The following is a 72,089-nucleotide window of genomic DNA, read 5'->3' on the forward strand; positions in this document are numbered from 1 at the left end:
CCCGTCCTGGCTGGATGGTGACTTTGGCCCTACACGTGCGGGGCGCAGGACGCACTGGGCTGTGCAGACGCACTGGAGACACAGTGCGCAGAGCCGGCGCAGGATATCCTGGGCCGTAGAGATGTACTGGAGGCCTGGAGAGCAGGGCTGGCACACTCCGTCCTGGCTCGATGCCCACTCTAGCCCGGCCGATGCGAGGAGCTGGGATATAGCGCACCAGGCTATGAGTGCGCACTGGGGACACCGTGCACATCACCCCATAGCACGGGGCCTGACCAGTCACATGCTCGCCACGGTAAGCACGGGGAGTTGGCTCAGGTCTCCAACCTGGCTCAGCCAATCTCCCCGTGTGCCTCCCCCCAACAAAGATCCTGGTGCTGCCTCTCGTGCACTCCTCCTCGAGCCAACTCCTCGTAGCGTCGCCGCTCCGCTTTAGCTGCCTCCAGCTCCTCTTTAGGACGGCGATACTCTCCCGGCTGTGCCCAGGGTCCCTTGCCGTCCAAGATTTCCTCGCAAGTCCAGGAGTCCATTCCACCACGCTGCTTGGTCCTTTGGTGGTGGGTAGTTCTGTACTGTTTGTCCTGGAAAGAAGGTGACCAAAACGCAGCGGGGTAATTGTTCATTATATTTAATAAATAACCTGAACACTGAAACAACAAAAACAACAAAGAGAGAGAACGAAACGAAACAGTCCTGTCTGGTGCAACAACACAAAACAGAAAACAACTACCCACAAAACCCATGTGGGCAAGTGCTACCTAAGTATGGTTCTCAATCAGAGACAACGAAAGACAGCTGCCTCTGATTGAGAACCACACCCGGCCAACCAACAAAGAAATACAAAACATAGAACATAGAAGGCCCACCCCAACTCACGCCCTGACCAAACCAAAATAGAGACACAAAAAAGGATCTCTAAGGTCAGGGCGTGACAAATAACTCCAGATTTAATTTTTGTTTTTGCAGAGGCTGTCTTAATCATGCAATTTGTATCTGACTAGGATGTTTGGCACAGTAGTGAAAAATGTAATTGTTGACTATTTCATTTTTGACCAATCGCCAACAAGGGGGCATAGACTTTGGCTAGCGATTTTTGTCTTGTCTCGAGAAAAAATGCTGTGTGCCCGAACAGCTGAAAAAAAAAAACACTTGCTGATGTTCAAAACAAACGAAAACATCACAAAATGTCATAACCTATGCACGAACTGTTCAAAATGTTTCGGCAGAGAAGCATGCAGAAGCCTTAAGGTGAATCCCTTGAGTAGAATCCCTTCAAGTATTTTCTTTGTAAATTTGCATGTTGCTGGAAACAATCGTGTCAATGAATAATACCATCTTCTGTAGAGTTTCTGTTAAAACATGATTTAACAAATCAAGGAATTACTAATCATAAGAGGTGAACTGTTTTTCTCATCTGTTACAACAGCGGTTGCCTTATCTCCTAATGTATAATGTATGTGGAAAATGGTCACAAGCTCAACACAAAGGGGAAACCTGGGCATAAACATAACAGATGGGGAAAGTCGACAGGAAGTCGATATGGCTTTGGAACGCTTGTGAGGCATGATTTGCATATGTTTTAATGCCATAAATTACTGGGCCATCTGGAGATGAAATTATACATTTCTCATATCACCTAGTATATTAAGGTTTAAGAATGTACAACGGAATAAACAACTGATCTCTGTAACACTGTTAATTTCCATTTCATAGATCACACAATTCTAATAGGACATCATGTTCCTCAATTTAGTTTGTCATACTGTAAGTATATTAAGACATCAAATCAAATCAAATTTGATTGGTCACATGTTTAGCAGATGTTATTGCGGGTGCGAAATGCTTGTAATGCATCTGGGGTAGAACTCTGACCATTGCAATTCCTATAGTATTTTGCCAGTATATTACTCTATAGGTTGATGTATTATGATGAAAATGCGGGCTTTCAAATCAGAGGCCTAACACAGTACACTTAAAAATGTGGAAAAAGTATACACCACATACCTGTCAATCTTTAAGTGCACATGACAGCCATATTTTACACCTACAATACAGGTGACACAAAAAATGTATTGCGCAATGATTGAATTCCAGCCACACACAGAGAGATCCTCACACCAACAGTACAGTATGCATTGCATCACAATTTAGTGGTAACTACAGTACACAGTACAGTACAGTATGTGATGCCCAATTAAAATAGAAAAAAGGAACATGAAAGCTTAAACTGTTTTCTCACTAATTTTACTCCCTTCCCAAAATACATAACTCAACCATGCTACCGTTTAAATGCCTGGCTCTCTCGCTAAGGAAAACCAACATAGGGCCTCAGTGACTTTGATTTGTCTGATGAGGTGTGCCTGGTTTTGCTTTTGATGATCAAGTGCAGTCCTTCTCTTACAATGACGGCTACCAACTTTTAGTCACACATTTTACCGTTAATTGCACCATGTTTGTGGAACTTGCCAAACAAAATGGCAGTAAATTGCTTTTGCCGGAGGACCAACAAGTAACAACCTAGCCTACTGAACATCACAGATAGAAATGTCATCACCAGATCAGCTGAAATGATTCCTGACTATACATGCCAGATTGTTTTACAATCTGAGTTGCCTATCTGATAACTTCACATGAAGTTGCTCGTATACCTATGTTGTAACGACGTTATTACTAAAGTGCTGGAAAGCAACATTTATTTTTTGTAAAAAAAAATATCTACTCAAAATTGAATGAGGTAACATTGACTTGAAATAATTAATTACCCAACTAATACAGTGTAAAGTGTTTTTCTCATCTTGTTTGTATTACCTAAGCCTCTGTTTCAGCGTCTCTAAGTAGTGTTTCAGTATATGTGAGTTATCTTTCAAAAACAGACCACCTTTCTTTGCCAAAACAGAACGCTGGCAAATCTAATAAGGACATCAAGGAAGCATGCGGTTTTTATAATTTGAAAAAGGCACTCAGGTGAGAAAATCGTGTAGTAGGGCCATCTTGTTTACTCTGGTTGTATACTGAAGCAGCAGCCTATTTGTAGATGTCTGTGTCTAAAATAAAAAAGAACATCAAAGTACATGCATGTCCACCCACACAGCCAGTATGGTAAAGAAGGCGCAACAGCGATTTGGGTGACAAGCAATTTGGCTTGTCACCCACAACCCTGACAAACTTTTACAGATGCACAATCGAGAGCATCCTGTCGGGCTGTATCGCAGCCTGGTACGGCAACTGCACCGCCCTCAAACGCAAGGCTCTCCAGAGAGTGGTGCGGTCTGCACAACGCATCACTGTGGGGCAAACTATCTGCCCTTCATGACAACTACAGCACCCGATGTCACAGGAAGATCATCAAGTACAACAACCACCCGAGCCACTGCCTGTTCACACCGCTATCATCCAGAAGGCGAGGTCAGTACAGGTGCATCAAAGCTGGGACCGATAGATAGAAGCTGTTTCTCAATCTCAAGGCCATCAGACTGCTAATAGCAATCACTACATTGAGACCTAATCACTGGACACTTTAGTAAATGGATCACTAGTCACTCTAAATAATGCCACTGTAATAATGTTTACACATCTTACATTACTCATATCACATGTATATACTGTATTTTAGACGATCTACTGCACCTTGCCTATGCCGCTTGGCCACCACTCATCCATATACTATATGTACATATTCTCATTCACCCCTTCAGATGTGTGTATTAGGTAGTTGTTGGGAATTGTTAGATTACTTGTTAGATATTACTGCACTGTCGGAACTAGAAGCACAAGCACTTCGCTACACTCGCATTAACATCTGCTAACCATCTGCTAACATTTGATATGATTTGATGTTACATGGCTGTCTGCGTGACAGAAAGATATACATATGTATTCTGTATGTTTTTGCTTCATGAGTCATCATGGATTAAGCACCATCACAGTAGGCTACTGCAGTATAACTACCTGATGTACAGTCCTGTATTTGCCTTTGAGCTATCACAGTAGTTCAGAAAGGAAACACCACCATCTAACCATTCATTAGCAAAGACTACAATGGATAGTCTTGGCGTTTGACTCTGACAGTGAGCTACCCTGAAGGAGCAGAGCGAAGCATCACATAAAGAGGATACAATAACTACAGGTGGTGAGCACTATATGCTATACTAGATCCCCTGAGAGAACAAACACAGAACCCAGACGGGTAGAGGCTGAGGTGGTGGTGGGATATCAGAAAACAGCAAGCATAGCGTGTAACAGCTAGTTACAGCAACGGCAATAGCAGCAAGAGACACCAGCGCATGGTTCGCGAGACATCCGGCTTCGAGGAAGCATGTGTAGAACTGATCAACTTAAATAGACAGAATGTAAATAGAGTGAATCCAATTGGTGCAATATCTGCTGATGTGATCAGCTGATGTCACCACACTCGGGTTTCCCTTCTCGCTTTATTTATTTTCAGATGACCTAAATCTATTAAACATAGCAGCTACTCATGTTGTAAATTGCTCATTTGGACTGTTCAGATTAGTGATAGGGTTCTGCGGGTCAGATTCTGAGCTTCCTGAATACTAAAGATCATACGCTTACTTGATTTTGTTCCTCTTGTCTCAATTTGAGACCTGCTGACATTCAATTTGAATTTCAAGACTGTCTCCAGCTTCTTTCTCTTTTTCTCTCTTTCTCTTTTTCTCTCTTTCTCTTTTACACACAGCTGCTTTTAGTATATTGTTGTAAGCAAATAAGTCAGCCCCTTGGTTATTGTAATTATAAAGTCCAATAAATGTATGTCCCATTGCTTTTCAATTCCCAGTGAATTTCTTTGGACGACCCGCCTGCTGATGTTGCACTTCTTGAGACAACAAACGAGAGAATTTCATGCCTCAGCAAATATGAGAAATCTCTATCAGAGAGTAATGCGGTGACTGGAATGGGAGACAAGGCCCCAGCAGGATGACTTTCAGGGGATCTGGTTTTACTATGATTGATTGATTATCATGCTTGTGACTACCTGGTGACGTTACTTTTTAGTTGCTCAGCAGACTCTCATACCCTGATGGATAGTGTAATATGGATGTTATTACAGAGGTGATGTCATCTGCTGTTTTCACGACCATCCATGTCTCTGTTGCCGATATCTACAGTACAGTACAAACATTGGTAGAGACAGTATAACATTATGCAGCTGGCTGAGCCATTGTAAAAATCTATAACGGGTGCTGCGATGGTCAACAGGTCTGACTGTCTATGTGACTGTGCACTATGGACAGTGGCAGGGACAGTAGCATGACAAGATATGCCACTGTCAGTGCCATAGTAACAAATACAATTTATCAAGGGTGTGGTGTCCAATAGCCCTGACTGTAGTAGGCTGCTTAGAGTCATTGGTCAGCATCTCTCGAGTAAAAGAGAAAAAAAGTGACAGACGTAAACAGTCTTCTTAAAAACACACCAGGGGCAGAATTCCCATAAACTGTTATTTGCCATACGACTCGCAGGAGATTGACAATCACTTTCTTTCAGCTTTTAATACTGCCGTTCCCATTTCGGTTGGCGAACAGAAAGGGAATAGTTATTTCAAACTAAACGAAAACAAAATGCATCTCTAGCACTTTTCACACGTATATTTCACTCACTGCAGCTGTCATTGGTACAAGTGATCCTAGAATTACATTTGACCAATGACAGTTTGGTTAAAGGAAGATATTATTTCAGGAGGTAAATACACTAAATTCTAAATAGGATAGTGAATTCCTGCATTCAGTAAGGCCAGATTATACCACGTTAGATCTGTTTTGCTGTAGGGATACATGTCATATTAAGTTAGATGGTGATGGAAATGTATCGCTTGAGGATTCGAGACCTCGCAAACATTTAATGTGGCGGCCCTATCTGAGGCTGAGGCTGAAGCAGTGGGATAAGACTCGGAGGAGAATGTTGCTCTCCTAACACACCCTTGAGGCGAGCTGGCTGTTCGCTGCCTCTCTGCAGCAGAATCAAGCCTCCACTTTGATTTGTGCAAGATAAGCCCAGGTCCTCATGAGGCTTACCCTCTCACTGTTTCCTGCACACAGGGAGTGCAATGTGGGGATCATTTAGAGATCAGACCTGATATAGTGGAAGTTGGTACAACAACTATGTTTTCACGTGAAAGCCTTTGGGAAAGAGGAGATACATAATTTTGGATGGGTTCAAGAATGAAAAGGTTCCCATGACAACCAAAGATCTTTGTAGAAAAGTTGAGGGGCTCGGTTCCAAATGGCTGATTAGTGAAAAGGTACTTGCAAGGGAGGAAGTGCTTGACTCATTCAAAGCAGAAGGCAGCTGTGCGTGATTGGAGCCAATCAATTTCTCTGATTGCATTCATTTCAGAAGAGCCCTGTTTGTTTCAACAATGTCAGAGAGAAATTCTCAAATTTACAACAAAAATAATACATTCTTGAAATCCTAAGTTTGGTTCCTCATGACATCACTACCTAAGGTATTGGGCTTTTGGTTCCTGAATAACTGGGACTTGATCTGTACCTCTCTTTGAAAGAACATGAGCCCAGATAGATGGAATAGGTAGGATCTGCCCTTAAGCACTGGTACAGGATTAGATATTTTGTCATCCCCTAATGGTTATAGCTCCCAGAAAATGATGTGTATCCCGAAAAAAAAAACGCTCTTAGAGGAACTCAGCTACTTTACTATTAGGGAAACCTAAAATCGCTGGTTACAAACATACTGGGATGCTATTTGTTTATTAACACACATTTAGTTGTGTGAAGGCACCCCCTATCCATCACTGTCATCTTCTCGGGGTCAGGCAGAGGACACAATCAGGCTAATAACAAAATTAGCCTTGATCAAATTACTTCAGCCTTGGTGGTTAATAATACCGCAAAGTTCAGAACCCCCCGAAGCCAACAATACACGATTATAGGATGTACTTAGTGCAGTCTAAGTTAAATTAACTTTGAAATTACAGGCTCATAATGCTTATGAGTTCCCTCCCCTGGGCCCCTATTATAAGTTAAATACTATAGTTTCTCCAATATATTGCCAAATTCTACCTTGCAAAGGAAACGATGCCTTCTCCTTCAATCTCATCGTATATCTCTTGTTTACCGACCTTTTCATTTTATTGTGTCTGAATTGATTTCCTGTTTTTCTTTGCTGAGCAAACATTATCAGGGATATTCTACCTTTATGGTCTTTACATATGAACCTGAAGTGTTTACCGAAGCATGGTATAGGCTCAGTGTCTTGGTCAAGTGTAGAGAAGAAGCAATAACATACCCACCTGGGATTTGATCATGTCAATAGTGGTCATCAGCCTCTCCAACTTCGGACCAAAATGCCTACCTTCCAGCAGGAGCTCATGCTCTGTGTCAGGTGTCAAGTGGAATTATCAGGGCCTTGGAGAGAGAGGCCTCCATTGTTTGTGAAAGCCCCAGTCACTGTCACACCGCATCTCTAGCCAGGGGAAATGGGACAGGAAAGCTTCTAAACTGATCTAATTCTACATGTTAGTCTAGGTAACTCAGAGAGGAATGTGGCAATCCATAAGGCAATAGATTCACCACAATATTACAGAGTGTATATATAGGGTCTCTAGGCCAAAACCTACCTGTGTGTCTGTTGAACACGATTATGTTTATTTTACCTTTATTTAACTAGGCAAGTCAGTTAAGAACAAATTCTTATTTACAATGATGTCAATTATTTAAAATTGTTCTAGGGGCAGAACAACAGATTTTTACCTTGTCAGCTCGGGGACTCGATCCAGCAATTTTGGTTACTGGCCCAACCCTCTAACCACTAGGCTACCTGCCGCCCCATTATGTAAAGAAACCGTCTTCACACGGAGCATCAGTATCGCGCCATACACCGGATTCACCAGATGTAAGGATGTGTGATGATAATATGTGGAATTCCTCAATTAAGAGATATATATCTAGAACGGCACCGGCAGAGATGGCCACCTCGCTTTGCATTCTAAGGAAACTATGCAGTATTTTGTTTTTTTATGTATTATTTCTTACACTGTTACCCCAGGAAATTGTACGTCTTATTACATACAGCCGGGAGGAACTATTGGATCTAAGAGCAACGTCAACTTACCAACATTACGACCAGGAATACGACTTTCCCGAAGCAGATCCTCTGTTTGGTCCACCATCCAGGACAATGGATCGGATCCCAGCAGGCGACCAAAAACAACGGCGCCACAGAAGGGGCAGACGGAGCGGTCTTCTGGTCAGGCTCCGTAGACGGGTACATCGCCCACCGCTCCCGAGTATACTACTAGCCAATGTCCAGTCTCTTGACAACAAGGTAGACAAAATCCGAGCAAGGGTTGCCTTCCAGAGAGACATCAGAGATTGTAACATTCCCTGTTTCAGGGAAACATGGCTCACTCGGGATACGTTATCAGAGTCGGTACAGCCATCTGGTTTCTTCACGCATCGCGCCGACAGAAAAAAATATCTCTCTGGTAAGAAGAAGGGCAGGGGTGTATGCCTTATGATTAACGAGTCGTGGTGTGATCATAACAACATACAGGAACTCAAGTCCTTTTGTTCACCTGACTTAGAATTCCTAACAAACAAATGCCGACCGCATTATCTACCAAGAGAATTCTCTTCGATTATAATCACAGTGGTGTACATCCCCCCCAAGCAGACACCTCGACAGCCCTGAAAGAACTTCATTGGACTCTATGTAAACTGGAAACCACATATTCTGAGGCTGTATTTATTGTAGCTGGGGATTTTAACAAGGCTAATCTGAAAACAAGGCTCCCTAAATTTTATCAGCATATCGAATGCGTGACCTGGGCTGGAAAAACTCTGGATCATTGTTACTCTAACTTCTGCGACGCATATAAAGCCCTCCCTCGCCCTCCTTTCGGCAAATCTGACCACGACTCCATTTTGTTGCTCCCCGCCTATAGACAGAAACTAAAACAGGAAACGCCCGTGCTCAGATCTGTTCAACACTGGTCCGACCAATCTGATTCCACGCTTCAAGATTGCATCGATCACGTGGACTGGGATATGTTCCCGGATAGCGTCGAATAACAACATTGATGTATACGCTGATTCGGTGAGTGAGTTTATTAGCAAGTGCATCGGTGATAATGTACCCACGGCAACAATTAAAACCTTCCCCAACCAGAAACTGTGGATTGATGGCAGCATTCGCGCAAAACAAAGCGCGAACCACTGCTTTTAATCAGGGCAAGGCGACCGGAAACATGACTGAATACTAACAGTGTAGCTATTCCCTCCGCAAGCTAAGTGTCAGTATAGAGACAAAGTAGAGTCGCAATTCAACGGCTCAGACACAAGAGTTATGTGGCAGGATCTACAATCAATAAAGGACTACAAAAAGAAAAACAGCCCCGTCGCGGACCCCGATGTCTTGCTCCCAGACAAACTAAACAGCTTCTTTGCTCGCTGAGGACAATACAGTGCCACCAACACGCTGAGGACTATACAGTGCCACCAACACGGCCCGCTACCAAAACCTGCGGACTCTCCGCAGCCAACGTGAGTAAAACATTTAAACGTGTTAACACTCACAAGGCTGCCGTCCCAGACGGCATCCCTAGCTGCGTCCTCAGAGCATGCGCAGACCAGCTGGCTGGTGTGTTTACGGACATATTCAATTCATCCCTATCCCAGTCTGCTGTTCCCACATGCTTCAAGAGGGCCACCATGTTTCATGTTCCCAAGAAAGCTAAGGTAACTGATCTAAATGACTATTGCCCCGTAACACTCACTTCCGTCATCATGAAGTGCTTTGAAAGATTAGTCAAGGATCATATCACCTCCCCCCTACCTGACACCCTAGACCCACTCCAATTTGCTTACCGCCCCAATAGGTCCACAGACGACGCAATCACACTGCACACTACCCTAATCCATCTGGACAAGAGGAATACCTATGTAAGAATGCTGTTCATCGACTACAGCTCAGCATTTAGGACCATAGTACCCTCCAAACTCGTCATTAAGCTCGAGACCCTGGGTCTCGACCCCGACCTGTGAAACTGGGTCCTGGACTTTGAAGGGCCACCCCCAGGTGGTGAGGGTAGGAAACAACATCTCCACCCCGCTGATTCTCAACCCTGGGGCCCCACAAGGTTGCGTTCTCAGCCCTCTCCTGTACTCCCTGTTCACCCATGACTGTGTGGCCATGCACGCCTCCAACTCAATCATCAAGTTTGCAGACGACACTACAGTGGTAGGCTTGATGACCAACAACGACGAGACGGCCTACAGGGAGGAGGTGTGGGCCCTCGGAGTGTGGTGTCAGGAAAATAACCTCACTCAACGTCAACAAAACAAAGGAGATGATCGTGGACTTCAGGAAACAGCAGAGGGAGCAGCCCCCTATGCCACATCGATGGGACAGTAGTGGAGAAGGTGGAAAGTTTTAAGTTCCTCGGTGTACACATCATGGACAAACTGAAATGGTCCACCCACACAGAAAGCATGGTGAAGAAGGCGCAACACCGCCTCTTCAAGCTCAGGAGGCTGAAGAAATTTGGCTTGTCACCAAAAGCACTCACAAACTTCTACAGATGCACAATCGAGAGCATCCTGTCAGGCTGTATCACCGCCTGGTACGGCAACTGCTCCGCCCACAACCGCAAGGCTTTCCAGAGGGTAGTGAGGTCTGCACAATGCATAACCGGGGACAAACTACCTGCCCTCCAGGACACCTACCCCACCCGATGTCACAGGAAGGCCAAAAAGATCATCAAGGACAACAACCACCGGAGCCACTGCCTGTTCACACCGCTATCATCCAGAAGGCGAGGTCAGTACAGGTGCATCAAAGCTGGGACCGAGAGACTGAAAAACAGCTTCTATCTCAAGGCCATCAGACTGTTAAACAGCCACCACTGACGTTGAGTGGCTGCTGCCAGCATACTGACTCAAATCTCTAGCCACTTTAATAATTAAACATTGGATGTAATAAATGTATCACTAGTCACTTTAAACAATGCCACTTTATATAATGTTTACATAGCCTACATTACTCATCTCATATGTATATACTGTACTCTATACCATCTACTGCATCTTGCCTATGTCGTTCGGCCATCGCTCATCCATATATTGATATGTACATATTCTTATTCATTACTTTACACTTGTGTGTATAAGGTAGTTGTTGTGAAATTGTTAGATTACTTGTTAGATATTACTGCATGGTCTGAACAAGAAGCACAAGCATTTCGTTACAATTGCATTAACATTTTTTACATAATTTTTTTATTTCACCTTTATTTAACTCATTTGCAACTGTGATCTGGCCAAGATAAAGCAAAGCAGTTCGACACATACAACACAGAGTTACACATGGAATAAACAAACATACAATAAATAAATAATACAGTAGAAAAATCTATATACAGCATGTGCAAATAAAGTAGGAAAAGAGAGGTAAGGCAATTAATAGGCCATGGTGGCAAAGTAATTACAATATAGCAATTAAACATTGGAATGGTAGGATGTGCAGAAGATGAATCTGCAAATTGAGATACTGGGTTGCAAAGGAGCAAGATAAATAAATAAATAAATACAGTATGGGGATTAGGTAGATTGGATGGGCTACTTACAGATGAGCTATGTACAGGTGCAGTGATCTGTGAGCTGCTCTGACAGCTGGTGCTTAAAGCTAGTGAGGGAGGTAAGAGTCTCCAGCTTCAGAGACTTTTGCAGTTCGTTCCAGTCATTGGCAGCAGAGAACTGGAAGGAGAGGCGGCCACAGGAAGAATTGGCTTTGGGGGTGACCAGTGAGATATACCTGCTGGAGCGCGTGCTACAAGTGAGTGCTGCTATGGTGACCAGTGAGCTGAGATAAGGCGGGGCTTTACCTAGCAAAGACGTGTAGATGACCTGGAGCCAGTGGGTTTGGCGACGAGTATGAAGCGAGGGCCAGCCAACGAGATCATACAAGTTGCAGTGGTGGGTAGTATATGGGGCATTGGTGACAAAACGGATGGCACTGTGATAGACTGCATCCAATTTGTTGAGTAGAGTGTTGGAGGCTATTTTGTAAATGACATCGCCTAAGTCGAGAATCATTAGGATGGTCAATTTTACGAGGGTATGTTTGGCAGCATGAGTGAAGGATGCTTGTTGCGAAATAGGAAGCCAATTCTAGATTTAATTTTGGATTGGAGATGTTTAATGTGAGTCTGGAAGGAGAGTTTACAGTCTAACCAGACACCTAGGTATTTGTAGTTGTCCACATATTCTAAGTCAGAACCATCCAGAGTAGTGATGCTGGACGAGCGGGCAGGTGCGGGCAGCGATCGGTTGAAGAGCATGCATTTAGTTTTACTTGCATTTAAGAGCAGTTGGAGGCCACGGAGGGAGTTTTGTATGGCATTGGAGCTGATCTGGAGGTTAGTTAACGAAGGGCCAGAGATATACAGAATGATGTCGTTTTCGTAGAGGTGGATCAAAGAATCACGAGTAGCGAGAGCGACATCATTGATGTATACAGAGAAGAGAGTCGGCCCGAGAATTGAAACCTGTGGCACCCCCATAGAGTCTTCCAGAGGTCCGGACAATAGGCCCTCCGATTTGACATACTGAACTCTATCGGAGAAGTAGTTGGTGAACCAGGCGAGGCAATCATTTGAGAAACCAAGGCTGTTGAGTCTGCCAATAAGAATGTTGTGATTGACGGAGTTGAAAGCCTTAGCCAGGTTGATGAATACGACTGCACAGTAATGTCTCTTATCGATGGCGGTTATGATATCGTTTAGGACCTTGAGGTGCACCCATGACCAGCTCTGAAACTAGATTGCATAGCGGAGAAGGTACGGTGAGATTCGAAATGGTCGGTAATCTGTTTGTTAACTTGGCTTTCAAAGACCTTAGAAAGCCAAGGTAGAATAGATATAGGTCTCTAGCAGTTTGGGTCTAGAGTGTCTCCCCCTTTGAAGAGGGGGGATGACCGCGGCAGCTTTCCCATCTATTGGAATCTCAGACGATACGAAAGAGAGGCTTAACAGTCTAGTAATAGGGGTTGCAATAATTCCGGCAGATAGTTTTAGAAAGAGAGGGTCCAGATTGTCTAGCCCGGCTGATTTGTAGGGGTCCAGAATTTGCAGCTCTTTCAGAACATCAGCTATCTGGAATTGGGTGAAGGAGAAGGATGGGAGGTTTGGGCGAGTTGCTGTGGGGAGCGCAGGGCTGTTGACAGGGGTAGGGGTAGCCAGGTGGAAAGTTGGCCAGCTGTAGAAAAATGCTTATTGAATTTCTCAATTATTGTGGATTTATCGGTAGAGACAGAGTTTCCTAGCTTCAGTGCAGTGGGCAGCTGGGGGGAGGTGCACTTATTCTCCATGGACTTCAGTGTCCCAGAACTTTTTGAGTTTGTACTACAGGATGCAAATGTCTGTTTGAAAAAGCTAGCTTTCCTAACTGCCTGTGCATATTGGTTCCTAACTTCCCTAAAAAGTTGCATATCACGGGAGCTATTCGATGCTAATGCAGAACGCCACAGGATGTTTTTGTGCTCGTCAAGGGCAGACAGGTCTGGAGTGAACCAAGGGCTATATCTATTCCTAGTTTAAAAAAAAAATTGAATGGAGCATGCTTATTTTTAAAGAATAACCAGGCAACCTCTACTGACGGGATGAGGTCAATATCATTCTAGGCTACCCCGGCCAGGTCCATTAGAAAGGCCTGTTCGCAGAATTGTTTTAGGAAGCATTTCACAGTGATGAGATGTGGTCGTTTGACCTCAGAACCATTACGGATGCAGGCAAAGAGGCGGTGATCGCTGAGATCTTGGTTGAAAACAGCAGAGGTGTATTTGGAGGGGGAGTTAGTTAGGATGATATCTATGAGGGTGCCCGTGTTTACGGATTTGGGGTTGTACCTGGTAGGTTCAATGATAATTTGTGTGAGATTGAGGGCATCAAGCTTAGATTGTAGGATGGCCGGGGTGTTAATTAAGCATGTCCCAGTTTAGGTCACCTAGCAGCACGAGCTCAGAAGATAGATGGGGGGGCAATCAATTCACATATGGTGTCCAGGGCACAGCTGGGGGCAGAGGGTGGTCTATAGCAAGCAGCAACGGTGAGAAACTTGAATAGTTTTGGTACAGACCTGGAGAGTAAGACAGAACTCTGCAGGCTATCTCTGCAGTAGATTACAACACCGCCCTCTTTGGCAGTTCTATCTTGGCAAAAAATGTTATAGTTAGGGATGGAAATGTCAGGGTTTTTGGTGATTTTCCTAAGCCAGGATTCAGACACGGCTAAGACATGCGGGTTGGCAGAATGTGCTAAAGCAGTGAATAAAGCAAACTTAGGGAGTAGGCTTCTAATGTTAACATGCATGAAACCAAGGATTTTACGGTTACAGAAGTCAACAAATGAGAGCACCTGGGGAGTAGGAGTGGAGCTAGGCATTGCAGGTCCTGGATTAACCTCTACATCACCAGAGGAACAGAGGAGATGTAGGATAAGAGTACGACTGAAGGCTATAAGAACTGGCCGTCTAGCACGTTCCGAACAGAGAGTAAAGCGAGCAGGTTTCTGGGCACGATAGCATAGATTCAAGGTATAATGTACAGACAAAGGTATGGTAGGAAGAAAGTACATTGGAGGTAAACCTAGGCATTGAGTAATGAAGAGAGATAGTCTCTAGAGACGTTTAAACCAGGTGATGTCATCACATATGTGGGAGGTGGAACAACATGGTTGGTTAAGGCATATTGAGCCGGGCTATAGGCTCTACAGTGAAATAAGACAGTAATCACTAACCAGGACAATAATGGACAAGGCATCTGCTAACCATGTGTATGTGACCAATACAATTTTATTTATATATATTTATATATATACACTGCTCAAAAAAATAAAGGGAACACTTAAACAACACAATGTAACTCCAAGTCAATCACACTTCTGTGAAATCAAACTGTCCAATTAGGAAGCAACACTGATTGACAATAAATTTCACATGCTGTTGTGCAAATGGAATAGACAAAAGGTGGAAATTATAGGCAATTAGCAAGGCACCCCCAAAAAAGGAGTGATTCTGCAGGTGGTGACCACAGACAACTTCTCAGTTCCTATGCTTCCTGGCTGATGTTTTGGTCACTTTTGAATGCTGGCGGTGCTCTCACTCTAGTGGTAGCATGAGACGGAGTCTACAACCCACACACGTGGCTCAGGTAGTGCAGTTCATCCAGGATGGCACATCAATGCGAGCTGTGGCAAAAAGGTTTGCTGTGTCTGTCAGCGTAGTGTCCAGAGCATGGAGGCGCTACCAGGAGACAGGCCAGTACATCAGTAGACATGGAGGAGGCCGTAGGAGGGCAACAACCCAGCAGCAGGACCGCTACCTCCGCCTTTGTGCCAGGAGGTGCACTGCCAGAGCCCTGCAAAATGACCTCCAGCAGGCCACAAATGTGCATATGTCTGCTCAAACGGTCAGAAACAGACTCCATGAGGGTGGTATGAGGGCCCGACGTCCACAGGTGGGGGTTGTGCTAACAGCCCAGCACCGTGCAGGACGTTTGGCATTTGCCAGAGAACACCAAGATTGGCAAATTCGCCACTGGCGCCCTGTGCTCTTCACAGATGAAAGCAGGTTCACACTGAGCACATGAGCACATGTGACAGACGTGACAGAGTCTGGAGACGCCGTGGAGAACGTTCTGCTGCCTGCAACATCCTCAAGCATGACCGGTTTGGCGGTGGGTCAGTCATGGTGTGGGGTGGCATTTCTTTGGGGGGCCGCACAGCCCTCCATGTGCTCGCCAGAGGTAGCCTGACTGCCATTAGGTACCGAGATGAGATCCTCAGACCCCTTGTGAGACCATATGCTGGTGCGGTTGGCCCTGGGTTCCTCCTAATGCAAGACAATGCTAGACCTCATGTGGCTGGAGTGTGTCAGCAGTTCCTGCAAGAGGAAGGCATTGATGCTATGGACTGGCCCGCCCATTCCCCAGACCTGAATCCAATTGAGCACATCATGTCTCGCTCCATCCACCAACGCCACGTTGCACCACAGACTGTCTAGGAGTTGGCGGATGCTTTAGTCCAGGTCTGGGAGGAGATCCCTCAGGAGACCATCCGCCACCTCATCAGGAGCATGCCCAGGCATTGTAGGGAGGTCATACAGGCACGTGGAGGCCACACACACTACTGAGCCTCATTTTGACTTGTTTTAAGGACATTACATCAAAGTTGGATCAGCCTGTAGTTTGGTTTTCCACTTTAATTTTGAGTGTGTCTCCAAATCCAGACCTCCATGGGTTGATACATTTGATTTCCATTGATAATTTTTGTGTGATTTTGTTGTCAGCACATTGAACTATGTAAAGAAAAAGGTATTTAATAAGAATATTTCATTCATTCAGATCTAGGATGTGTTATTTTAGTGTTCCCTTAATTTTTTTGAGCAGTATATATATATATATCAATATTACGAGACAATGTGAAGAGGCCATTTTATGATCCTTTGTGTAAGAGAGAGAAAGAAATCAAATCAAATGTTATTGGTTTTGTACACAGTTTAGCATGTGTTATGGGAGGTGTAGCGAAATGCTTATGTTCCTAGTTCCTATCAATAAATGCAGTAAATATCAAACAAGCACACAATCATCAAAAATGTACTACAGCAGCAGATATATAAATATTATGTAAACATTATTAAAGTTACCAGTGTTAATTTCAATGACTATGTGCATAGGCTATCAGTCCGTAAGGTGCAGGGTAGAGTACACGGTGGTAGCTGGCTGTTGACAGTGACTAAGGGGCAGAGTAGGATACTAGGTAGAGGGCAGGGTACCGGCCGGAGGCTGTCTGGTGGTGGCTATTTAACACTAAAACCGCTAAAGCAGTCATTTTCTTATGTCATTTTCTCAATAAGTCTATATTACACTGTCAGTGTTAGAATCTTAATATCACAAACAGAACTGGAGTTATAATCAGTTTTAGGAGGGCATGTAATTTACACCCTTCTCCTGACATTGAAGGTGCAGTGCTCAGTTGATAATCAACCAGAACATTGCCTTGAAACTGAACCTAAACTATACCGAAAATAATTTCACACATATTACAACAGATGAAATAAATGAAGTAAAGTATGATGGCGAGAAAGGGGGATAATGGGTGAGTTGATGAACGAGGGGACGCAAACAACGCATAATTATGTAATCACCAATTGTGAATGAAGAACAGGGTGGGCCATCCTATTGCATTGATCTATTCTAATTATAATCTCAAAATGGTATGTACCCTATATCAGTCTACCGAATCATAGCAGTCTTATCATTCTACTCTGGACTTACTTGGAGTACACAGTGAGAGCGTGCGTAATTTACAATGGCAAGAAGAACAAGACGGATGGATGCACATTCTGCATTAGCATTGCTACAACATCTGAATGAAAATGACTCAGATGGTGGGGAAGAAATGAATTGAAAAGGAATCTCTGCACAATCAGGATCAATGCACATTTTTTAATTTGTGACCGACCGGTTCGATCCTATGTAGCAAAATTTGAAATTGTGTTTTCATTGGATTAAAGTAGAGACTCAGAGCTAGAAAATGGTATATCATACACTGCCGTTGAGGAACAATGGGAATGTAATTCTGCTTTGTAAATTGATAAACTTGTAACCCCACTTTAGAGAAAATGTCCCTTGAATGTTTTGGAACACCTACTGGAGAGCCCTTTGTCTACACCCACTCAGCATTGTTCATTGCCGCTTAAGCCTTAGCCCCACCCATCTCTTTAAGGATTCACGTGAGGCCATGTGCTAAACAGTGTGTATGGTAGTGTCGTAAACAACCAAAGATTAAGACTAAAAGTGGTGAAGGTAGTAGCAACAATACTATCTAGTCCTTGGCCTATATCCTAATCTGACTTTGGTGCAGTTCCTGTTGTTCTTCACATTACCGTCTCAGGTAAACACACACTATATGAAATAAAATAAAATATTATTTGTCACATCCACAGGATACAGAAGTTGTAAATGGTACAGTGAAATGGTCACTTGCATATTTGCATAGTAGCAATATAAAAAATAGAAATTGTCAACGTAAAACTATTTAATAAATATTTTATAATTATTACATGATTCTTACCCAGACACTTGTCATGTGAAAGAAATGCAATAACCCCCCCCCCCCCCCCCCCAGCCACATCTAGCTAAGTGGATGGATCACTATTGTCTAGACATGTACACATGTTCATGAAATACAATAGATGACCATAATTACCCCCAGACACATCTGGCGAAGTGGAGTCTTTTGTTTAGACATGTGGCTAGCTAGCTAGATTTCCAAGTTCCCAGTTGTTTTGAATGTGGCACCAATCCCAATCCATGCTACTAGTTAAAAATACAAACTGATTGTCATAGCTTGCCACCATGCATTAATCTGTAGGTAGCTAAAGCTAATCAATGAGATGCAATGTTAGCTAGCTAGCTAACATTAGGTTTAAGCTAGCAATGCAAATGACTTTCTGAGATACAAATAATATTACTACACAGATCATACACGTAACATTAGCTAGTGAGGCAGCCAGCTAACATTAGCTAGCTAGCTAACAGTACGCTTTAACTTGCAATGAAAACGACTTTCTGACAAAATTAGAAACATAAAATATCTGACTCTTACCCCAACATGTCACGGATGCCATGGTTGCCCGTAGTTTGGAGATGTAATCCAGAGACAGGTGTTTTATACAACAGCTTTCTGTGTTCTTTTTGTCGCATATTTGCAATCAAATGCCAGAATTTCTCCATCTCCTTAGCTATCATACTCTGCTTCCACCGGGCATTCCACTGATTTCACAACTTGGTAAACTTTTTCTGTGACAACAACACTGTTGATCGTCATTTCAGAAGCATGCTACATGGCATACCAATCCAAACTCATCTCTCTACATGTCCAACTTATCCATTATCTCAGCCAATCATGGCTAGCACGAAGGCTAAACCAACTAGGCTCATAATTTAACAATTCAAATTGTATTTACAGATGGCATACATGTTTGTTATTAAGGCACATGAAAGTTCACATGTTCCAGAAGGAATTTCTGCCCCAAAACTAATTTTGATTAAAAAAAAATAACATTCAAATGCATCTCCTGTGAAGTAGTGACATACGCATAGTTTCCTGAAATGAGTCACATTTATTTAGAAAATAATTTCAGAGGCCACATTAGGAGCAACACCTATGTACAACACAAATGTCAGGAGGCACATCAGTAATCAGTTATGTCAGAAAAAGTGTGACTTGATCGATACAGTATATCTTTTTTCAGAACATTATTTGTTACCTGGGAATAGAAGCTGTTTATCAGTGTCTCTGTCCTAGCTTTGATACACCTGTCCTGTCTCCGCCTTTTAGATGGTAGTGGGGTGAACAGGCCATGGCTCGGGTGGCTTGATGATCTTCCTTGATGATCTTCTTGGCCCCAGTGTGACCCCGATGATGCGTTGGACTGACTGCGCCACCCTCTGGAGAGCCCTGCGGTTGCGAATGGTGCAATTGCCATACCAGGAGGTGTTACACCCCGACAAGATGCTCTCAATGGTGCATCTGTAGAATTTTGTGTGGGTCTTAGTGGCCAAGTCAAATTTCTTCAGCCTCCTGAGGTTGAAGAGGCGCTGTTGCACCTTCTTCACCGCACCGCATCAGTGTGAAGAGACCGATGTGCACACCAAGGAACTTGAAGCTTTTGACCTTTTCACTACAGCCCATTGATGTGGATAAGGTCGTGTTCTATGCCGTCTTCTGTAGTCCACGATCAGCTCCTTTGTTTTGTTGACTTTGAGGGAGAGGTTATTTACCTGGCACCACTTTGCCAAGGCACTCATCTCCTCCCTGTAGGCTGTCTCGTCATTGTTGTTAATCAGGCCTACCACTGTTGTGTCTTCATCAAACGGATTGAGTTGGAGATGTGCGCGGCAACGCAGTCATGAACAGGGAGTACAGGAGAGGGCTGAGCAGCACCCCTGTTGGGCCCTCGTGTTGAGGATCAGCGTTGCGGAGGTGTTGTTGCCTACAGCACCTTCACCACCTGGGGGTGGCATATCAGGAAGTCCAGGACCCAGTTGCACAGGGTGGAGTTCAGACCCAAGGCCCTAGGATTAGTGATGAGCTTGGAGGGCACTATGGTTTTGAAGGCTGAGCTCGAGTTGATGAACAGCATTCTTACCTAGGTTTTCCTCTTGTCCAGGTGGGATAGGCAGTGTGCAGTGCAATTGCGATTGCACCCTCCGTGGATCTGTTGGGGCGGTATGCAAATTGTAGTGGGTCTAGGGTGTCAGGTAAGATGGAGGTGATGTGGTCCTTACCAAGCCTCTCAAAGCACTTCATGATTACAGAAGTGAGTGCTACGGGGCAATAGTAATTTTGTTCAGTTACTTCACTTTCTTGGGTACACGAAAAATTTTGAAAATCTTGAAGCGAATGGAGACAGAGATCCTCACCCAAGGTCATCCAACGTTAGCGAGTAATATACTCGGAAGCGTTGGGTGGTGTGCACGCTTCCTGAGTCTGACAACAACCCCACTCCTCCCTCTTGTCCGGCAGCTACGTTTTGGAGTACCACCCGGGATGAATGGGGCTGTCTCGGGTAGTTCAAACAAAGGATCCAGGTCCGGGAAGTCGAATTTCTAGAAAAAGAGTGAACGTGTCTGTCGGCACCATCTTGTTCGAGAGAGAACTTTCGAGGGGACAAATCCTAAGGCCTAGATTCAATCAGATTAAGCGTTAACTGCCGGTAGCCGACAACCGCATAGCTGGTGTTTTGGCTGTGTCAGAGGTGTAACTGCTTTAGAGCTGTGAAATCGGTGACCGGTTGCAGGTGTAGTTGTCACAAAGCCACACCACGCTATACTTGTTAGAAGTTCAGAACGAGAAAGTGTAGGCTATATGAAAATAATGACACTCAAATCGAAAATCATTAAAACAAAACAAAAAGGATTTATATCAGCCTAACTGATGACAACAAACATTCCAGTGTTCGAATTTAAAATAAAACTGCATGAGATTATTACTAATGCGACTTGGCACATCCAATGACAGTGTCCGCAATAGTCATGACGCTAAGCCTAACCCTAACCCATTTTCTGATTTGACAGATCCAACACAGTCCAACACCTAAATACAAACTGCTATGCAGTTGTCAGTTATTGAGGGTTAAGGCAGAACTGATTGAATCTTGCCCTATGTAGTAGTCAATACAACATTTAACATTTGCCATAAAACGACACATTGTTACACACCGATCGAAAATCTGAAACCTTTGGACTCCCTCCTTACATGACATTGGAATTCTACCCACTATCTTTGAGCTATTTTTACACTCAAGACTTACAGGGCAAATTATGGCCTGGGCTCTTTTTTTCCAACCTTGGATGACATAGGGGGAAAGGTGATCTTTCATGGTTGCACACCTTATGGTGTTTACAGCAGAAAACTGATGATGTATGGTCCGGGTAGTCTTGCAAGGTAATTAACAAATGATGTTTGGCTAACAAAGCATGGTCTTGATGGGGATGCATCACTTTGAGAGAGCCCCACAGCTAGACCCACACAAGGATGCCGCTTAATAGAGTTTGATGAATGGACTGTGGCCCCTGGACCAAGCAGGTGGACCCCCCATCCCTCTGCCAACACACACACAACGCACACAAACATCACCCCTTATGGAGAGTGTGTACGGATGCAAGGTGAAAGATGGCAAAGAGGAGACCAATTATTCTCCAGACAAATGACCTGGGATGTGGGAGGCCTGATAATTTTTCCTGCTGACGTCTGGAACTCTGCTGCTGTCGGACGCTGATGACGGATACCTCCAACTCCTCCTCATAGCAGCCTCTGCCGCTTCATGCTATCCAGTGCCCACCCTAAAGGCATGTTTACCTCCCATACTGTTATGCTTACATGGTAGCTTTATCGTTTACAGTGGAAATCTTCTCATAATGGTATGCATCAGAAACAGTATTTATGCCTTGCATGCGTAATCAAAAAAGGATGCTTAAGAAAACATACAGTAGTTTCCTCTGATTGTACTTAAATGCAGAATTTGGAGAAGGCATGAGAGACTTGCTGTAGTTTGCACAGTAGCCGTGCGTGGTTAAAATAACTTGGGAAGTCAAGCCAGGGAACAAAAGCCATATTACAACCTATGTGTTGTGATAATTGCGTTGTTTGCTCTATAAACCTGTTAGTTCATATGCCTTGCCACCGTAATATATAGGCCTAAGGCCGAGACAATTAGAAGACACAGTAGCAGAATAAATTCAACCACACCTTTGTTTCATCACAAAACCTGAGAGCAACATCTGTCCTGTTTAGTCCACAAAGCATATTGCATGTAACAAACAGTTACATGACCTACAGCATGGTCAATCAAGTTAACGTTTCAGACATTTTCAGACTACTTAACAACTATTGATTTAGAACCCCAGAGAGTTATTACAAGTCGCAAAGTAAACAGAAGCTGCCGCCACTATTCCAGCACCATTTCAACATCATCACATCGTCTATGCTTAGTCTAATAGTTTGACAACTAACAGATCCAAAACAATTTAGTCCAATCAATGTAAGATAAATATAATGTGTATATCCATGGTACTGATCTCTGTGTGTGTGTGTGTGTGTGTGTGTGTGTGTGTGTGTGTGTAAGTATAAAATACATGTTGACTCACTCTACTTTGGAGAAACGCCAATGCCGTGATCCTCCTCTCTTTCATGTTGCCGACGCTGGAAAAATGACTTTGTCATACATTACATCCTTTTTTTGTGGTCGTAGGCTTCCTGGCAAAAAATACTTGCTCGCTAGGCTAAATTCCTTTCATGGGCAAAGATTAGCTAGCTAGTTAACAATAGCCTACAACATCTACAGTTGCTACATATTGAACTTCCATCCTCTCAGGCCAGAGGCACAATGTATGAATTTATGTTTTTTTTTTCTGTCAATGACATTTGGATTTTGAGGTGATTGGTGTGAAAAATTATATTGTAAATATATATATATATATATATATAGCAACAATATCATACTATTTTTGACCTGACAGCATCAGATTGATGGGCTACAGAGACAGAGTGGTGTTGTTTTGCTCACTCAGATGCTTTATCCAGTGAGCTACATTTAGCCTCTAGAAAAGTGAAGGCAAATTATGAAACACAGAGTGGTGAAAAATAAAGGATTTGTCACGCCCTGACCTTAGATCCTTTTAATTCTCTATTTGGTTAGGTCAGGGTGTGACTAGGGTGGGCAATCTATGTTTTCTATTTCTCTGTTGGCCGGGTATGGTTCCCAATCAGAGGCAGCTGTCTATTGTTGTCTCTGATTGGGGATCATACTTAGGCAGCCTTTTTTCCACCTGTAGTTTGTGGGATCTTGTTTTTGGTACTGTGCTGTTTAGCCCTACTAGACGTTACGTTTTGTATTTGTTGTTTTTTCGGTGTTCATTTAATAAATTATAATGTACGTCTACCACGCTGCACCTTGGTCCGATCCTTCCATCGACGATCGTAACAGGATTTGAAATGTTCTTTTTTTTCTTGGTCAATTTTTTTTGGGGGGGAAGTCTGGTTTCCCATGGCATCTTTTAACACACCACTGAGTTTGTAGCATTGTTACCTTTTATGGGATTATTAAAACTAGGACAGAGTGAAAGCATTTCAAATATATATCACACTTGTTACGTTCCGACAAGACAGACTCTAAATGTCACGCACAACAAAGGGAACTAACAAAGAAAAGTACAGAAAAACAAAACAGAAAGGGGTTCGAAAGGGGTTCTGAAAGGCACCCATGTGGGTGCCCGCTGAAAGTTGGCAAAGCCACTAATAAGGGGTTCTGAAGGACACCCACATGGATGCCTAATAGGTTTGCCTCCGGAAAGACAAACTAGAAGAAAACCCATAACAATTTAGGATAGGGAGTGAAAATAATTTGGAGCAAATCAAACAAGGGAAACCAAAACTCAGGCTTCTTTCAAACTTTTATATAGGTTGAGCTTGAAATCGCACCTTAGCTGGCGTTAAGTATAGCTCTCTCAAGATCAACTGGAGCACTAGCCACTCCTAAATAGCACCTGGGCCAACACAGGTGAAACACCTTCCCACTAACGAGATGGTAACCAGTACAGGTGTAACACATAATGACTGACAAGGTGACCCCAATCTGTGCGCCCTAAGTGCTAAAATGCTATACATGCTAAAAGTCCAACCTCATAAATGGAAAAACCAAAACCTGTAACACACTTAAGATAAACACCTTTAAATCAACCTCCACCTACTTTGTGTGTGAGGGGGGGAAAAAAGTGAATCACATTTTTGCCAAAGCAGGCACTAACAATGTATTGTTTTTATGGACTTCCAATCTGCCTCTGTCAACAACACAGGGTAGCGAGGTAGTAGAAGGACTAATTTGTACAATCTCCTGATACAAGTTAACTATTTTAAACACGTGTAAATTACATGAATCTGATTTACATAATGTATAGACGGTAAGAGAAAACAATGCAGTCCAACCCAGGGTAGTAATCTACACTATGGCAGTCTACACTAAGTTGCTTAGTCAATGAAATATTTTCAGAATAAATTAATGTAGGATTTTCCCCAGAGGACTATTTTAATCAGAATATACTATCGCTTTCCATTTTTTGCTTAATGAATCATGTGAATTATAGCCATATTACAAATGGCAAATCTTTGCAGGCTGTTAGTTTGTTTCTTTAGGGGTCTAATAGAAGACATGCTTCATTTAGGTCCCAGCAGTGTCCCGGAGCAATACAGAATGAATTGCATTATTTCCAACAGCTGCCATTTTCAAACGATCTTATCAGAAGTACTCTAACATAATGCGGCAGGGGGAAGTTATTATTCCAGACCAGCCGCTTCAGAGTCTCTCCATAATGGCATTCATCTTTTCAGATGAGGTATTTTACTTCCAGTTCTCCATCCCTCTCACACATTCATAGTGATTTTTTTACTTAATTACAAAATGTATTATGCCTCAGATGGATTCTGTCAATGGACACATTCCCGAGGAGAAGATTTATTTTTCACCAAGAGTTTTGCCTTAACTTTAATTTTAATGGTAATGCCGGGGCTTTATTTAACTCTATTGTGTAAACTATGTTTTTGCTGGAATTATGTTACTACAAGAAATACAAATGTAGTCACACCAAGCTCAATGCATTGATTACATTTGGTGGATCTCAACAGTCTCTGTGGAGATTTCGATTTCATGGGACGCAAATGAAGGTTCCTAATTTTTGGTTCCATATCCAATATTTTTTCTAGTTTTGGATGACACCTGTTGGAACCTTGGCTGCCTTAGCATTTCTATCAAAGAGAACATGGCACAAAGAATATTGATGTCAATATCTGACATTGGGCCAAAATAACCTGTAAGTTAAATTAAGGATAGTCAATTAAGAACAAATTCATATTTACAATGACGGCCTGGCAAGATATGCTACGAGCTTTACCTTCCTGCAGTAGTTGGCTGAACATAGAACAGGAACAAATGAGGACATCTTCAATGAGGGAAAATTATACTCTCTCTATCTTTATTCTGTCCCTCCTGTAAGTGGGTATTAGCTATTTTGGAGGAGGGTTGATTTTATGGTAGGGAAAGGGTAGGGATCCAGGATACAGAAGACAAAATAAAGTCACATTAGATACCATATGGACATTTGTTTTTTGTCACTCAGTCCGTCTGTCAAATCTTTGTTTAGCAATTATTTGTTCAACTAGTCAGAATTGACCCTGTCAAAAAATAAATAGATAAACAAAACAATGATCAATCAGTACCTACAATAATTCATTTCAGAATAATTGTTTTTGAATATGTGACAAAAGATGATGTCTTGGTTAATTAAAGAGAAAAAGGATGGAAATAGAGAATGAGAAAAAGCTTAGAATAACACTGTACGTTTATTTTGCTCAACTGATTTGGCCCCTGCTTATTCATTTCTTCCTATTTGCATAATGTGTACTCTTAACAGCTCAGAGAGGTGCTAAAGCTGTCGATTGCACCTTTTTCAGTGGTATCATAATATTGTGAGTGTTCTGGAAAAAAGGAGCAAAGTACAGTTTTTGCTGAAAATAATTTGACTTAATTTCATTACTTGCCTCATTGTAGGTGCCCATGAATGAAAATATAAATTCACTGATGGCATGCTATTGATTCCAAGCATCCAAATCTTATTGTTGAATCTATGAAATGATATGCTTGCCGTCATCACAAACAGTTGTACATTATGCTAATATAGGTCAATCAATATACAAGTAACATTGTATGTAATACAGACTATTAATTGCCTAAAATAAGTTACATTATTCAACGACATTGGCATCTTGTATCAAAAAGTTGTAATAGATGTTCAAATGCAACTAACTGGTCCATGTCCATTTTTATAAACATTTAGAGGTTTGCGTGAACAATCTCTTCCCTTTGAGGAGTAGTCTTCTAAGTAAATTAGCATAACATACAAATGTAAATAAGACTTAACACAAACACAATCAGGCTTGATTTTATTCAACTCAACATTTCTCCCCCAAACTGAACACTCCTACTTCATCATCTCTGAGTAGAGATGTTATTTTGCCCATAATAATAAACTTCATTCCTCTCTCTTGTTTGTCGATCAAAAGTGTCCACTTGCCGCCTTGAATAGGAATAGATTACGTTCTGATTACTTTAATAATACATGAGAAATCTAATGAACATATTCAGAATCTGGCACATAACCCGAGTGTGGCGGCGTCGAGCGTTGATTAAAGTTTGCCTGTTTGGCATTTGGATAATGAACAAACACTGTAGAGAAATAGCAACCATTAACCTTTGCGCCATCGTCAGTGAAATGACTCCATTTTAAGTCCTTCTGTTCGAAACCACTGAAATTGGACGTTACAATTTCTTACCCGCATTTTCTACCACATTGCCATTCAAGAAGCAGACTGTCTGATGGTTTTGTGTTGTCAATGGACATCACATGGCCCTCAATAGTAAGCCATACTTAAGCCTGCCAGAACACGTTTAATGTCTATATTTACCTATATTCAGAGTATGAATGAAATTCATTGCATGTCCTCATTGAGTTAATTGGCTAGAAGAGCATGCTCCACACAAAGCAGACATGATTCATCCCTTATCCCGATCAGGCTATGAATACACAACCATTTCAACTTTGCTACCACAAATCAGCACTGTGGACAGCTCCTTGTAACATGTCCAATGTAAACACAACGTATATTCCCCTAACATGGCTCCTGTGGAATGTTCTACTATTCTATTAAATTCAGATGAAGGCCATTTGCAGAAAATAAATATTTTTTTTTACTTCAAGAAAAATACATCTGCTTTTCATTCTGAACAATCTCTATTTCTCTTCTAACTATTAAGTATTCCATTCAATGACAGAGCAGTAAGGTAAACCGGTGTGTTGAAGTAAAGACACTCATAGTTGTGTAATGTTCAAAATTAGGTGCAACAGAATGTGTACATGTGTGTCTCTGCTTGTTTGAGTTCCTTGTTGCCAATATTGTGTGTTGAAAATTTGCCGGGAGCACAGAAACCGACCAGATGTCCTTCTACATAATGGGGTGCTTGGTTGTCTTACTATTGCTCCAAAGTTCTGTTTGTTTCTTCAAAGTATGGTCTTTCTTGGCACACCATCTCACTTCTGGTGTGACTCACAGTGTTCCAACTGGATATGTTTATTGTTAGTTCTGAGGCATGGTGCTGGTATGAAACCTGTTTTAACTCTTACCCAGCAACAACGATAATACGACACCAAACCTGGTCTTACCACGTCCCAAGAAACAACATATCTGCCTTATTTGGCAAGAAGCCCAGTTTAGGATTACCCTTCTCACTGCTGTTTCTATGAAAGGACAATGTTTTATTTATATGTGATCGCAATTGGATTATATCATTTGTGTTTTTTCTTATATAATTGCGCAAAATAGACACTTCATTAAAAATGAATACACCACAATGTAAAATATTGGGATATCTCTCTCTCTTTTCTCTCTCTCATTCTGTCTCTCACCCACTGGGTACACAGTGAATCAACGTTATTTACACGTGGAATAGACGTTGAATTGACATCTGTGCCCAGTGGGCTCTCTCTCTCTCTCTCTCTCTCTCTCGCTCTCTCTCTCGTGAACAGCATGGCGCCGACAGACATGGTCGCTTCGCGTTCTTAGGAAACTATGCAGTATTTTGTTTTTTTATGTATTATTTCTTACACTGTTACCCCAGGAAATCTTAAGTCTTATTACATACAGCTGGGAAGAACTATTGGATATAAGAGCAACGTCAACTTACGACCAGGAATACGACTTTCCCGAAGCGGATCCTCTGTTTGGAACACCACCCAGGACAATGGATCGGATCCCAGTAGGCGACCTAAAACAACGGCACCACAGAAGGTTGAGACGGAGCGGTCTTCTGGTCATGCTCCGTAGAGGGGAACATCGCTCACTGCTCCCAAGGATAGTACTTGCCAATGTCCAGTCTTTTGACAACAAGGTAGACAAAGGTTGCCTTCACGGAAACATAGCTCACTCGGGATATGCTATCAGAGTCGGTACAGCCACCCGGTTTCTTCACGCATCGCGCCGACAGAAAAAAACATCTCTCTGGTAAGAAGAAGGGCAGGGGTGTATGCCTTATGATTAACGAGTTGTGGTGTGATCATGACAACATACAGGAACTCAAGTCCTTTTGTTCACCTGACCTAGAATTCCTTACAATCAAATGCCGACCGCATTATCTACCAAGAGAATTCTCTTCGATTATAATCACAGCCGTGTATACCTCGATGGCCCTGAAAGAACTTCATTGGACTCCATGTAAACTGGAAACCACATATCCTGAGGCTGCATTTATTGTAGCTGGGGATTTTAACAAAGCTAATCTGAAAACAAGGCTCCCTAAATTTTATCAGCATATCGAATGCGTGACCCGGGCTGGCAGCATTCTGGGTCATTGCTACTCTAACTTCCACGACACATACAAAGCCCTCCCTTGCCCTCCTTTCGGCAAATCTGACCACGACTCCATCTTGTTGCTCCCAGCCTATAGACAGACACTAAAACAGGAAACGCCCGTGCTCAGGTCTGTTCAATGCTGGTCCGACCAATCTGATTCCTCGATCACGTGGACTGGGATATGTTCCGGATAGCCTCAGACAACAACATTGATGTATACGCTGATTCGGTGAGCAAGTTTATTAGCAATTGCATCGGTGATGTTGTACCCAGGGTGACCATTAAAACCTTTCCCAACCAGAAATTTGAGCAAAACTGAAAGCTCGAACCACTGCTTTTAATCATGGCAAGGAGACCGGAAACATGACCGAATACAAACAGTGTAGCTATTCCCTCCGCAAGGCAATCAAACAAGCTAAGCGTCAGTATAGAGACAAAGTAGAGTCGCAATTCAACGGCTCAGACATGAGACATATGTGGCAGGGTCTACAGTCAATCACGGATTACAAAAAGAAAACCAGCCCTAATGCGGACACCGACATCTGCACCCAGACAAACTAAACAACTTCTTTGCTCGCTTTGAGGACAATACAGTGCCACTGACATGGCCCGCTACCAAAACCTGCGAGCTCTTCTTCACCACAGCCAGCATGAGTAAAACATTGAAATGTGTTAACCCTCGCAAGGCTGCCGGCCCAGACGGCATCCCTAGCCGCGCCCTCAGAGCCTGCGCAGACAAGCTGGCTGGTGTGTTTATGGACATATTCAATCATTCCCTATCCCTGTCTGCTGTTCCCACATGCTTCAAGAGGGCCACCATTGTTCCTGTTCCAAAGAAAGCTAAGCTAACTGATCTAAACAACTTTTGCCCCGTAACACTCACCTCCGTCATCATGAAGTGCTTTGAGAGACTAGTCAAGGATCATATCACCTCCACCCTACCTGACACCCTAGACCCAATCCAATTTGCTTACCGCCCCAATAGGTACACAGACGACTAAATCACAATCACACTGCACACTGCCCTAACCCATCTGGACAAGAGGAATACCTATGTAAGAATCCTGTTCATCGATTACAGCTCAGCATTTAACACCATAGTACCCTCCAAACTCGTCATTAAGCTCGAGACCCTGGGTCTCGACCCCGCCATGTGCAACTGGGTCCTGGACTTTCTGACTTGCCGGTGGTGAGGGTAGGTGGTGAGGGTAGGAAACAACATCTCCACCCTGCTGATCCTCAGCACTGGGGCCCCCCAAGGGTGCGTTCTCAGCCCTCTCTTGTACTCCCTGTTCACCCATGACTGCGTGGCCATGCACGCCTCCAACTCAGTCATCAAGTTTGCAGACGACACTACAGTGGTAGGCTTGATTACCAACAAGACGAGACGGCCTACAGGGAGGAGGTGAGGGCCCTCGGAGTGTGGTTTCAGGGAAATAACCTCACACTCAACATCAATAAAACAAAGGAGATGATCGTGGACTTCAGGAAACAGTAGAGGGAGCAGCCCCCTATGCCACATCGATGGGACAGTAGTGGAGAAGGTGGAAAGTTTTAAGTTCCTCGGCGTACACATCACGGACAAACTGAAATGGTCCACCCACATAGACAGTGTGGTGAAGAAGGCGCAACAGTGCCTCTTCAACCTCATGGGGGCTGAAAATATTTGGCTTGTTGCCAAAAACACTCACAAACTTTTACAGATGCACAATCGAGAGTGTCCTGTCGGGCTGTATCACAGCCTGGTACGGCAACTGCTCCTCCCACAACCGTAAGGCTCTCCAGAGGGTAGTGAGGTCTGCACAATGCATAACCGGGGGCAAACTACCTGCCCTCCAGGACACCTACACCACCCAATGTCACAGGAAGGGCAAAAAGATCATCAAGGACAACAACCACCCGAGCCACTGCCTGTTCACCCCGTTATCATCCAGAAGGCGAAATCAGTACAGGTGCATCAAAGCTGGGACCGAGAGACAGCTTCTATCTCAAGGCCATCAGACTGTTAAACATCCATCACTGACATTGAGTGGCTGCTGCCAACATACTGACTCAAATCTCTAGCACCTTTAATAATTAAAAATTGGATATAATAAATGTATCACTATTCACTTTTAACAATGCCACTTTATATAATGTTACATACCCTACATTACTCATCTCATATGTATATACTGTACTCTATACCATCTACAGCATCTTGCCTATGCTGCACGGCCATCGCTCATCCATATATTTATATGTACATATTCTTATTCATTCCTTTACACTTGTGTGTATAAGGTAGTTGTTGTGAAATTGTTAGATTACTTGTTATATATTACTGCACTGTCGGAACCAGAAGCACAAGCATTTCGCTACACTCGCATTAACATCTGCTAACCATGTGTATGTGACCAATAAAATGTGATTTGATTTGATTTAATCATTCTCTGATCATTCTTTCACACATCCTTCATATTCTCAATCTCTCTCGCCCTAATCCCTCACTCTCTGTGTATTTGGTGTTTGTGAGTCCCTATTATGAAAACCATAAAAGGCTCTTTGAACTCCATCCTAAATCACTTAGAGCAGCATGGCACATATCTCAACTTAGTACTCTCAGGTGATGTATGGAGGACAACGCTGGCTACACTGAGTGCATAAAAGTGTCTGAGAGTAGCATTTGTCTTAAATATCCTGAAGAGAGCATTAACATTTATTAACTTGGAGTGCTTTTACCAGACCCACGAAGGAAGATGTGACATGAAAACACTAAATGTTCTCAGAGCAAAGTGATAGTTTGGGAGACGTCTGACATTTCTGCTGATTGACAGTTGCATAAGATAACAAAGTCAGGGCCTTACACTTTCATGTTTTTTGCTCAAAGCTCCATCTAGCGCTGCAGGGAATTTAAATACAGCCCTGTGAAAATGTAAATGGTATAGCAGCCTAGGTAGAAGTTTTGTGAAAATGGATTGAGTTTTGTGTTGAGGGCGTAGCATATGGTGATTGGGAAAAGGTGTGAAAATCAACAGGAATGGGATAAAAAGATTAAAAACCGTTTCAAAACACTTGAAACCAAGTTACCATCTGTGGTATAGTTCACATAGCAGGATGAATGAATTTGTCAACGAACTTCGAGAAACGTTCTGAACCGATCATATTTTCAAGAAAAAACTGCCTAATAAAAACACTTATTTTGCCCCAAAAATCCATCCTAAACATATATACACAATAGAAATTAAACAGTTATTTCTGAGTCTACCACGGTCATCTGACTTATCCTGCCAAGTGAATTACCCAACAGCTGAGGGGATTTTCACAAGATGGATTCTTGTAAAATCCTATAGATTTTGTTTCCGATTTCCTTTGTATCACAGATTCAACTAAAGGACAGACAGATGACATTTCTGTAGGAACCTTAAAACTGAATAGAAGTTGATGTAAAAACCTATAATAGGTTTCAGAACTTCATTTTGTGGTAACGGCTTTTAAAGGATTATGTATGCTCCCAGTAGAACTACCACTTGTGAAGTGTAACTGAAAAACTTTCAGTTTGGAGCTTTATTCAGTCACGAGTTCTGTTCTACGGTTGCCCTTCTCTCTAACTCCATAGATAGCGTCAGTTGGTAGATGGGAGCAATGTAATGAGACTAGTTTTTGTTGAGAGGTTTGTAAAGAAAATACTTCCCATAAACGTTGTGCTGACTTTACACTGTTTGCTGTCTGCTTGTTGGAAATGTTCTCAGTGAGAACGGAAGAAATAGTGTGATTCTCCTGGCAAGATTCATTCCATCAACAATGATCATTGATCTGTATGAGTCACAAGGATGAACCTATGTTGCATTTTTTGGTAACCCTTTATTTTACAGCCAGGTCAATACTGGGTATTTATAGGTAAACTTCATGGTACTTAAAATAATTGATGGGTAAAAACCTTTTTTTTCTGCAACTATTGCCTATTTTCAGAGAACTTAGATACTGTTTCTAAATAAGTACATATTTAAGTATATTCTGTTACCAAGTATTTACCTAGTAAGTACCTAGTACTTACCGGGCTGTAAAATAAAGGGTTACTGCATTTCTTAGCATTTGATTGCTAACACATTCTACAAAACAATCACAATTGGTGTGCCAAAGCCTTTCAACCATAAATGTGTCCACAAGTGAATGTTTACTGTACTAGCATATCGTCAAAAGGTTACACTCCATGATGTTACACTTCTGAATCAAGACACGTTTTAATGTAGTGGGTTATCTATATAATGGTTCCATTAGTCCAAAACTTTAGAGGAAAAGTTGAGGCTTATTTTATGAATTTCGCTTCGCCCTATTAGATGGTTGTTATTCCTTTAGGAAAACAGATTTGGGGCAAATATTCCCTTCTTTGTCTGTCATTTGCTGTTGGCAACCTTTGATAACATTCCCATTGTTTGAAACCGTGGTCACACACACACACACACACACACACACACACACACACACACACACACACACACACACACACACACACACACACACACACACACACACACACACACACAATCACACACAATCACACACGCACACACAAGCTCTCTGTTGGAAAGGGAGAAAAGTGTCAGCTGGAGGCACAGAAAGATAGGCCGCCCCCGCTACACACTTAATCTTAATGAAAAACGAGTCTGCCTCCCAACTGGGTACTTTGGCTGACATCCATTGATGTCCTTTCCTCAATCTTTTCCCCACATCTTCTGAGCTACAATGCACCATGTAGTTGTTTCTTGTATTTAAATATTGATAAGATAAATGGTAGGCAACAGCAGTTATGGTTACGTGACTATGGCCATTACAGTTTGAGAATATGTCATTTTCTTTACCCCAATGACCATATATTGATGTGCACTTTGTTTTATTGGGTGCTTTTCAAAATATAAAAAGTACAATTTTAGACATATTTCCTCCATAACTAGCTTACAGTAAAGCATGATTAATTACTAATCAGTATTTTACTTTTCTGAGAGATATTGGCATCCACTAATTTAGCAAATGGAATTACTCCGGAAGATAGTAATTTGGAAATTGGCCATTGTAACTATTATTATGTCCATTTCTCTATACCACAAGCAGTAGGCCTAAAACTTAAGGCATGTTTAGCAACATCAATCTTATGACCTTGGCAGCTCATTAGCGTTCAGCTGACAACTCATTTCTGCAAACCAGCAAAATAATAAGGCGAGAAGCATCATTAATTGTTACCTGCTGCTAAGTGGTGATGGCTATGTGATCTGCTATCCAGGTGGTTGCATTGTATAGACAAAGGCGATAATCTGTAAAATATACTGTACCAACAATTTCTCAGTTTTCAACCTTTTATTTTTGCTCATCTTACTGAACATTGCAGTGAAATAATTGTTCAGATTTTTACATGAGAAAATGCTGCTTTTTAAAAAATGGAATCAGTGTTTTTTTTCTTTCAAATACACAGTCAGGTCCAAAATTATTGGCACCCTTGATTAAGATGAGGAACAAAGACTGTATTAAATATATAATACAAATACTGAGCTATATTGTAGTAATTCAAAAAATTATATATTATGTTATACTAATACAATTGCTCAGAGAAAGAGATTTTGTTTAACAAGTAATAATTTATTTTTGATTATTTTTTCAATACTTTTCTATACCTCACCTTATGAAGATAACGGAACTGTGTCTTTTTGTCAAATGTTTTATGAGATTGGAAAACACATTGGGAGGGATCTTAGACTATTCCCCCGTACATAATATTTCCAGATCCTTGATATCTTTGTCTGCGCTTATGGACTGCCCTCTTCAATTCAAAACACATGTTTTCAATGGGGTTCAATTCCAGAAACTGGGATGGCCATTACAAAATGTTGATTTTGTGGATTTTGATGTGTGTTTACGATTACTATCTTGCTGGAAGATCCACTTGCGGCCAAGTTTCAGCCTCTTGGCAGAGGCAAGCAGGTTTTTGGCAAAAATGTCCTGGTACTGGGTAAAGTTCATCATGCCATTGACCTTAACAAGGGCCCCAGGAAAAGTGGAAGCAAAATAGCCCCATAATATCAAAGATCCACCATCACATTTTACAGTAGGTATGGGGTTATTTTCTGCTTATGCATCCTTATTTTGACACCAAACACACCACTGGGGTGTGTGACCAAAGAGCTCTGTTTTCATGTCATCCAACAAATCTTAATGCCTGGAGTTTGCTAAACGGCATTGGCACCTGGATTGGAACAGTGCTAAGGTCACGCACACCAGAGCTCTTTGGCCATGCACACCAGTGGTGGGTTTGGTATCGCAAAATCTAAATCAGTCTCCAGACTTGAACCCCATTGAAAACTTGTAGTTTGAATTGAAGAGGGCAGTCCATAAGCGCAGATGAAGTATAGCAAGGATCTGGAAAGATTCTGTATGGATGAATGGTCTAAGATCCCTCCCATTGTGCACTTCAATCTCATAAAACATTCTAGGAAAAGGCTCAATGCCGGTATCCTCGTACGGCGAGGTATGAAAGGTGTTGAAAAAAGAGGTGGCATTCATTTTGACCTGTATCTTTTTGAGAGAAAAAACGTATTACTTGTTAAATAAAATCTATTTCTATGAACAATTGCGTTAGTATACCTTCTTTATCAAGGGTGCCAATCATTTTGGACCTGACTGTATGTGAGTGAGAGGGGTAAACATGACAGAATCGGTACATTTAGGTGGACATGTTTGGACAGGATGGCTTAATTTAAACTTAATACATGGTTGCCTCCACTGTAGTGTCACGACATTGGAGAGTGGAAAACAAATTGAATTACAGTGATATGTGCTATACTTTCAGAAGGGAAAGAAGGAATTAGCAATTTTCCTTCCTTCTTTTGTTGTACCAACGGGTTCCAAGTTGACTTTGTTGAACATGCTGTGTTGGTCTCCACTTGTACAGTAAACAACAGCCTAGAGCTGAGTCCTGACCCTTGCGCCTGTCAGATCATGAACTTGGAGCTGTGACTTTCTCTTCTTAGCACTCACTTCATTGCTGGGTCTTCGCTGGAGGGTAGGAGGCCTTGTCATGAGTAGTAGGCCGAAGAAGCCTCGGCCTTGGTTAAAGGGTCTTGTCCCTCTAGGGGGATACTCTGACACGGTCGCTCCTTGGGATTCCCAGCATGTCATAACACATTAAGGGATCCAGAAAGCCAGAGTGAATAAGGGTTTGATGTGTTAAACCCCACCAGCCGAAGGGTTGAACACTGAATTAACTCCTCACAGCTCCAAAATACTCTTCATTAATATTTGGGATTACTGAGTTCTTCACTATGAGACAACTACATCAGAAAATATTTGGTTTGTCTTATGTGAAAATAGACTTCTGTCTTTGAGTAGATAAAAAGCATTGTTAGTGTACACACATTTGATGATGATATTTCATGGATATATCATCGGTCTGTCACACTCTGACCCTGATCTCACCTGTCCATTTTTCCCCATTATCCCCTGTGCGTTTATACCTGTGTTTTCTGTTTGTCTGTTGTCAGTTCGTCTTGTCTTGTCAAGCCTGCCAGCATGTTTTTCGTGTACTCCTGTTTCTCCCTTGCCCCTGTTTTTCTAGTTTTTCCCGGTTTTGACCACTGAGCCTGCCGTTCTGTACCTGTCTGACACTGCACTGGATTACTGACCTCTGCCTGTCCTTGACCTGTCACCTGCCTGCCACCTGTTTTGTTAATAAACATCTGTGTTTCGAACTCTCTTCATCTGGGTCTTATCCTGTCACGATATTCGTCTTCGTCGGATGAGGAGGAAGGATCGGAACAAAACGCAGCGTGGTAAGTGTTCATGTTAATTTAATAAATAAACTGAACACTGAAACAACAAAAACAACAAAGAGAGTGAACGAAACGAAACAGTTCTGTCTGGTGCAACAACACAAAACAGAAAACAACTACCCACAAACCACAGGTGGGAAAGGGCTACCTAAGTATGGTTCTCAATCAGAGACAACGATAGACAGCTGCCTCTGATTGAGAACCACACCCGGCCAAACACACAGAAACATAGAACACACAACAGAATGCCTACCCCAACTCACGCCCTGACCAACCCAAAAATAGAGACATAAAAAGGATCTCTAAGGTCAGGGCGTGACATATCCTGAGCTCTGATGCGGTCATATATTCATACATCTTTATTTTTAATGGCCAATACATCCATAAATACCTCACATTTTCACATGTTCCTTTTTAGCATTTGGAAACACATCTCAAAAGGTGCACTTAGTGCTCTCCAGCCATGGACTTGAGCTATTATTCAGCTCGCTGGGCAGGGGCTTGTAAACGTAAATCTCAACCTGGTGTGGAAACATCTTGAAAAATCCCAGATTGTAGCTGTCTGTGAAATACATTTGTGTTTTTTCATCAGAATGATTGGTTATGGGTACCTTTATGTGTGTGTAAAATATTACTATTGTCAGATGTTTTATTTATAGATTTTAGATGTGTAGCTATGGTGAGAACTGGGATGAAAGTAACATGTTTCGTTTTTTTCCTAATTAGTCACAGATCAATACAATAGATCTAGAAAAACATGAAAAATAACTAATATATGTATGTCCTCTACCATAAGCAACTTTTAAGATGGTCATATCATGAATTAATTTAGCTATTTGATTTTGAATTTTAAGACCCCTTTAGGTATCCCTAAAACTATATATAACAAATATTTGCTAATATATTGAATTTAGCCTTTACTACTATAGCCCATATAAACACAATTAAATAACACATTAAAACAATTAATCATATGGAATTAATGTTTGTGTTATACTTATATAGGAGAAATAAGAAAACTCAGGAAATGTAACCCCTTATTGTTGTTGGCACAAAACAACCTCCATTTCCATTTGTTTGTATAGGTTACCTTCCGACGAGTCCCGTGACACTTGTGGGGGAGAACACCATCGTGTTTCTGAGTGTCTCCCCTTTCCATAGAATGGTCATAATAGTTTGTAGGCCATTTGCAGGCTGCAAAGTTTTTCTCTAAGAAGATCGATTTTCGGGATGTCTCATGGTCTGACAAACACCACTGTAACTCGGCCAATTGTATTGATGTCATATATAATTTTAAAACATTCAGTCACTTTTTGATAGTTTGCTAACATTATAAAAGCAATATGAATTGATGTGAAATTTGAAGTAAATTGACCCAAAAGCATTTTTGACCTCCATTGGACACAATGGTATTGCAGTTCTAAAAATGAAGAGTCTTATTATGAATTCTCTAATTAATTCTGAAGAGGATATTGACTTGAATCTGTGTCTTTCTGCCTGTCTGTCTGTCTGTGTAACTGCTTGCCTGTCTGTCTGCCTGTCGGCCTGCCTGTCTGTCTGGGGGGAGAGAGAGAGAGAGAGAGGAGGAAAAGAGAGATGAGAGGAGGTGGAAGAAGGGAAAGAAGGAGGGAGAGAGAATGGAGGGGGTAGGAGTTAGAGAGAGAGAAGGGGGAGATTGAGGGAGGGGGAGAGAGGGGAAAGAGAGATGGAGAGGGTGAGATGGGGGGAGAGATCGGAGCGGGTGAAAGAAGGGGATGGCTAAAGAGACAGGACTAACAAGGGAAATACATTAACCAATAGTACAGGTAGATAGCAATAAAAACAATACTACAGAGATACAAATTAAGTTAGAGGAAAAACAAAAAGAACTAGAGGGACTTATCCAAGAACAATCTAATGTAATCTATTACAAAAATAAAGCAAACTGGATGGAATATGGAGAAAAATGCACAAAATTCTTCCTGAATCTCCAACATGCTAACAAAAAGAATTTGCAGAAACTCGTTACTGAAGACGGAGTCATCTATGATTCTCCTAATGATATTTTAAAAGAGGAAGCAACATTTTTTTGCAGATGTTTGTTACGTCCGTCGTTATATAAATGAGACCAAAGCGCAGCGTGGAAAGTGTTCATGATTTTAATATTGAATTCCGACAAAACAACAAAATACAAAAACCGAACAAAGTTCTGCAGGGCTAAACAGCAACTATGCAAAAACAAGATCCCACAAACTAAGGTGGAAAACAGGCTGCCTAAGTATGATCTCCAATCAGAGACAACGATAGACAGCTGCCTCTGATTGGGAATCATACCCAATAACCATACCCAAAGAAATAGAACACATAGATTGCCTACCCAAATCACACCCCGAGCTAACCAAAAAGAGAAATAAAAAGGCTCTCTAAGGTCAGGGCGTGACAATGTTCTCTTTTTCTCCCCCACTGAATGAAGATTACGGTAAGGAATTATTTCCAAATAATACAAACAATTCAAAAATGAACAAATGTACAGAAAGATTGGTGTGAAGGCCAAATTACAGAGGAATAACTTTGAGGCTATTAAATCCTTTCCATCTGGAAAAACCCTAGGGCTTGATGGCATACCGGTAGAGGATTATCAAGCCTTTTTTGATATACTAAAAGCTCCATTGTTAGATTGTTTTAACTACTCCTATAGAAATGGTAGTCTGTCAGGTACTCAGCAGTCTGATTTCATTATTATTAAAACAAGACCCAAATGGCAAATATAAAGATCCAGTCTATCAAAAAAAACTGGAGGCCCCTTACACTTCAATGTTGTGATGCAAAAATACTAGCGAAATGCATAGCACTCAGAATAAAAAGGTTTTACCAGGTATTGTTCATCCTGATCAGACAGGTTTTTACAAGGACGATAAATTGGAGATAATATACGACAACTACTAGAAAAAAAATAGAACACCATGAAATATCTAAGAAGCCAGGCCTGGTATTTATACCGGATTTTTAAAAAGACATTCGATAAAGTAATACGGGATTTTATTTATAAATGCCTAGATTTTTTCAATTTCGGTGATTCTCTTATAAAATGTGTAAAAGTAATGTATAGCTAACCCCAGGTGTAAAACAGTAAATAACGGCTACTTCTCAGAGTTTTGAATTGTCAAGAGGAGTTACACAAGGGTGTCCGCTGTCACCATATCTATTCGTTATGGCCATCGTAATGCTAGCTATTAAAATAAGATCCAATAACAACATTAGAGGATTAGAAATCCAAGGCTTAAAAACAAAGGTGTCCATGTATGCTTATGACTCAAGTTTTATATTAAGTCTGCAAGCTAGATCCCTGCAAAGTCTCATTGAAGATCTAGATAACTTTTCTGAACTCTATGGACTAATACCTAATTATGATAAGTGTACAATACTACGTATTGGATCTTTAAAAAATACAACTTTTAGATTACCCTGCAGTTACCCTATAAAATGGGCTGACGGTGAAGTAGACATACTTGGTATTCATATCACAAAATATATAAATAAGCTCTCCACAATGAATTTTAATAGAAAACTTGTAAACATAGACAATATCCTGCAACCAAGGAGAGGTAAATACCTGTCTATTTATGGAAAAATTGCCCTGGTTAACTCCTTAGTCATATCTCAGTTTACTCACTTACGTATGGCGCTGCCTACTCCTGATGATTCATTTTTCAAATGCTAGAAATTGTTTTAATTATTTATTAACAAAATTCCTAACAATGAGCAAAAAACATTTTGCTTTATCTGGGACGCTAAACCAGACTAAATCAAGCGTGCCTATCTATATAATGAATATAGTGGGTTGAAATGATTAAATATAAAAGCACTAAACCTCTCTCTAAAAGCTTCACTTAATCAAAAGATTTACTTGAACCCTAAATGGATCTCAAGTAGATTACTAAGAAAAGCTCATCCATTGTTTAAAATGGCCTTTTTGCCTTTATACAGATCGCCATGTATCATTTTCGATTAATCTCTTTTTCAAACAAGCATTGCAGAGCTGGCTACAATTTCAATTTCATCCTACTGAAAACATAGAACAAATATTACAACAAATATTATAGCTGAACTCAAATGTGCTGATTGATAAAATACCTGTATTTATGGGAAAGATGTTTGAAAAGGGTATTTTGTTCTTAAATGATATTGTAAATTGGAATGGTAGAGTTATGTCTTTCATGGAGTTATCAGACTTGTACGGGAAGGTCTGCTCAATCCAAGAGTACAACCAATTGATTACAGCATCACCCCAAAACTGGAGGAGGCAGGTGGCAGCGGGAGGAGGTAGGGAACTGGTCTGTGTGACCAATATAAAGGATCAAAACTTACGGGGGAATAAAAATAGCATAAATAGGAAAGTATACCAGTTTCATTTGAGGACCAGGATGTTGACAACTGTGACATACAGATTGCAAAATTATTTGGAAGAGATTTTTGATGTACCGATTCCATGGTACATGGTGTATGAGTTGATATATAAAACATCACAAGAATCAAGACTAAAATTATTATAAAGAATTATTGCGAACAACAAAATGTTGAATATTTTGGGCATAAAATCCTCGAAGCTCTGCAGATTTTGTTGTGAGGATACAGAATCAATAGACCCTAAAGTTAGTTGCAAGTTAGTTGCAAACCACCATATCAAGTCCAAAGAAAAAGAAGAAGCCGGAAGAAGGAGAGATTACTGGAAACAAACTCGGTTTACCCTTTTATCTGTGGACTAATTATCAGAGTAGAGGACCTTGTGCATTTCAGGTAAAATAACATCCCAATGTTTATATCCCATGACAAATTAGCTAGCAACAGCAAGCTAGCTAGCTAAATTGCCATAAATGTTTAAAGATTCTTGACCTGTCGCTTTGTTCACTTTGATATTCCAGCCTGCGTGTCCTGATTGCATCTGATGTGGGTAGACAAAATCAACATGCGTGCTCACGCCCGGTCTAGTCAGCATGTAGCACAGTGTTGATGGTGGAACCTAGTAATGTGCCGGGAAAAAAACTTAGGTATGAAGCTTGTAGTGTCATACTGAAGAGGACTCGAAGCTGTAATCGCTGCCAAAGGTGCTTCAACAAAGTACTGAGTAAAAGGTATGAATACTTATGTAAATGTGAATTTTCTGTATTTTATTTTGAATGAGTGTGCAAAAAATTCTACAAACCTGTTTTTGCTTTGTTATTATGTAATATTGTGTGTGGATTGATGAGGGGGAAAAAACTATATAATCAATTTTAGAATAAGGCTGTAACGTAGAAAATGTGGAAAAAATCAAGGGGTCTGAATACTTTCCGTATGCACTTTACTGTATGTGTTAACTTCTTCTTACATCTATTTTCAATTATGCTGTTAATTCGTTTTTAATGTTGTTACCAATTTTAATAAATGTATTTTATGTACATGTATTGTTTTTCTTAGATTTTGATTTCCAGGTAGAATTTCCCTGTAAATTTACAGCATGATCCTGGCAGCAGAGTTGCCAGCTTAATGCTGTAATTTTGCTTTACAGTACTATTTTACTTACTGTAAAACATTACAGCATCCCTGTAAATGTACAGCAAGGATGCTGTAATATGTCTTTACAGTAAGGAAAATAGTACTGTAAAACACATTACAGCTTCTCTGCTGTAAAGCAAAATTACAGTATTAAGCTGACAACTCTGGTGCCAGGATAATGCTGTAAATTTACAGGGAAAAGTTTTACAGTGCAGCACTGGGGATGGGTGTGCTGCCATGCTCACTTAGCCAGCAGGAGAGATGAAAGATACTTACATATGACCGATTAGCATCTCTAATGGAGAGATGGAAAGAAGGGAGGAGAGAAAAAAAGCATTTCCTGCGTTTGGCAGTATCCCGTCTACAATATTGAAATAAAAACATCTAATGGCAGTTTTGGCCCTGTTAATTACTGACACACAGAGAGAGAGACCTGTGGTGGAGGTAAAGCTACAGTATGATTAAGCCTGGTATTTTTTAGCAGCCCTTTCTGCCACGCTGTTGCCCTTGGAAACAAAGCAATGTGATAGCTAGCCTGGCACAAATGCGTAAAAATCCTTTTATTTACAGATCTTTATTTTTAAAACCATTCAGTCATCAATGATGAGAGTATGTCTTCAATGAACATTACAGTACATTCAAATGGATATTTTTAGTCTTATTGGTTTAAGAAATGTATCTTCTGTAGACATGTCCACTGAGGTTGTGCTGTTATTTCAGCAATGCAGTGCTTTTCTTCCACCATCAAAACACCACTCATATGCCCTTATCACTTCATCACAAAGGGTCTGAAGTGAACCACCTCTCAAGTCTTCACACAGACTCTGAAACTCATAGCACCTGTGCTTCAGAGAAACACACACCCACACACATCTCAAAGCAAAAGAGAGTGAGAGAAAGAGAGAATGTGTTTATGTGAGGGAGTGTGTGAGAGAGTCACAGGTTAAAGCTATTTCACTACAGTGAACAACAGGCCTTTTGTTACACCCCGACAAACCAATTTCCTGAATCTATGTTGTCTGCATGAGTCATCACTTTGCTTATTCAGCTCCTTAGCATACAAGTAACCAACACACACACACACACACACACACACACACACACACACACACACACACACACACACACACACACACACACACACACACACACACACACACACACACACACGGAGAGAAAATGCTTGAACAAGTGAGATTTCTTCCCAGCTAGCAATAAGGAATCGGGCCTAGAAGCGGCCCTCTTCCGGTCGGCCAGAACTGATTGAATCGGCCCGGAATCGGGTGCCGGAATCAAAATGAATGATTGCCCATAATCGGCCCAAGAACATCAGGCCGTTTCCATCTAATATCTTACCAGAAGCCCCGCAGAAGCATCCCGATGCAAAATGTAAATAAATGTATACAAAATTACCCGATTTAATAAATTTGAATATTACTATTATCTATTTTATGCATACAAATTATACCCATCCACCAAAAAATCCACAGTTTTTAATGCTTATCAATTGGCTTGCACAAAGTATAAAAATACTAAAATACTACTTAAACAGGAATCGTAAAGAATTTTATTTAAATGTTAATTGTATTTTTTTATCATATATTTTTTTTTGAAAATATGTAAAAAATAAATAAATAATGACATGTTATATAAAGCAGCCCGTGTAATCATCTGCCAGAGAGTAGCCCCAATCGGCCCGAGCCCCCAGTAATACATTTGGGCCAGATAACTCACACCGGAATTGGCCCGAGCTCAATCCCCGCATCCTAGCCGTAAGTAATACTGCCTAAGGCGGCACAGACTCGGGCCACATGACATCGGCCGAGTCTGACTCTCAGCCGAGTGCCCTGCCTCTCAGCCGGAATCGGCCCAGATCGACTGTGCTTGCTGGGTTATCTGTTGAGCAAATCAATACCCCCATCTGCACCCCTCAATCTAGACTCTGAAATTCATGCAACCCTCTTCATTGAAATGGAGGGTAATCCCCTTCACAGTGCATGTTGATAATACATGGATTGTTGTTAGATGAGGTAAATTGAAAAGTGCCATCAAATGGAGGGTAGCTCATCAGGGTCTGAATAATAGTGATTGTGGCGTCCCCCTCATAATAAGTTACTTCTTTGTGTGGCGGACAGCTAAAGAAGCGCAGGCTGAAATTGAATTTGGTTAATTTCCTTCGGCTGTCTTATTCCTTTGTGCACTTTTCCTCTGCTTGGCATTGATCGTAAGGATCCTGGGGGCACACAAGCACAGGCACACACACACACACAAGCACACAAAGCTGTGCAGACCTAACCGAAGAACATTGGAGTTAAAACTCCCCTCCTTACCCCAGGTTGACGTGTGAGCGGCATTTTGATTCTGCCTGGCTGATGGGAAATCAATAGTAAACGCCAGGTTAGATTAATGAATGGGAATCTGCATTGTGGAGTCACACCACTATCTCTCTACTCTCCACCACCCTCCATGGCCTCACACCAACTTGTAGAAAAGTGGCAATTGGCTGACAGTGCTGCAGACACTGCAGCATATAGGCTGTCCTAAGCCTTCTTGAGAAAGCAGTGTCAACACCGGTTTAGCATTCACATATAATTTGACCTCTGATATGATGCATATTTTCGGACACCCTAAGCTAGTGTAAGTAGTGTCATGTGTCTTAGTGAAAGTAGTTTTGAGATCTGAGCCACACAGATCAATGGCAACAACTTTATTTTATAACACATTACTATGTTTGTACCATGAAGTAACAGTCTCATCTCTCAAAAAACACATACTAGCTTCCTACTGATAGTTCTTGCTGGTCGTGGTCATAGTTGCACTCTGAAACCCCTGCAGTGGTCATTATTTTCTTAATTCTGCTATTTTGACTGAAACAGTATGTAATTATTGAGTTTTGGCAGTGTTCAGACTCTGACCATCACTCATGGCATGTTCTCTGAGCAGTGGGACTCTCTTACTGCCAGTAATCCTTCCTCTGTTTTAGCCTCAGAACAGACATCTGCTCAGGCATTTGTCCCTAGATTAGCACTAATGACAAAAATGATCATACTGAGCAAAAAAGCAACAAAGAACAAACCCAAGTCTTTTACACACATTTTGTTATACATGTCTACGAGGACAGCAGTGATCCATATACAGAGAAGAAAAACATGCTAAAAGTACAGAGCACTAACTATCCATGAGTGGCTTTGATTTACAGGTGTTATTTATTTGTTTTTTTTAACCTTTATTTAACTAGGCAAGTCAGTTATGAACAAATTCCTATTTACAATGATGGCCTACCCCGGCCAAACCCTAACCCGGACGACGCTAGGCCAATATGTGCGCCGCCCCATGGGACTCCCAATCTCGGCCGGTTGTGATACAGCCTGGAATCAAACCAGGGTCTGTAGTGGCGTCTCTAGCACTGAGATGCAGCGCCTTAGACCACTGCGCCACTCGGGAGCCCTTCACTGATATAAGCAGGAGATGAGGGAAACTGATTTCACATTTTCATTTACAATGTGACTGAATGCAGCCTTCAAGTCATTACAACTAGTAAATAACTAAAAGTAATATTCACTATTCGTGAACAAACTAATGCAGAGGCTCAGAAGCCTGAGTCATCCCAGTCAAAATACAGAGAAATGAAAGACATTCTTGAGAACTACAAATCGATATTTGTGCTAAAAGTTCTAACCCTGACTCTAATCTAAGTTGAGTGAAACTTCTTATCGCTTATTGATGTGGCTTCGCTCGTGGTTAAGGAGAAAAAAGCAAATTCCCACAATAATGGGTCATACCTGATGTCAGGACCCGGTAAAGGAGTTTGGGGTGAAATCCCATACTCCTGAGAGCGCGTGTTATATTCAGATAAGCCTCGGCTGCATGGATTCTCCGTCTTATCTCAGGCAAGCAATAGGACTGTGAGATTGAGTAATCGGGGGAGGTTCGAGAGCAATAGTTTCCATAGGCCCTTAATTTTTGGAGGATAATGTGCTGCACTCTTGACAGTTTACAAGCGTTGCGAGGCCTTGTCTTCAGCTAAGTCTTGAAATCTGCTGTGGAATATACAGAACATTTTGTTTTGTGATAAGCAATGACTCAAGGGGTTTTCCATACTCAGCAAATTCATAACGCTGATCCAGTTAGGTTTTGCATTGTGTTATTACTGTAATACACAGAGACCTGACCGCATGGTGCAAGGACAACAACCTCTCCCTCAACGTGATCAAGACAAATGAGATGATTGTGGACTACAGGAAAAGGAGGACCGAGCACACCCCCATTCTCATCAACGGGGCTGTAGTAGAGCAGGTTGAGAGCTTCACGTTCCTTGGGGTCGACATCAGCAAGAAACTAACATGGTCCAAACACACCAAGACAGCCGTTAAGAGGGCACGACAAAACCTATTCCCCCTCAGGAGACTGAATTTTTTTTGCATGGGTCCTCAGACCTCAAAAGGTTTTACAGCTGCACCATCGAGAGCATCCTGACGGGTTGCATCACTGCCTGGTATGGCAGCTGCTCGGACTCCGACCACAAGGCACTACAGAGGGTAGTGCATACAGCCCAGTACATCACCGGGGCCAAGCTTCCTGCCATCCAGGACCTCCATACAAGGCATTGTCAGAGGAAGGCCCTAAAAATTGTCAAAGACTCCAGCCACCCCAGTCATAGACTGTTCTCTCTGCTACCGCAGGGCAAACGGTACCGCAACGCCTAGGTCCAAGAGGCTCCTAAATAGCTTGTACCCCCAAGCCATAAGACTCCTGAACAGCTAATCAAATGTCTACTCAGACTATGTACATATTACCTCAATTACCTCGACACCGGTACCCCCGCACATTGACATTGACTCTGTACCGGTACCCCCTGTATATAGCCCCGCTATTGTTATTTACTGCTGCTCTTTAATTATTTGTTATTCTGATCTCTTACTTTTTTTTGGGGGGGGGGGGGGGGGGGGGTTCTTAAAACTGCTTTGTTGGTTAAGGGCTTGTAAGTAAGCATTTCACTGTAAGGTCTACACCTGTTGTATTCGGCACAAATTTGATTTGTTTTGATTTCAAAAGTGATTCGTTGGATCAACTTAATTGAATTACTTCAAACGAATGAGTTGAGTTTTTTCAGGTAAAAAAAGTACTTTTGATTCAATTTAATTATGACACTTGTATTATTTGATGACAATCAAATCAATAATTTGCCTCAGTAAAACCTACATTTTCATATTTTTCAAACTTGAAACAAGAAATGCAAATGATTGGATTTGAGTAACTTTATGGAGTTACTTCAACTGGTAACATCTAACTGAATGAAGTTCCTGCATATCTAAATATTAGGTTGGTTCAAAACATCATGACTCATAACCCAAAATGTAAAATGTCTTTCACAATGACACATTCAATGGACACAACCGGCATGTACAACAATACAACCTGCATGTACAACACAATCTGTTTGTTGTTGTTAAATGCTGTTGAACGCCGAAATCTAAACTAAAGACCTCGGTTTAAAAGCTGACAGTATTTTTATATACTTTTATTTTATTTTGGATCCTGCGTCTCTGTTGGGCTAAATTGCTGCGAGCGCTGCTGTCTGTCTTGGCATCCTGCCAGATTCCACATAGGGGGAGGGACACGAATGCTCAGCTAGCCTAGCTGGCTCGGCGGTCTCAAATGGAGGCCGCTATTGAATGTTTCCAGCGCTGCAGGAGCTGTGTTTACTTTGCTTTGTTCCGGGACAATGTGGACCGCACTGACTTGCAATGTAGCAACTGCTTGCTTGCGGAGGACTACAGGAGCGAAGTAGCTACTCTTAGCAAGCAAGTACCAAACCTACACAAGCTACTGGGGAACCCACGCCCGCCTACTTTTTCATTTTCTTCCACCCCAGTAGCTGGACGCTGCTCTGGTGGTAGGTTCGCCGCTGTGTTGGCTCTCCATAGCCGACTGGCCTGTGCTGGGCAGGGTTCCATCCCCAAAGGGGTCTCCCCCTTCCCTGGAGAACGGAGCTGTTCTTGTCCCAACCAACCAGCCATGGAGGTATGTCACTCACCGTGGAAGTTGAAGAAAAGCGTCCTCTGGCAACGGGGTCTCCATGGAGATGTTGAGCCCAGAACTGACACAGACCAGAAACAGCTTTGCCGCCCTGGATCTAGACGTTACGGCGCCCTCTTCATTGGGGGCCTCCCATTCAAGATCGGATCTGGAGGTACCTGCGTCTTCGTCCTCGGTTCTGTCTCCCTGTCATGTGGCTTCTACCTCGGGTTCAGATCCTCAGAGCTCCCACACTCAGCCGACCATGAGGCTGCCTGAAAGACCGGCCCATTCAACATCACCAGCTGTCATCATAGGCAGCTCTATGGTGAGAAACATCTTGGTTCCCATGGCAAAAACACTGTGCTACCCAGGAGCACGAGTACAGGACATAACAAGGCTGCTTCCGACTGACTACCACAGATGCCTGGAGCTGACACTGTCGTAGTCCATGTGGGGTCAAACGACATCAGGAGGGCTAACTCGGAACATTTGAAAATGGATTTTAAAGAACTGATTTTAGCATTAAAAGGCTCCAAAAAACGACCAATCATTTTTAGGTCCAGTACCATCGTGAAAGATTCAGCAGACTGCTGGCATTACACATCTGGCTAAAATACTACTGTAGCTCTGCTGGAGTCACTTTTATAGATAACTTTGACACCTTCTGGAAACAGAAGATACTCTACAGGATTGACGAAGTCCATCCAAATCATCTTGGCTCCTGGACTCCTGTCCACGCATTTCAAGGCTGCGCTGAAACAATGACTGGTCAATGATCCAAGACCAGCTCAGTTAATCCCTACCATTGTGACAATGAGTCGTCATAATGCTGCATCAAATGCATATGGTCCTAGCTGCATTGGCAAACACAATATAAGTCATTTAATTTCTGTACCCCTAACTGCACCGAATACTTCTGTTTATCCTACAGCTATTGTATTCAGTAATCATGAGCCTATGAACCAGAGTTACACTGTTAGCACTGAGTTGGTGTGCCCTAGTAGGAAGACGGCTTTGTGCAGCTCACCCTCCACTATCACCTCCAATGTAAATAACATCAGTAAGTCTACTTCTAATAAGCTTCCCAGTAAAGCATTAAAAACAATCAAGCAACCCAGAAAAGTGCTAAAAATAGCCCATATTAACATATGTAGCCTAAGAAACAAGGTCCATGAATTCAATAACTTGCTTGTAACAGATGACATTCATGTTCTGACTATCTCTGAAACTCACCTAGATAATACCTTTGATGATACAGTGGTAGCAATGCATGGTTACAACATCTACCAAAAAAACAAATGCCAATGGGGGCGGTGTTGCGGTCTATATTCAGAACCACATTCCTGTAAAGCTTAGAGACGATCAAATGTTAAATACTGTTGAAGTAATATGGCTACAGGTTAATCTGCCTCACCTAAAGCCCATTCTTGTGGGAAGCTCAGTTTAAATACAAATCTGCATGTACAACAAAACCTCAACACAAAACTATTCTGTATAGTTGGTTACGAGAGCGCAGGCAAAGTGGGAGAGGTGAGAGGATGAGAGAAGAGAGTTTGGGCAGACAGAGGCCCATTCAGGTCATTCCCTATGCCGTATGTACTTGTGTAGATCTTAAATTATTTGACAGGTGTAATCAAACTGGTAATAGCTCCACCTTGCCTTCTTAGGTTAAAGTTTCACCATATTGCTTAAAAACCAAACAAATTCTCTCAGATCTTCTCAAGTGCATAGGGCGTCGGAATTGGCCCAGTCGAGGATGAGAGGGCAGAGGAGGGTGAGAGAAGAGGGTACAATAGAATAGGGTGAGAGGAGGGCTTGGGCTGCGAGGACAGGAGGATGAGATAGGAGAGTGAGAGTAGGTCTGAGAAATAGAGGAGGATGAGAAAGTAGAGCAGATGAGATTAAGGAGAGGGAGAGGAGAGGAAGAGACAGGTTTGTGTTTTAGAGATAAAAGCTATAACCCTTTCAAACAAAATCACCTTAAAATAAACAACAATATTGTGGGAAGGGAACATGGGAGATCGTATCAACCATTGCCCCTCTGTGCTGATTGGTGACATGTGCCCCGTAATAATTCCCTGCAAAGCCAGCCTGAGTTATCCTCCTTTGGCTCGGATTACTTTGAGCAACTGACTTGAATGCGAGTCTAACTGGGCCATGAACTTTGCTTTCAGGGGAACAGTCATGAACCTTAGGAACTCTGCATTGATCTGAAACAAATAACATAGGACAGAGCTTTAGAATCAGTATAACAAATCCAACCTGAATGTTCAACATCTATTTCCTCTCAATCTTCCCACATTGTGACAAATATATCACATCCCACTGTAACTAACTTAACCTTTTTAACCTTTTTTGCAGGGAAATAATCTGCAGTCGCTTTGGATTTCACTGAGGTAACTGAGAGATCAGGACACAGGTGTGATTTGAGCTGGGTCCTGTATTTCCCCATTTTGTGCTTAAGTCTTTGTTTCCAACCGTAGCAGCCATTGAACGATCCAGGTTATTTTAAGCAGTGGTGCTTCTTTGAAACTGCGCAGTCTAGTTCTTCTGGGTAGGCCTTGTATTTGAAGAATTTCCTTTGCCAGTTTGTTCAGTATATCAGATTTCAGCTTGGACCTGACAGTCAGCTTTGTTTTGCTAACCTGGTTTTCAACATTTGCCCTCTTGAGTTGGATCTCACTGTCATATGAGAATCTGAAAGTCCTTTGGCCACTGTTCAGTTCGGGACGACACAGACTCGAAGGACGGGAGGATCAGCGTGTCATCCGATGCAATGGAGATGCAGTTGTCAGAGCCATGTGAGGCTCGGTGAGACGCAATCTCAACATGTGTACTGGTCAACGGTGAGTTGGTGTGCTGCTGGACCCCCTTCACTCTTCCAAAATCCTGAAATTCAGATGTAGAAGTCAAATTGAAGTACTCCTTATCAAAATCTTTGGCAATGTATTGCAGCCTAATGCTGCATTTCAACCCAAAGGCACTCTTTATTGTTTCGAGTAGGTCATCCAGCAACTCCGGTATGACAATCTGGAAGGTCAGTTTTTCATTGTTGTTCTCCCGAAGAAATAAAAAAGGTGCACTCAGAGAGAGCAGAAACACAGCAGAGACACATTTAGTCATTGTTTGTTACATAAATTTAGCATTAATCTCATAATGTAGGTATAACGACACAGGACGAGACCCAAATGCAGACACATTAAGCAGATGGTTCGAGTCTCTGATATTTATTAATAGACAAGGGGCAAGCAAGAGGCAGGTCGAGGACAGGCAGAAGTTTGTAAACCAGGTCAGAGTCAGATGGGTACAGGATGGCAGGCAGGCTTGAGGTCAGAGCAGGCAGAATGGTATGGCAAGTGGGCTCAGGGTCAGGGCAGGCAGAAAAAGTCGGAACCGGGACTACTACAAAAAAGGACTAGAAAAACAGGAGTACGGAAAACCCGCTGGTAGGCTTTACAAGACAAGATGAACTGGCAACAGACAGTAAATACACAGGGGATAATTCGAACAAATGGGAGACACCTGGTGGGGGGTGGGGACAAGCACAAGACAGGTGAAACAGATCAGGGTGTGACAGTAGGGCTTCATTGATTATCATGAATTAAGACCGTATTTACCAATCTGAGCTTAAAACATGTATGTATCGTTTCACTGTCACCAAAAGCATCCTCCTTATTTTGTAGTCTGCCAGCGGGTATACATATTTGAGTTCATGTGGCTCAACGAGTTCCACTTCATTGTTGGCCAACAATTGAAAATCATAGGCCTGGTAGTGTTCAAGATACCATGCACATAGCTTTCTGACGAAGAAGATCAACTTCTCTTGCAATATTATCATTTGGATGATTTCACTCAAATCTGGCAGTCCCCCCAGTGAACCATGTGCCAAGATCATCCCACTCCTGTACTTCTACATTATGCGTCACACTTTTAGCCAGGCCAACTGTGTCCACATATTAGTAGTTTGCCTCAGAGCAAGTGATAATTCCTCTTTTAAAACACCAATGGGAAGTGTTGACACATTCGTTACTTCCAGAGGTGGTTTGGGAATGCTACACATGTGCAAATGGTGTGCCGAAAGGAGCCCATTTTTGAAGCAGCGGGTGAGTCGCACAACTCTCTTAAAGAAGCTGTGCTTGGCTTCAAAATGCATCATCCATAGTGCAACTAGTGGTCCAAACAAATGGTGTTTAGGCTTAAGTTTAGAGTCAGGGAAAACCTCTGTAAAGCTTATTCTGTGCTATTAAAGTAAAGATACGCAATGGATTCCTCAGTATGAATAGGTGTAACAACAAGGTCCACTATGTCCTTCAAGTCTGTTAACATTTGCCAAGCCGGTTCCTCAAATGGAAAAATTGCAGCAGACTCCAGTGCTCATGGGCATTTCTTCCAACAGTTTTTCTTTATACAAAAGTAAGTGACACAGATTGAGGTGGCAGGTAGCCTAGTGTTTAGAGTGTTGGGCCAGTAACTGAAAGCTTGCTAGAATGAATCCCCGAGCTGACAAGGTAAAAATCTGTCGTTCTGCCCCTGAACAAGGCAGTTAACCCACTGTTCCTAGGCTGTCATTGTAAATAAGAATTTGTTCTAAACTGACTTGCCTAGTTAAATAAAGGTTACATAGTAAAAAACATCAGTCAAAACCCACATTTATGAGAATTTCAAAACGAATAAATATAAATTGACATGCAGTGAATTACTTTAAACCTGGCATTGTAGAAACAAAGGCCCTTACTAAGGTGTCATTGTACGCTGATGATTCATGTTTTATTTTAAAACCACAATTAGAGTCTCTCCACTGCCTCATAGAGGATCTAGATACATTTGCTACCCTCTCTGGATTAAAACCAAATTATGATAAGTGTACTATATTACATATTGGATCACAAAAAAATGCTAATTTTACATTACCATGTAGTTTACCAATTAAATAGTCTGACGGAGATGTGGACATACTCAGGTATACAAATCCCAAAAGAAAGAAATGATCTCACTCCAATAAATTTTTATAGAAAGTTAGCAAAAATAGATAAGATCTTGCTACCATGGAAAGGAAAATACCTGTCTATTTGTGGAAAAATCACCCTGATTAACTCTTTAGTCATATCACAGTTTACCTATTTGCTTATGGTTTTGCCTACACCTAGTGACCTGCTTTTTACATTATATGAACAAAAAATATTCAATTTTATTTGGAACGGCAAGCCAGATAAAATTTAAAGGGCCTATTTATATAACGAATATGAATTCGGAGGGCAGAAATGATTAAATATTAAAGCATTATACCTCTCACTAAAGGCATCAGTCATACAAAAGTTATACTTAAATCCAAACTGGTTCTCTAGTAAATTGTTACGAATGTCTCATCCTATGTTCAGGAAGGGCCTTTTTCCCTATATTCAGATTACACCTGCTCACTTTCGGGTGTTTGGTAAGGAAATAATCTCCAAAATATCTTTATTTTTTAAACAAGCCTTAGAAACTTGGTTCCAATTTCAGTTTAATCCACCTGAAAAGGCAGAACAAATAATACAACAAATATTGTGGTTAAAATCAAATATACTAATTGATTAAAAAAACTGTTTTTTTCAAAGAAATTTAAAAAAATATATATATAATTTTAGTGAATGATATCATAAATAGGACTGGTGGAGTTATGTCACACATGCAGCTAACACAGACATATGGAAATGTCTGCTCTACCCAAAATTACAACCAATTAATTGCAGCATTACCACAAAAATGGAAGAGGCAAGTAGAAGGGAATAAAAGTAAGGAACTTGTATGTTGGCCCTGTATTAAAGAACATAAATGGTTAAAGAAAAGTATGATAAATATAAACATATACCAATTTCATTTAAGGACCAAAAAACTGACAGCTGTGCCATATAAATTGCAAAATAGTTGGGAAGAGATTTTCGATGTACCCATTCCATGGCACATGGTTTATGAATTGATACGCAAAACAACGCCAGATTCAAAACTTCTAATTTTTCAATTTAAATTACTATACAAAATTCTTGCAACTAATATAATGTTATACACAGTATATGGGGGATACAATATTCCCAGCTCTGCAGATTCTGCTGTGAGGAGGCAGAGTCATTAGATCATGTATTTTGGTATTGTCCATATGTAGCTCGTTTTTGGTCACAGGTCCAGGAATGGCTGAAGAATTGCAACATTTGCCTAGAACTAATGCTACAGACAGCAATACTGGGTGATTTGAAAAGCCATAGTCAATCAATCAATAATATAATAATTATTTTAGCAAAAATGTTTATTTTTAATTTACAATCTGTAGAAGCTATGAGAATAGAAAGGTTCAATTATTTTGTGAAGCAGCACAGCACAGTTGAAAAATATATGGCAAATAGAAATCCGAAATGGATGATGTTGAGAGATAGATGCGAGGGGTTGAATGGAGCTGAAGGGTGGGACTAATAATAAGATATACAATGTAAAACATACGGGATCTGTAAAATGTATATAGGTTCGGAACTTTTGTGAAATAGCACAGTTACAAATAGAAATCAAACTGTATGGACATCAGAAATAGAGGAAGGACTAAGAACAAACAAGAGAGAACTATTGTAAAGTAGACTGTGTCTGTAAAATGTGTTTGAGATGTATAAATTCAAGGTAAAAGCTGAAGTGTTTATTAGTTTACTCCAATTGGGGGATCGGTGCTAGGGTTTGCGGGGAATAATAATAAAGGTATATTCTTTAAAAAAGTATGTATGTCTATATAGGTATGTATATGTATATATGTGTATATGGATATATATATATTTTACCCCAAAAATATATGGGGGATTGGAAATGATGCAGACAATTACATTGATGGAATCAACATTTTTTCTGCAATATTAAGCTGATCCACCCCTTAAAAGAAAAAAACAAGAAAAAAAACAAAGGCCCTTACTCATGTTCCTGCTGACACTTTGGATGGGGAGGATATATCATGTAATGAAGTGAATTATTATTGTTTTTGTGTATTTTACCCCCTTTGTCTCCTGAATTTCGTGATATCCAATTGCGATCCAATTACGATCTTGTCTCATCACTGCAACTCCCCAACTGGCTTGGGAGAGGTGAAGGTCGAGTCATGCGTCCTTCAAAACATGACCCGCCTAACCGCACTTCTTAACACCCGCCCACTTAATCCGGAAGCCAGCTACACCAATGTGTCGGAGGAAACATAGTACAACTGACGACCGGAAGTAAGCCTGCGGGACACCCAGTCCGCCACAAGGAGTCGCTAGAGCTTGATGAGCCAAGTAAACTGCGTCTGTAGTCTGTAGTGACGCCTCAACCACCGCGCCATTCAGGAGGCAATGAAGTGAATTTCGATATTGGATTTGACAATGAAGGCTCTGAGGACTTATCAAAAGAAATGTAGCTTAAAATTGCCTAGGTCCTTAAGTTAGAAAACCTTTTTTATTTTATCTAGTGCAGCTGTTGATGAGCTCCTGCACGAGTTTCAGTATTTGATCAGTTCTGTATCTATGCCTATTACACAAAAGACTATAACCCAAATATTACAGGATCACAGTTGCCAAGTTGACAAATCAGTTGTTCAAGAGCTAGCCAATGCATTCGGTAAGTCAAACCCCATTCAAGTAGCAACAGGAGACAGGGGTCCACTCTCTACTGTTTGGAAAGAAAAGGGATACTATGAGATACACTTTAGTGCTGTAGAACCAGTAAAATATTTACTTGATTCAAGAAACAAGAAGTCCTTCCAATATAAGTCCTTGCAGCAAATTCTTAATTATCGTACTATTCTAGATGGCAGTTTCAATGCCATAGACAAACAGACACAAAGTAATATGCATGTATAAAAATCCCTCTGTGATGGTGTTTTCTTCAAAGAAATGTAATTGCTGTTAAAGCAGGACAGTATCTCGTTGATACTGTACGTTGATGTTTTAGATATTTGCAATTCCCTCTGTACATCAAGAAAGATACACAACATTTATGGATTGTATTGGATTTGGGGCAATTTGCTGACAGGTTCTCAATCTGTTTTGTCGTCCATACTGTATATTTGGCTTCTTTAATCAAAAGTGATGTGAAGTGCTATGGTTATGAGAAATTGTTAGAACTTCTGATAAGTGATCTTGTTAATTTAGAACAGCATGGCATTTTTGTCTCAAAGTTGGGCAGAAGGGTAAAAGCACAGTTCAGTGTGTTGTCGCTGACAACCTTGGTGCACATGGTATTGCAGGTTTTGTTGAGAATTTCACAGGAACATGCACATGCAGATTCTGCATTGCAGAGAAGTTACAATTTCAGAACTGGAGCGTTCTGTCTAAGAACTAAGGAGATTCATGCTGGCCATCTGAGGGAGCTTACAGAAAATGAACATGGTGTAAAAAAAGTTTTTTGTCAGAGCACCTCTCCTATTTCGATGAGACCACTGGTTTCCCCCCTGATATTGTTCACGATCACTTTGAAGGAATTGTCCCTCATGAGCTTGCACTGTGCCTTATTGTATGCTTCACAAATAGTACTTCACGTTTGCAACTTTGAACGAGGCGATACAAACTTTTCTTTTTAAAGGATCAGACCTTTTTTCCCAATTTTTGCCTAAAATGACATACCCAAATCTAACTGCCTGTAACTCAGGACCTGAAGCAAGGATATGCATATTCTTGATGCCATTTGAAAGGAAACACTTTTGATGTTTGTGGAAATGTGAAATTAATGTAGGAGAATATAACACATTAGATCTTTTTTAATCATATTTGATTTGCAAGAGAAAGGTCAATGTATTATTCCAGGTTAGGCACTATTTTGATTTTGGCCACTAGATGGCAGCAATGTACGTGCAAAGTTTTAGACTGATCCAATGAACTATTGTATTTCTGTTCAAAATGTTGTATCAAGACTGCCCAAATGTGCCTAATTGGTTTATTAATACCTTTTCAAGTTCATAATTGTGCACTCTCCTCAAACAATATCCTCCAGGCGCATGTTATTATTTCACTGTAATAGCTACTGTAAATTGGACAGTGCAGTTAGATTAACAATAATTTAAGCTTTCTGCCCATGTCAGATTTGTCTATGTCCTGGGAAATTTTCTTGTTACTTAAAACGTCATGTTAATCAATTTTTTTAAATTGAACCTTTATTTAACTAGGCAAGTCAGTTAAGAACAAATTCTTATATACAAGTGACAGTCTCATGATTTGTCAGGTGTTGGCCAATGTGTTGAAAATATTCTCTTTTTGTAGAAAGTTGATTATGACCACACATATGGCGCGTGAACATAGATAAGACATTGGTTACTGAGTACCTCTGGACAGGGTGATTTCTTGACAGATGGCTCCATAAAGCATTCCAAGTCTTGAATGTGCATGGGAAATTGAAGTGCATGGGTATTTATGACTACGTCCATAATGCCTATGATCAAGTTTATAATGTTTGAGAAATAACCTCCCACAATCTTTGCATTTCCACATTCATCGCAACACTGGAATAACAATAGAGAAGACAAAAGAGACTTTACTTTTCCCCAATCAGAATGCCACATGGAGCCAGAAGCCAATTTAGTCCAATTAACACCCAATTAGAATTATGGTTAGGAATAGGCTGTTACACAGCATGTTACTATGTTAGGCTATTTTGTTTGATATAATCTTGTTACGCGGAGTGGAACAGAGTAACCAAAGAGCAGACTCAGACGAGGAGACTGGGATGAAGTAACAAGGTATTTATTGAAACACAGGGGGGAGATGGAGTGCAGGTCAGGGGAAGCTCAGGCAGGTACCTGGAAACCAGATGCGGAGGCTGAGGCTGGAGCGAGAGGGGTTGAGACAGGGTAAGCAGGTCCGGAGGGGAATCCAAGGGAGTAGTAGAGTGGGGAATCCAGGACAGAGTAGCAGGAGGACGAGACGTGGGACTGGAGACAGGGACCAGAGACAGAGCGGGCAGAACTATAACGGAGAGGAAACAGTGTCAGGCAAGGAATACAGGCACAGCAGGATAACGGGATCTGAATAGTAACAAACGGCTAGAAACATAGACTGACTGAGCAGAGATTACAATCTGGCAGCGTGGAAGTGGCAGGGCTGAGTATTTGTAGAGGTCTTGATTATGGAAGAGGTTGCAGCTGGTGGGGATCTGCTCTGACTCCAGCACACCTGTCTCTGCCCACACAATCACACATAGAGAGAGGGAGAGGGAGAGCGTACTGGGGGAGTGGCGCCAGGTCAAGGAGACACAGGATGAGCAGTAGAGGGCGTTGCAGGAGCAGATGTGACAAATCCATCTTCCATTGTCTAGCTTTTGTTTCCACCACCAGCAATACTATTATTATACCAAGTGCTACTCTATATTATAATGACTTAATAACAGCAGTGAAAGGAACCGGTCCAACCTTCCAACAGGTGCTGTGTGAATTCAAATCTGGGGAGAAAATGCCAAGTACATTCAATTTTGAGAACAGAAAAGTCTCTATGATGCTCAGATGTGATCAACACTGTTTTAAAAAACTAGCTAGCTAACTAGCATTGGGCGTGGTTGGATGTTGAAGTTGTGCTAACCCGCTTAAACACTCTGATATGGCATTACATGTGGTTGGTTAACTAGCTAGCTAGCTAGTAACTTTAACAACCAACCAACAACGTGCAACGCCAGCTAGCTACGATACCCAGGTGAAGGTGAAGAGTTGGAGTTATGTAGCTAACAACATTGGTATCAAAGTAAACATAATAGCTACATGTACAGTATTGTGGCATCATGATGTCATAGATATGCATTTGCAAGCATGATGGCATTAACCTAATGTGTATGCTTTATTGAATCATGAATAATATTGATCGAGGGAGGTATTACGTTTTTTCGATTAAGCAAATCCACAAGAAATAGGTTGAAACAAATAAAACGCCTCCAAAAAATCTGTTAAATTGAGGATCCACTAATTTTCACTTTTTACAGTGTACAATGAAATACATTTTGCTTGTACAGAGCGAATGCATAATTTGTTGGCATCATGATATCACTGGAGAATTTATATTGTGAAGGTCAATTTGACGTTTCCATTTCACCATTCTTTAATTTGTCCTTAGCGGATCGAGTTGCTCTGTATAGTAGGTATCTATGAAAATGACTCAACAAAGCATGTCAACTCCACAAATGAGATCTTAATTGACAACTCAATAAAACTAACTAGGAAGCAATATGCAGAGGGACTTTTCAGAGTGATGCTGGGAACTACTGTACCATACAATGCATTTGCTGTGATCCCATTTTGTCATGCTACCTTCTGGCTATAACACACTGCACGTGTAACTTCCATATACATCAATCACATAGCGATTGAATTGTTCTCCACCAATCAAAGCCTTCATTGCCTAAGAACTTTGGCCATAGTATAGGCCTATATATGCACATGTAGATGTATTACATTTTATTTGATTGACACTCTGACTAATTTCTCTGTGAAACTGCTCATTTCAGGAGTTACTGATAACAACCGTATGAGAGAGTAAAAATCTCCCAGATGTTTCCAGAAGGTAGAGGTGCAACTTTGTTAAGGTTCAAGGAAATGAGAGGAACCATGATAATGATGTTTGCTGTTAGGTTAATTTGCATATGATAAATATAATTGGGGCCTTCGAGACAGCAGCAGGAGACAACCGCCCTGACTATAAGGAGTGGGAGAGAAGGGGAGAAAAAAGGACCTGTACTTTCTTGAAATATAAAGATTATAGATCACAGAGTGAGAGGCTATGAAGTGCGAGGGAGCGGAAATTGAACCTCGCCACCACACCACCAGTCAATCAGATAAATAACGTTTATATAATTTAGTTTTGCCTCACATACATTATTCATCCCTCAGTTAGCTTTTATGCCTCTTTTTCTGGGGTGACTTTGTTGCTTAGGACAAATTGTTGTGGATTTGAGTACATGGCCTGAATGTATTTCTCCTCTGTTTGGGCCCCGAGGGTTATGGTCCTTTCACACTGGTTTCATAAAAGTAAAAGGGTAATCTATTTTAGTGTGGTAGTTGGAGCAGCCTCTTATCCTTTCTTTGAACCTGAAAACTTGAGGTGGTCATCTCCTCTACTGTAAGTCTCTTCTGTAATGTTCAATCACACTATATACATGCATTCAAAGTCATACTGGAAATACAGAGACACTGTATTCACTGCCTATGCCGTATTTAGAGAAGCTTAGAATGGCAGATAGATCGTGGTTATGGTTGTAAATCAACAACTTCATTATTCGTATACATAATATGAAAATCAAAAAACCCACTATTAGGCTATTAATAACATATTGTATGACTTCAGTTCACCAGTCTGTAGAATATGAATAAGACGCACTGCAGCCTAAACACTGTAGAAGATGTATTATGATAAATGGTGCTTTATCAAGCTATCATTGTGTTGACTGATGAATAAAGACCATGACAAAGCGACTATCATTGATCCATTGAACTGATGGAGCTGTGGTGTAAAAGCAGGCTTGGAAAATAGTGGTCGATGAAAAATGGTGTTTTCTCTCGGCTCCTATGTAATATCATGGCAGCAGGAGTGTATAGGCAGCTCACTCACAAACCCCTGGACCACCTGCCGCCAAATCTGTTTTAGTGCAGGGAAACATTTTCTCCCCGAGACCCTGCTTTTGGTTTAGAAGGCCAGGCCACATGTTGTGAAACGAAGTAGGCCGCCAACCTAAACGGGTTGTCATTTGCCTTCGCGGCGCACCTATTGATTTACTGCTTCTTGCTGCTGGTTTCCTGGAGGGGACCGCGAGCTCTGAGAAATGCCAGACTGCTTAGCAGAGGAAAGATTCCCAGGCCAGGTTTCCCAAGTGGCTCGACTGCCAGCCCAGGCACAATCAGGATGGAATAAATAAACAATAAATACATGGGCAATAATGTGAATTGAGCAATACCCAGTCAACCGTGGAATGTCAGAGTTGTTCGTCTTCCGGTGTTTGTGCGTTAGTCCTGGCTCACCTATTTTCCTTTGACTGGTAAGACACTTCAGGAGGCAGAGGTCCCGGGTTCGATCCTCGGTGCGAGACTAACCAGGAGGAAGTGGTACTCGCCAAGCAAGCAGCGTGACGTCCTTTACGGTGGTGTTGTGACCCGGATCTACAGTTGCGCTCAGCTCAACGCTGGGGTTGCTGTTGAGGACGTTTCAGGGGTGAATGTAGAACACTGGGAAGTATGAAACTTACTCCCCGCTTGCGGCAGTGAATAGCTACCTTTTCGTGGGGCACCGACTGGTAAGACGCTTCAGGAGGAGAGTCATGTGTGCTGACGAGGCATAGGGCCCAGGTTCGAGCTTCGTGAGCTGAGTCAGCAGGAAGTGTTACTAACTAAGCAAGCAGCGTGATATCCTTTACAACTACAGCTATCACTATAATATCATCAGTTAAATAAAAGTGTGATGACAAACCTAAGTAGCATATCCATTGTACTGTATGAGAGGGATTCCACAAACAGATCCCCCACATTCTGTAATGTAGAGAAAGTATTTGTTATCCTGAGGGATAAAAATACACACCACAGCTTAGTTCAGCTACATTGGTCACTTCAATCCTGGGTTGACAGTGAAGGGGAACAGCAATGGGCGCTATCGGTGCTTTACAATAAAGGTGAACAGCAATGTGTGCTATAGGCACTTTACAATAAAGGTGAACAGCATTGGGCGCTATAGGCGCTTTACAATAAAGGTGAACAGCATTGGGCGCTATAGGCGCTTTACAATAAAGGTGAACAGCATTGGGCGCTATAGGTGCTTTACAATAAAGGTGAACAGCATTGGGCGCTATAGGCACTTTACAATAAAGGTGAACAGCATTGGGCGCTATAGGGGGTTTACAATGAAGGTGAACAGCAATGGCCGCTTTACAGTGAAGTTGAACGGCAATAGGCACAATGATTGCCTTACAGTTTTTACACTTACACTAAGTGTTCATAACATAAATACATGTTATGGTCATGAATGCATGAGCAGCAGCAGATGTTAATTTACACTTGAAGAAGTTATCATGTATGTCTGCTAGTTACTACAGAGAGGAGCCAGTTAATAAGAGCGGGTTATATATGGAGCTTTGTGTTGTCAAGCGGTTCAAACATCTGCTCTGCAGTCGCTACCTGAACTCGTGCACACTTATTCAAACATCTGTTGCCTGTACTGATATTTCATCATACCTTAAATTATCGAAGACACATGCACACACTTTGTCTCCAAATGGGAAAATGTTACTTCGTGTATGAGATTTGGAAGACTACCAAATGCCTTCATAAGATTGCTGCACTGGGGATACGCAGCGGCATCAATATGTATTACTTTTGAAGTGTCTGGCGTCAAATTGCTTCAAACCTGGGTCTGCTTTCATAGGTGGTGCGAACAAGCATTTACTCAAATAGAGACTGGGGGCAGATGACTGGCAGTACAGGGAATGGCACATTCTATAAAAATGTAATCTCCAAATATTAATTTCCATTCCCCAAACATTATAATCGTTGTCTCCTGAATAGACCCAGAAAGTAGAATTGGACACTGTCTCTGGTTAATTATTTTAAAGCCAAATCCTGCCTCGCTAATGCAATCTATGTGTGATTAGTGCTCCTTGGTCGAGGTGCAGATTGGCTGCACATCGCATATGATCAATCTATTATATGCTGCCAGAGCTGGTTATGGAAATAGACTTATAACACTGCTACCTGATGTTTCTGCCCACTGAGATGTAGGGAGAAATTGCATTCATTTACCAGCCTCCAATTAGTACTGAGCCTGCATCATCATCAATTCACATGCTAATTGTCCCATGTTGCTTGCAGAGAGTTAACCACCATCTGTGCAGTTCCTCTATCTCAGCTGAACTTTTTTAAGGAGAAGAGTCTGCTAAAGTTCCGAGTTCTGGATGGTCAGTCAGTCTTTTACAGATGTGTATGTATTTATTTAGGTCCTGAACTTTACAAATCTCTCTCTCTTTCCCTTCTCTCTATCTCTGCCTCTGTCGGTTTCTCTCTCTATTTTCTTTCTTTTTGTATCTCTCTCTAACTCTCTATTTCTTTCTCATGTTTGTAATTATTCTCAAGTCTATTTCCAATCGAAAGAAGTGGGATTATTACATTTGAATGTGTGTTGAAAATCACCATGTTCTTGTAAATTGTGCATGTTTCAGTATGTGGGTACATGACAATTGCAAGTAAGTATGGTAATGGTCAGAGGCATTTCTATTTGGACAAATGCTGTGTTGCTCCTTTTTCCCCCAAGCAACAATATGCTGTTATTATATTTATCAAAGGTCATAATTAGAAATGATTTGCTGACAGGACTGCTGAACAAAGTGTTAATTGAATCTGGCCCAATTGTACATCAATTCAGTGATAATGCACACGCATCACTGTGCATGCCAAGTATGTTCATCATTTAATGACGGTCAACATTTTGATATGAAAGAGGTTTCATAACAAAACCTCTCAATAGTCTAACAAATAAAAATCCTCCATCGGCTAAAGCTGAAATGGTTACTTGCAATTTAAGTGGGATTTCCAGACTGTAGTATTTTTTGAACCTAAACTCCTGTCTCTGCACACTTCAGGTGTTGTCACCAAACATCCTCTTACCTTCATATGATGCAGACCACATCGAATAAACAATAGTTTAATATCCCAACAGGGGCAGGCAATAGACAGGTCAAGGCAGGCAGGGGTTAGTAAACCAGACGTGGGGTAACAGTACCGGGTGGCAGGCAGGGTCAGGGGCAGGCCTAGTGGCCAGGACAGGCAAGGGTCAAAACCAGGAGGGCGAAAAAAGAGAAACTGGAAAAGGCAGGAGCTGAGACACAAAACGCTGGTAGGCTTGAACAAACAAGACGAACTGGCAACAGACAAACAGAGAGCACAGGTCTAAATACACAGGGGATAATGGGGAAGATAGAGACAAAGGGCTGTGAGACATGGGTTTGACTCTGGACACATGAAAGGTGGGATGTATACGAAGGGAACGGGGCAAGAGAAGACGAACAGCAGAGGGGCTAATGATCTTGCATATGGGGAACAGGCCGATAAACCGGGGGTAGAGTTTGCGTGATTCCACCTGGAGGGGCAGATCTCGAGTGGATAGCCATACCTTCTACCCGGGAGGCCGGGGTCTGATGGTGATCCGCTTGTCGTCGATACCTGGAGGTGATCTTCAAATCAAATCAAAGTTTATTTGTCACGTGCGCCGAATACAACAGGTGTAGTAGACCTTACAGTCTACTACACAATAGTGCGAAAAAAAAGGTATGTGTGTGTGTGTGTGTAGGTAAGTAAAGAAATAAAACAACAGTAAAAATACATTTGAAAATAAGAGTAGCAAGGCTATATACAGACACTGGTTAGTCAGGCTTATTGAGGTAGTATGTACATGTAGGTATGGTTAAAGTGACTACGCATATATGATGAACAGAGAGTAGCAGTAGCGTAAAAGGAGGGGTTGGCGGGAGGTGGGACACAATGCAGATAGCCCAATTAGCCAATGTGCGGGAGCACTGGTTGGTCGGGCCAATTGAGGTAGTATGTACATGGATGTATGGTTAAAGTGACTATGCATATAAGATTAACAGAGAGTAGCAGCAGCGTAAAAGAGTAAAAGAGGGGTTGGGGGGAGCACACAATGTAAATAGTCCGGATAACCATTGGTTACCTGTTCAGAAGGTAAAAAGCTGTTCAGTTTTTACCCCCTTATGGCTTGGGGGTAAAAACTGTAGAGAAGCCTTTTTGTCCTAGACTTGGCACTCTGGTACCGCTTGCCATGCGGTAGTGGAGAGAACAGTCTATGACTGGGGTGGCTGGGGTCTTTGACAATCTTGAGGAGGGCTGACCGGGTTCTCCTCCAGGTACGACGACAGCGACAGACAAACATCTGGGCAGAAGGTATGCCGACCTCCTCTTCCTGCTCAGGGAAGAGCGGGGGCTGATACCCCAGGGGACACTCAAACGGTGATAGGCCTTTGGCAGAGCAGGGAAGGGTGTTGCCGGCATATTCCAACCTCACCAGCTGCTGGCTCAAGGTGGTGGGGTTGGCGGAGACCAGGCAGCGCAGGGTGGTCTCGAGGTCCTGGTTGGCTCGCTCCGAGTGGCGTTAGACTGGGGGTGGAACCCAGAGGACAGGCTGGCCTGTGAGACCAGGGGCGATGAGGGATGGGCAGAGGTTGGAGGAGGCCAGCCAGAGCTTGTCGAGGGGTCTTGTTCCGTGCACAGACCATGCCGGCGGTGACAAAGGTGGCGACGTCTGGAACCGTGTTAGTCCACCAAAAGAATTGTTGCACGAAGGCCAGGGTCCACCGGGAGCCCGGGCGGCAGGCAAGCCTGGAGGAATGGGCCCACTCCAGGACCGCGGAGTGGACAGCATCAGGCACGAATCCCACTGATTTCGGCTGGGACCGCTGCGCATCCCGGACCTGTTTCCCGATACCCCAGCTGAGTGCAGTCGCCAGGCACGAGGTGGGAAGGATGGTCTCGGGCTCTGGGGTGGTAGCCGTGGGGTTATAGCGGCGAGGCAGGACATTCGGTTTCACGTTTTTGGACCCCAGTATTAGTAAAAAAGGTTTGGTTTTGCTCACGTTCGCTTCCAGATTTTCAACCATCTTTGAATGAATGTTAAAAAAATATGGGAGTCTGATAATGAAAACCACATCATGATTTTACTAAATGACAAAATGACTGCCACATTATATCTGATTATAAATCCATAATAATACATATATTATCACCTAATGTTGTTAGGTCTTTTGATAAATTTGAGTTATTGTGAACATTACAAGTTTTGAACTTCTATTTGCTATTTATGGCCTGTAGGCCTCATTCACCCGAGCTCATATAACTCATTTTTGAGTAAAAACAGCATAATGTATGGATTATTTTGACTATAAAAGATACTCAGATGAAACGTATTGTTCTATTTATCACAGACTGCTTTGTGTCAAAGTTTTACAAGGACTATCTCCTCCTCACCAGTGTCATCATCAAAGATATGATCAAGAGCCTCACATACAGTATATCGTTTGGTCATTGTGCTGCCACAGAATGAAATGTGAGCAAGGCCTCAAAAAAGTTTTATATACCAGAGCTGCAAGAAAAGTTCTATATATTATTGAAACAATGTTGCGATTGTTTGTGAGAATGCCAACAGGTGTGGTTCCCGTGGGGGAAAGATTCTATTGGGGAAAGGTTCCCGTGGGGGTTGCCGTGGAAGCCAAGAAGGGGAGTGAGGTGTGTGTGTGTGCTTAAACACACATGCATGTGGGGGTCTGGGAGAGGAAGTGTGTCCATCTGATGAATGGGAATGTGCCTGAACTTAATTTTATACACTAATTGTAGTCTCACCCGTTCATTTCTATTGACCGGTCATTGTTGACCGGGAACACCACAGGTGTACAAAAGTTAAATAAATCACCAAAAATGTAATGAAAATCATCAACATGTATTTTGTGTATTCAGATGCCCTGTGTGGACAAAGTCATGGAACCTTTTGACAATCAGATTAAATGAACTACATTTTTCAGAGAGAAAACTTGTAAATCAATCCAATTAGACCGGAACACAGCAGGAGGGTTAATTGTATTTAAAATTTGTTATAAAAATTACCTCAAACGCCCGGTTGAGCTGCCTGTTAAATGTAAATTTAGGCCCGTATAAAATGTATACTCTATATTCTGTTTGAGTCAGAGTAAGGGAATTATTCAGACATATTCATACAACATCAACTCAATATCAGTAAGGTGTTACTAATATTTGGTAAACTCAGTGTAAGGTAAGGTAATGTTACACCAACATGTTATCAAAACTTTTGGGGGTATAGATCTACTGTAGTGACAGTCACAAAGGGATATAAAATGTACACTGTGTACTGTGTGTAAGACAGACTTATATGAGACTCTAAAACTCCCATTTCATTCAGACCTGGCCTGGAGTTGCCCAGACTGAAAATCGATAGCACTCTCAGGGAAAAAGAAGGAGAAAAAGAAACAGACAAATAAAATCCACTTCCAGTTTCTGATGTCAGTTTCCATTGTCATTTCCATGGGCACTGTCACAGTCATAACAGGGAACTTCATAACAGTAGTTCACTAACTTGTTACTTGTTTTTACCACTTTCCTCTCTGCAGTAGTTCACATATTATGCACCCCAGTGACACTGCACTTTAAAACACCCCCTCTTTTGCCCACATATGATAAATATAATGGATATCTGATGAGAATTCTAAATCTCAAAGGGAGAGAAGTAATATACAACCACTAAATGCACATTTTAATATACAGTCATCTGTGACTCTCTATTGGGCAAAACACCTTAAAGAAATAAATCATTCTCCTGCACAAAAATGCTGCATCCATGAGCCATGAATAATGCATATATTATTCTAGCTATAAGAAATTGTTATTAATGGGTATTTGGGGGTGTGGCACCCACACATTTGTATGCAATGAAGAAGTACACACCAAGCTTCCTGCCATCCAGGACCTCTATACCAGGCGGTGTAAGAGGAAGGCCCTAAAAATTGTCAAAGACTCCAGCCACCTTAGTCATAGACTGTTCTCTCTGTTACCACACGGCAAGCGTTACCGAATCGGCAAGTCTAGGTCCAAGAGGCTTCTAAACAGCTTCTACCCCCAAACCATAAGACTCCTGAACATCTAGTCAAATGGCTACCCAAACTATTTGCATTGCCCCCCCCCCCCCACACCCCCTTTACACCACTGCTACTCTCCGTTGTCATCTATGCATAGTCACTTTAAAACGTCTTTGGGCTAGGTGGGGCGCTAGTGACTCACCTCGACAACATCTGGTGAAATTGCAGAGTGCGAAATTCAAAATACAAAAATTATAATATTAAACATTCATGAAAATACAAGTGTCTTACATCGTTTAAAAGCTTAACTTCTTGTTAATCAAACCGCTTTGTCAGATTTCAAAAAGGCTTTACGGCGAAAGCAAACCATGCGATTATCTGAGGACAGCCCCCCGCCACACCCGCATTAAAAACATTTTCCAAACCAGCAGAGGCGTCACAACAATCAGAAATAGCGATAAAATAAATCACTTCCCTTTGAAGATCTTCCTCTGTTTGTACTCCCAAGGGTCCCAGCTACACAACAAATGGTAATTTTGTTTAATAAAGTCCTTCTTTATATCCCCAAAAATTCAGTTTAGTTGGCGCGTTTGATTCAGTAATCCACCCGTTTCCCGTTCAACATGCAGACAAAGGACTCCGAAAAGTTGCCAATAAACTTGAAAATAAATGTAAATAAACGATAACATTTAAGACGGAATGTGGTATGTTCAATACCGGAGATAAATAATGAAGTGCGCGCCCTCGTCCACCTTGAAAAACTACTACTACTAATTCATTTTTCAAAAAACAAGCCTGAAACCCTTTCTAAAGACTGTTGACATCTACTGGAAGCTATAGGAACTGCAATCTGGGAGGAATTCCTTTGAATATCCCATAGACAAGCATTTGAATGGACTGTGACCTCAACAAATAAAAATTCTGGTTGGATTCTCCTCGGGTTTTTGCTTGCCATATCAGTTCTGTTATACTCACAGACATTATTTTAACAGTTTTAGAAACGTCAGGGTGTTCTGTATACAATGCTACCAATATGCATATCCTATCCTTCTGGGCCTGAGTAACAGGCAGTTTACTTGGGCACGTCAGTCATCCGAACTTCCGAATACTGCCCCCTAGCCTTAATATTTACACAGGAAAACTTTGCTGAAAATGAATGCAGTTGACAGTGAGAGGACGTTTCTTTGCTGAGTTTAGTCTCGCTATTGTTATTTTACTGCTGCTCTGTCACGCCCTGACCGTAGAGATCCTTTTATTCTCTATGTTTGTTTGGTCAGGGTGTGCCTTGGGTGGGAAAGTCTATGCTTTCTGGTTCTTTGTTTTTGACTGGGTATGATTCTCAATCAGGGACAGCTGTCTATCGTTGTCTCTGATTTGGGAATCATACTTAGGCAGCCTTTTTTCCTTTTCTCATTTGTGGGTTGTTGGCTTTGTTAGTGGCATGTATAGCCTTACAGAGCTTCACGTTCGTTTTGTTGTTTATTGTTTTTGTTGGCGACTTTTAAAATAAAAGAATGTACGCTTACCACGCTGCACCTTGGTCCGGTCATTTCCTTGACGACGATCGTGACATGCTCTTTAATTACTTTTTACTTTTATCTCTTATTCTTATCCGTATTTTTTTTTTAACTGCATTGTTGGTTAAGGACTCTTAAGTAAGCATTTCACTGAAAGGTGAAACCTGTTGTTTTCGGCGCATGTGACTAATAAAATGTGATTTGATTTGAAATTACGGACTCCTCTTTAAATCTGCGTATTCCTCCAAAGCTCAGTTGTCCTGACTCTGCACAACTCTGCCAGGACCTAGGATCAAGGGAGACACTCAAGTGTTTTAGTATTATATCTCCTGACACAATGATTAAAATAATCATGGCCTCTAAACCTTCAAGCTGCATACTGGACCCTATTCCAACGAAACTACTGAAAGAGCTGCTTCCTATGCTTGGCCCTCCTATGTTGAACATAATAAACGTCTCTCTATCCACCGGATGTGTACCAAACTCACTAAAATTGTCAGTAATAAAGTTGCACAGCAACTCACTGCCTTCCTGAAGACAAACAATGAATACGAAATGCTTCAGTCTGGTTTTAGACCCCATCATAGCACTGAGACTGCACTTGTGAAGGTGGTAAATGGCCTTTTAATGGCGTCAGACCGAGGCTCTGCATCTGTCCTCGTGCTCCTAGACCTTAGTGCTGCTTTTGATACCATCGATCACCACCTTCTTTTGGAGAGATTGGAAACCCAAATTGGTCTACAATTTCTGGCCTGGTTTAGACCTTATCTGTCGGAAAGATATCAGTTTGTCTCTGTGAATGGTTTGTCCTCTGACAAATCAACTGTAAATTTCGGTGTTCCTCAAGGTTCCGTTTTAGGACCACTATTGTTTTCACTATATATTTTGGGGGTGTCATTCGAAAACATAACGTTAACTTTCACTGCTATGCGGATGACACACAGTTGTACATTTCAATGAAACATGGTGTAGCCCCAAAATTACCCTCGCTGGAAGCCTGTGTTTCAGACATAAGGAAGTGGATGGCTGCAAACGTTCTACTTTTAAACTCGGACAAAGCAGAGATGCTTGTTCTAGGTCCCAAGAAACAAAGAGATCTTCTGTTGAATCTGACAATTAATCTTGATGGTTGTACAGTCGTCTCAAATAAAACTGTGAAGGACCTCGGTGTTACTCTGGACCCTGATCTCTCTTTTGACGAACATATCAAGACTGTTTCAAGGACAGCTTTTTTCCACTAAAGCACTAAATAAACTTCAGTTAGTGCTAAATACGGCTGCTAGAAGCCTGACTAGAACCAAAAAATGTGGTCATATTACTCCAGTGCTCTTCTCCCTACACTAGCTTCCTGTTAAGGCAAGGGCTGATTTTTAAGGTTTTACTGCTAACCTACAAAGCATTACATGGGCTTGCTCCTACCTATCTTTCCGATTTGGTCCTGCCGTACATACCTACATGTATGCTACGGTCACAAGATGCAGGCCTCCTAATTGTCCCTAGAATTTCTAAGCAAAAGCTGGAGGCAGGGCTTTCTCCTATAGAGCTCAATTTTTATGGAATGGTCTGCCTACCCATAAGAGAGACGCAGACTCGGTCTCAACCTTTAAGTCTTTATTGAAGACTCATCTCTTCAGCAGGTCCTATGATTGAGTGTAGTCTGGCCCAGGAGTGTGAAGGTGAACGGAAAGGCTCTGGAGCAACCCTAGGACGGCATGAGTGGGTTGAGTGGGTTGAGTCAATGACGTGGTCTTCCTGTCTGGGTTGGCGCCCCCCCTTGGGTTGTGCCATGGCGGAGATCTTTGTGGGCTATACTCGGCCTTGTCTCAGGATGGTAAGTTGGTGGTTGAAGATATCCCTCTAGTGGTGTGGGGGCTGTGCTTTGGCAAAGTGGGTGGGGTTATATCCTGCCTGTTTGGCCCTGCCCTGTATCATCGGATGGGGCCACAGTGTCTCCTGTCTTATCCGGTGTTCTGTGTGAATTTAAGTATGCTCTCTCTAATTCTTTCTTTCTTTCTTTCTCTCTATTGGAGGACCTGAGCCCTAGGACCATGCCTCAGGACTACCTGGCATGATGACTCCTTGTTGTCCCCAGTCCACCTGGCCGTGCTGCTGCTCCAGTTTCAACTGTTCTGCCTGCGGCTATGGAACCCTGACCTGTTCACTGTGATTACTATTATTTGACCATGCTGGTCATTTATGAACATTTGCACATCTTGGCCATGTTCTGTTATAGTCTCCACCCGGCACAGCCAGAAGAGGACTGGACACCCCTCATAGCCTGGTTCCTCTCTAGGTTTCTTCCTAGGTTTTGGCCTTTCTAGGGAGTTTTTCCTTGCCACCGTGCTTCTACACTTGCATTGCTTGCTGTTTGGGGTTTTATGCTGGGTTTCTGTGCAGCACTTTGATATATCAGCTGATGTAAGAAGGGCTATATAAATACATTTGATTTGATTTGATTTGAATTGATTACCATACCCACCTGGAACATCACAGGAATGAGTCACCCTGCTGTAAAGGAATCATTTGGTGAGGGTTAGAAAGTAGAAGTAGAGAAATTATACTCTTAACCTTTTCCATGCTATTTAGTTCACTAACTGCACTCGTTTAAGATAATGTGCATCAGATTTTACATTTTCCCAAAAAACAACCATG

Source organism: Salvelinus namaycush, chromosome 5 (genome assembly GCF_016432855.1).
Source record: "Salvelinus namaycush isolate Seneca chromosome 5, SaNama_1.0, whole genome shotgun sequence".
NCBI classification, from domain to species: Eukaryota; Metazoa; Chordata; class Actinopteri; order Salmoniformes; family Salmonidae; genus Salvelinus; species Salvelinus namaycush.